Raw genomic sequence first — 61,108 nt, forward strand, 5'->3', positions numbered from 1 at the left:
CGATTTACTTCGAGTGCCGTTTCACATCATTATGTTTCACTGAGAGAAGTAGTAGTTGGTAAACGATTAAGATGTTTTGTCATATGCAGTGGATATAGGGGAAATGTCATATCTAAAAGGGAACGTAAATTGTGTAGTTGGGATAAAGTAGGGTAGAATAAGCTTAAGGGTACTTGAATATATGTGGTGGGAAGTAAATCCTTTCCTTAGCACTGTACTTAGTGTTGGATAGAAGAAAGGGGCTCTGCCCCTGGGAATAATCATAGCAGTAGTCCCCAATGGTGTAGCTGGGGATTTGGCATGTTATAGAAGCAATGGATGCTGGAGAACTAGAGATGGAGTAGCGCTAGTTGCCAATTCAAGGCGATGAAGTAGGGTATTAGCAAGTGGTCGCAGTTCTCTTGGTCGTGTTATATGGCTGCCCCTGGGCTTCTGGCTGTGGCAGATGGTAGAACTTGACATTTTTACAGGCTGTAGTATATGCTAGAACTATAACGTGCTATAGAAATTGTTCACTTCTTTTTATTGTCTTGTGAGTCTCTCTTATTTTTTATTTTCTTTTTCAAGGAATTTCATTGTGGGCCCTATTTTGTTATAACTTACATATAACTTCATTGTGTTCTACTTCTGAATTCTTGTCTGCTCGAATTTGTATATTAGTTGTGAGAGGAGAAAACTGAATATTATTTTTTAAAAAAATATTTTTTACTCCTAGTGCTCAGATTACGGTGGTTATTTTTTATGATGTTATCACTGCTGCTGTTTGTTTATTTACATATTTTGGAATGACTTGATGCTAACTTACCCCCAAAAGAAGACAGCGGCTTTTTACATCTGCTGATTGATGGCGGACATTTTTGTGATAATTTTCCAGATGTAAATGATGGGTTATTCGATCGCGAGTATGTGGATTTGGATGATGTGGATGAGCTTGAAGAGCTTGCACAAGTGGATGATGAAGACACTTAATATTCTTTGCAGTTCCACGTGACTAACCTCCCGACATGCGCTAGCAGTAGAACGTGCGATTATCTCCTGTTCGTGTCAAACTGCATACAAGAGAAATTGGTAAACAGCTGAAATTTGATAGAGGTAGCTGATAGGTTGCTACAATTGTTCTTCTATTTGTCATGTTCATCGGCGCCTTGGGCTGCTGCTTCATGTAATATGGACTTTCTCGGATCTGACCAGTATGCTTAAACTGCAGCGGGACAGATGCTTGTTTTACTCTTTACAGTCCAAAACACATCATTTAAATCTAATTTCTGTATAACTTGCACGGCTGCTTCGTATGTGAGCAATCAGCTGATGGACAGTGATATAGAACATGAGTCACCGTTCAGGGTAATCATGTCCAGTGAGCAGTTCATGCAGAATTGTTTCAGAATTTTTGTATCTGATACCGCAGTTGCCAACTGCAGGACTATATTTGCCAGAGGATTTAGCAGGATTCACCCCTGGCCAGATTGCATGCAATAATATTTAATAAAATGCTCCAAATTGTGTTCTCAAGGGCAGATAAAAGCGTAATAGAAGAATGAACTATGAAGCTCTCGGTATCACTTCTGTTGCTCCTTGTCCCATGGCTATAGACGCCTATCCAGGAACTATGGTTTGACTGTTTCGTTGAGGTAATATGAGACAACAGATGGGCTGGAGATTAGCTTTGGTTTGAATCTTCTGGTGAAAGCATAGCGCAATTGTGCCAGTGGCATATTTTAACACAATGAAATGATATGGTAAGAGAGGATCCAGACCAGTAGAAGAGGTGAAGTGGCATGGAAGATCTAGTTCTATTGGCCATTGCAGAGTAACTAGGTTGGTGAACGGATCATAATCCACATCCCTTCATTTGGTTAGAGTAATCTCACTTCTAATAGGCTTACTTCTTGCAAATCCCCTATCCTTGCATTTTATAGTTGCACAAAGGATGAAGACAATATGGATGAGGATGGCATAGTGGTTGCGTCCAAGAACTTTGAGGGGATAGATTCAGAATTGTGAGAGATTAGAAAAAGCAAAGATATTTGACAGATAGAAACTGCACCTTTTGAGAACAAATTGAGATGGTCTGTTATTTACGTAGTCTGTGTTGAAAGCCATATAGAAGAGGAAGGAAGGGAAAGGGTCAGATCAAGGCTTTGTTTGGTATCATTTTTTTTTCTTCCATTTTTTATTTTTAAAAATAAAAACACAAAGTCTGATGCAAGAAAGGCATTTGGTTTTCTATTTCTATTTTTATTTTTTAAAATAGCTTTCATAATTAATGAAAAAAAATGGAAGCTAAAATTTTTTATTTCTACTATTTCTAAGAATAACTTTTGAGCTACAAAATCAAATCTGGTCTTGACTCCCATAACTCATTTCTCTCTTTGGCCTCCAGCAACTACTAACTTGTCACTTCTAGCCCACTTGCATTTTTCATCATCCTCTCTTTTGGCTACCCGGCTCTCATCTACCCTAACACCATACCTCCTTGTGATCTCACATATCCTCCACCTGATGATTGTTAGTGGTTGCATGCCTAACTTCTACTGTAGAAAACGCATCGCAAAAGAATCTCCTACCTAGCTTACCAAACATATCCTATTTTTTTAAAAAAATAAAAGTGACTATCAAATATATTTCTATTGTCAAAGTATTAAAAGAGTAGAAGCAAATTTTTATTTTTATTTTTTATTTTTTAAAAAAAAGATGACAATCATGCAAATGCGATCTAAGTTTCCGAATACCTCAATAATGTGGTGGGAAGGAAGGCCTTAGATTAACGCTGGACTTAATCTTAAATTTTGCAGCACAAAAAACCTACAAATATATATATATATATATATATATAAAATATCTTTCTGGTCACATATTAGGCTTAGAAATCTGCTAGTCCTCTGCTATTTGATCGCTGACTTTCTAATGCCACTCGATTGCCAACTCACAGCATCAATCCACCGTGGCAGTTGAGAGTGGTACAATACACAGAGGTCACATAGGTGACAGATAGGCCTCGTGCGCTAGCTAACCAATTATCGTGCGTGGGGGCTGGGAGCACAGAACAGAGCAAATGGGTTCCTTTTTTTTTAATTTATTTATTTATTTATTTATTTTAGTACAACAACCGCTCGTAACGGTGGTGAATGCGGCTAACAAATTAAAAAAAAAAAAATCACATAAGTGCTCAGACATGGACACGTGGTTCACCTAAATAAAATTTCTGAAGTGGCAAGATTTAACTTGGCCCTTTTTTTTTTTCTCGGGTAGCACAAGAAGTAATCCTTTTGTGAGGATGAGTCCTCATGCAACGGTAAATATACTTCATTAACGTGATTCAGATAGATTTAAAACACAAATGTAGCCTATCCGTATACGAGAATAAGGATGCATACAATGTATACAACTGACTCTTCTTAGATCATGCAACAACGGAAGCTGTGTTAGGTTGCACTCTCTCTCACACATATGAGAGAGAGAGAGAGAGAGAGAGAGAGAGAGAGAGAGAGGGGGGGAGAGAAAATTGAAGCATTCTTACTGATCATTTATATTTGTATACTTGGATTTTGATTTTAATTGAAGAGATTTAGGAAGGAGAAAATTGAAGCACACTTTCGAATTTTCATCACCGATCCTCCACCAATTCCTGCTGGTCTGCATTCATCTAAAAGATGACGAATGTTGTGGATCAGCCACATCCCCCGACAGATCGTCTGGAATTCTGAATTTCCTCGATCACCGTAGCAGCATCCCCCTCAAAGAAAATGTGGGCCGCACCCAGCACTTGTCTTGCATAGGAGACGCCCTCCTAAGTGGCTCTGACCTCCTATGCTTGTAGTAGTAGTAGTAGAATATGCAATAATTCCCTGCTCCCGTGGATAACTGAAAATTGAGAACTTAAAAGGTTACGTAATGTTCATTTGTCAAGTTTATTGGTCTGCTTCGGTGTACTATATATAGGCTGCTCTTGGATTCAATCCATAATGCTTAATCCGTACTCTGACCATTCAAACAAACGCATGCGTTCCTTCTGGGATAAAAAGATCTTTGAAGTCTGATTGCTAATTATTTCATGAGAATGTCTTTTTTGCGGACAAGCAGCTGAAGGAGAATGATGTGGAACAGCGAGTCATGGTCTTATTTGATGTCCAAAGAATCTGATCAATCTCGTCTTTGCCTTTCAGACAATTGAATTCTTCCAAACCGTCCTTCAATTCAAAGACATGGGCTCCTGGGAGTCCAATTGGCTGCCGAGCCTCGTCTAAATTCCCGTTAATGATTAATCGCGATTGCAACCCTTTGACGATCGACATCCTGAGCTCATCATTGCATGCTTGCCCGGACCTGATACCGACTTATCCCTCCGAGTCGGCCATTAGCGACCACGCGTGGTGGATCGGAGCATTGTTCAAGATTTCTCGACACAGATGCCGTCCATGGATTGGTCTGAGCTTCCCCGCCGTGAGCTGCAACGTAATAAATTGCTGTTCGAACATTATATTAAGAAAGAACTCCTTTCCATTTTTATGGCTTGTGGGACTCTCTTTTACTCTTGTGGTCCTTGCGGTCCACCATTCCTCCCAATCTCTACTACTTTCCGAGTCCCTTATCTCCAACCTCCAACTTTTAATGCATCAGGTTCCGATTGTCAAACTATATTTTTCACAAGTAAAACATTCTGGTTCTGGTCAAACACCAGCAACCCAAATTAGTCAACAACCTCTCATCTCTTCAAAGCCAAAAGATGCTCGAGCCTTAAAAGTTTCAGCCTCGACCGATGTCTCTCGCTGCTTCCAGTAGATATCTTATTTTGTCGATCGAGAGAGGAAAAATGATTGACTGATAAACACCTTTTTTTTAAAAGGAATGATTGAATGATAAAGTATGAATATGAGAAGAGTGGGACGGGAATTGAAGTTTTTTTTAATTCAAAGCGATCAGGCTACCACTGCTTCTTCGAGGAGTCGGTTCTAATTTGTAGAGACCGAAAGCAACTGTGATGAAGGGGAAGTGTCAGACCCTCAACTTCTAGTGTTCAACACCAAGTTGCCTGATAAAAGAAAAGTGGACGACCAGTTGTTCCTCAAGGCTGGTACCCGCCCATCGCTTCCAGTCAAATCACTGTCGGTCCCGGACCCAGGGTGGTCGGCGGCTAGTCTTTTCACCACCTCTTTCTTTAAGACATTAGCCATGAGAGCTGAGAATGTGGTGGTGCCATGAGATAAAGAGAAGAATCACGTAACTGATAACTTTCATGCTTGCCGTGTTAATTCCAACCTTGGTCAAAAGTCCACAATTCTGAAATGGGTTGGTGGACGGGTTGTGTCGATCCATTTTGAGCGTAAAGTTCTGTTGCTTGTATTGAAAATTCTACTGTCCCGGGTGGAAGGCCGTGGTTCACATGCTCATGTGTGAAGTGCCCCTTCCTCCAAGTATTTCTGGGCCATTTCAGCTAGAGAGGTCTCAACCTCCTCAAAATTTTCCAGCCTTGGACTCCATAGACGTCAAACAGCGCCATTGGCCTCTCCTGGATAACCCAAGTGTCAAGTATGCATGAGTTACGCAAGCATGTGGGATGCTCATAAGATTCTTAATTTGAAGTTTCGACACATGGTCGACTGACCCAAGGTAATACAATTATACGTGGAACTCTACAAAGGGCTGCCGCATTATGAAGCGAAGAAGCAAGGGTCTGTGCTTGAATGCCAGTGGAGCCCACTGGCTACTAGCTCTGGACCTTTTCTTCTTCTTCTTCTTTTTCGTTTTCAGTTTGGGGACGTGCGACCTATTGTAGCTTCCCTAGCCTTATGGGAACGAAGGCGATTAAGTGTGACGAGTCGAGGATGCACAAGTGTCACTGCCTGTAAGGGGAAGGAGCTCGGGCTCCTCCATCCTAGCTCTTTTTGAGAAGTTGGTGGTAGGCAACTTCAACTTGTTTTGGTCTTCTCTGCTTTGGGATGAGAGAGGATAAGGAGCACTCACTGGTCTCGCAAGGGGGGCTTGACATGACATATAGAGATGGGTGGACTAACTTATGCGAGTTTTAGGTATGGAGAAGGGATATATACACATATATAACCCTAAAGAAACAATAAAAGGTGGCCATTTTTCCCTATTCACTGCCTCTCTCCTCTACCTTGCTTTCTTATTGCCTTTGTCGCAGATGGAGCTCCCATGCCCCACCAAAGTGGCCACTTGAACCAGTTGGCCCCCTTTGATTGCAATATATGCATTATTTAATTAGAAAAAAGGCAAGCATTTCAATACTGGTTCTCACTGATAGAAAGTGTTTGTTCCATGTACAGCAATGTTGCACTTATGGAAGCCAATTACTTTATCCTCGTTATTTAAAATAAAGTTATGTTCAGGTGCCACATGGCACGATAACATCACAGTAACAATGTTACTTGGTGATGATGATCCTTATGTATTATCTGTCTTAATTTGATTACTTTTGCAAACAAAGCTAGCTCTTATTTCTTGCAACTATTTAAAATTATTTAAATTAGATTTCGAAAAACATGGTATATATTCTTCCATAGAGTCCAAGGTAACGTTCTAATCAAGTAGGGGTGGTCTTACAACAAGTTTGTCTGGTTACAAAACTGCATGATTATAATTCTTTAGCTTCTTAATTTAGACTTTGTTCCCTTCAAACATGTTCCATTGTCTACATATGCGTCGAAGAATGTGTTATATTTATCTAATGTATTTCGATTCTATTTCGCACCATCAAGAATTTAAATGATTTGAAAAAAAAAGTAAGATGGGAGCTAAATTGGACAAAATTAGTGCAAGTACACAAACATCATGCGATCAGTCAACATTGTGTCTGACCCTGGCCCTAGCAGTTATTTGATCTTTACCAGACTGCATTAGTTAATTGTGATGGCAATTATCCATGTGGCAAGCATGCTTCAACCTTTCCATCTTGATTTCAAGATGTGACACATTTTGAATCATATGTTATCATTCCAAGAAGTCAATGTCAAGGAGTTGTGCCTGTTTGGATGGTACATTTCCTAATCCTGGTTGCTTTGTGCATGGTACGCTTAAAGTTCTACTAAATAGTATATATCCAAGTCCTAAAACCTTGGAGTCCTAGTTGTCAATTTAAGTGATATCTTTTGAGGGTTCCAACTGGTCTTGCACTGATGCAAGAGGCTGAATTTGATGCCGTCCTCACTCAGATATTTGACAAATATTTTATCCTTCTTATATATGTTGTTTTCGAAGAAAAAGAATGTTAAATATATATATATATATATATATATATATATATATATATATATATATTTATTTATTTATTTATTTATGAGATCATTTTAAGAGAGAGAGGAATTCCTCATGATAACAATATTGGATGGGTACTGCAAGATGTGTTATTTTGAGTTACGTTCGCATTACTTTTCTTGACTATTTTTTGTTTTCCAAAATTTCAAACTTTCATATTTGCAGTGATAATTATAATTAAGGGACCATTTGATGGGATACTCCATTTAATTTCCATGCCTCTGTTTTTGTTTAATAATAATATGATTTTAAGTGATCATGGCAAACCAGAAGATGATGATTTCGCTTTAGCTCGGCATACTTGCAACTAAAAGATCATGAACATGGAATTATTAATGCATGCACCTGTTTTTCCTCCATAATTATAATGTGCGTAACACCAAAAATATTGCCAAAAGATATTGCAATGGCCATTTTAATCAGCAATGATATTGTCAAAAGATGCCAAGAGGCAGCCGTATAAAGATCCGTTTGTTCGCTTTTTTCTCCGAACGTCATGGCAAAATCTGATAACTAGCAAATGGTTATATGAGTACTAAGAATGGTACCAAAGATGGAGACAAGAGGAAAGAGAAGAAAAGTAGAGAAGCACGGATAAGAGGGGAGAAAGAACGAGATGAAGTGTAGCATTCAGTAAAAAAGCTAAGGGACACATCAGGGCTTGCCTGGTTTTTTTGTTTCATTGGAGCAAGTGAAGGGAGTGGGAGGAAAAGGTAGAGGGAGTGGGGACTATTGGGAAGTACTGTTTGTAAATTTCCTCTTCAGAGGCACTGCTGAGAATTTTGTCATCTGAGAAGTAGACAGAAGTAATAATAGCATGACATTGTTTCTTCGGTTAGTAGCAGGGGACCCCCCTCCCCTCTCCCTGAGGACCTTTTCCACTGTTGCCTCCCATTATTATTTATCACCATCTGAGTAGATAGAGCTCTCTCTCTCTCTCTCTCTCTCTCTCTGTGTGTGTGTATATATCTATCTATCTATCTCTCTATCTATCTAACTATCTCATATGCACCCATACACATGCATTAAAGAGGATAAGCACTCTCTTCTTATGAAATGAGATGAGCCCAAGAATGTGTCTAATTAGCTACATTTGGTGTTTTTATTTTTGAACAACCCTAAGTTGATCTTTTTCCTAGATTTATTCTTTTAAGTTTTTGACAACTCTTTTTTTTTTTAAAAAAAAAAGAGAGGTGGATCTGGTTGTTACAAAAAGAAGGTTTGAAGATGGAAAAAAGTGAGACGATAAGGAGAGAATAACATGAAATTGGAAAATTCCAGCTCAAGTGGATTTTTTTTTAAAAAAAAAATTCTCCTTGGGGTGGTGGAGCCAAGGTAGAAATCTTTCATTTCATGATTCTAGACTTTTAAACATTGCACCAACAAACATGCTATATCATCATAAATCACAAGTTCTAATACGAAAAATATGTAAAATGATGAAATGCCATGATTCTGTAGCACATGCAAATGGAGCCCTAAAGAGTTTTTAAGCTCAGAAATGCCTTGGAGTTTGGACTGTGGAGGAGGATAGTTCATGCAGTGGCGTTCTGAAACCAAGGCACTGGCCATCAGAGAATGGAATATTGCTAAAAGAACACTAGAAAACATGTTAGTATGCGGTGGCTAGATCTGTTCATTAGATTGGAGGGAAATGCAGATAACAGAGCTGAGCTAGTTTTTTTCATAAAGCGAACTCCTTGTTTACCAAAAAAAAAAAAGCGAACTCCTTTAAGAAAAAACCAGCACAGTGGGAAAGGAATGTTAAAAGTGATAAGGGCATCTACTTTCTAATGGAATAGGCACTCAAAAGAATATCAAACCAAAGGGTGCAATTTTAATGTGATGGTTGGCGTAAGCCACTGTCTCATTTTGAAGCAAGCTTAGAATAGTATGAAACACAATAAGGAATGGCATATTCTATCTCGAGCCTTAAAATAAGCATCTCCATCACCACCCCTATCCTTATCAATAATTTTTTTTCTTAAATAATAGAAGAACACTGCAGAGATGGAAAAATAGTTTCGTCTATAGTGTCAACTGAATACATCGGATTAGAGCAAGGAAAACAAGCTGAAAACAAATAAAGGGAAAGACACTCCAAAAGACCCCATCAAAAAGATCACCAACTCCCACTCATTCCACAGAAATGAGAGGATCTGTCTCCGAAGGAGCGATCTTGCCATCATCACCAGTGCACAGAATCTCTTCCAAATCAGCTGTGTCCCTTCCCTCTTGATTAGGAGCTCGAATAGCATTTCCATTGCCATTAGAATCATTAGTTATGGGAAGGGTAGCAGAAGAAGAAGAAGAAGAAGAAGAATTAGAAGCCTTTGTCAGCTCTTTAGCTCTCTCCACCTCCGCCGCCCAATCCGTCGCAATGAGCGCATACGCCATTAACGTCGCACATGATAACTGCGCCGCAAGCAAGCCCAACCACATGCCGGCGAAGCCCATGCCGGCGACAAACCCCATCAGAATGGCGACCGGCATCCCGACCAGGTAGAATGAGCCCAAATTGATATTAGCCCCAGTGCTGGGCCTTGCACTCCCTCTCAGCACACCGCACCCGGTGGTCTGCGGGCAGTTCCCGAGCTCACAGAGTCCGGCAATCGGCAGGGCCGCTGCCGTGAGCTCCAAAATATCCTCGTCCTTGGTGAACAGCCTCCCCCACCGGTGCCTCATCGAGGTGGTGAACGCCATTGCCATCAGCCCAAGCACAGCCGCACAGGCCAGCGACACAATTGTAGCTCTCCGGGCCTTGGCAGGCCGATTCGCTCCCAGCTCATTTCCCACTCGGGTGGACACCCCAAGGCTCAGTGCCGACGGGAAGACATAGACCAGGGACGTCGTCTGGATCAGTATTCCCATGGAGGCCACCGTGGCCCTTGGGTTCGCCAGCAGGCCGCACAGCATTATCATGAACTCGTACCACCACCATTCGAGGCACACCGAGACGCATGTCGGCACGGCGAGCCGGAGCAGCGCCGACCACCCTCTCAGACAGTCGGCGCTGGGGCTGACCCACGAGTCCCTGTACACTCCGGAGACGAGTATGAAGAGAAGCAAGCAAAGAAACAGGTTCAGATTGGTCCAGACCATCGCCAGGGCGACGCCAGCGATGCCCATTCGCAAGTGCACGACGAGGAGGTAGTTCAACGGGACGTGGAGGGCGACGGAGATGAAGGAGCAGTAGGTGACAGGCAAGGTGATATTCTGCGACCTGAGATAGATCCTAAGAGGGTGGAGGAAGGAGAGGAAGACGAGGTCCGGGACAGCAAAGATGATGAAGGTGTGAGCGGTGGAGGAGATGCTCTCATCCTGGCCGCACCATAGCAGAATTCTCTTCATGTTGAACCAAAGGAAGGAGATAGGAAGGGAAGCAGAGAGGAGGAGGAGAATGGTTCTCTGGAGGGTGAGGCCAAGGAGCTTGCGCTGCTTCGCACCGTAGGCCTGCCCGCATATGGGCTCCATGCCCATGGCGAGACCCGACAGGACGGAGTAGCCTGTGATGTTGGCGAAGCCGATGGAGAGGGAGCCACCTGCGAGCTCGAGATCACCGAGGTAGCCGAGGAAGAGCATCGAGATCATGGCACGCGAGTAGAGGACCAGACCGGTTACAGCCGTGGGGATGGATATCCTTCCTATAGCTCTCATTTCCTCTACCACCTGAACCCAATTCGCATCAGCAGCTATTAGTTTCTCTCTGCTTCTTCCGAGTGGAATTAAGCTTCATCAGGTCTAGAGCATGAGTTATATGCATGCATATAAGCTAGCGGGGTTGGTCGGTTACCTCGGAGAGAGTAGGCCATCTCTGGAGGTCCTCTTCCAAGTGTTCGTTGCAGGGGATTAAGAGGTTGGACTTTTTCATGGAGGAGAACGAGAGCGGAGCGGAGGGCGCGGTATTGCACATACTGTTTTTGCTTGCCTCCTTGTGTTTTCCTCAGGATTCTCACGAGGGGATTATTTGGAGGCTTGGAGTTGTTTTGCTTTGGGGGGGGGATTGTCTTTAGCTCCTCGCTTTGCATTGGGTGGACTAACAAGCTGGATGCTTATATATAAGGTCGGGAAGAACAGCCTAGGAGCTTCTTCCGCACGTGTCAATTCTATTGGAACAACAGGTAAATTTCTTTTTCATGATGAACAATATGTTAAACCTTAAGCTTATATGTCAAGCCTTAACCTCTCTCTCTCTCTCTCTCTCTGTGTGTGTGTGTGTCTGCGTATGTCAAGCCTTGACCTCTCTCTCTCTCTCTCTCTCTCTCTCACTCCCCAAACCAAGGAATAACCTTTTTCTCTTAATCCTCCTCCTCCGAGAGAGAGAGAGGGAATAAATATGATATGTAGGAATTGTGGGAGTGAGAGCGAAAAATGTATTTGCTCTTGATAAGCTGATTAATTAGTGGTTAACGCCCCAGCCGTATGCTTTCCAGTGATTGGTTGGGCTGATGCTAGTGCATTTTGGCCTTACTCTTATGATAGGATCCTTACGACTTTCACTTATTTCCTGCTATTTCTTCTTACTGTCGACTACCCTTTTCTTTTACTTTATGCCGTTTCCAAATTCTATTTTACATGGGCCCAAGCCAAGGAATAACCTTTTTCTCTTAATCCTTCTCCGAGAGTTTGCGTTCCGGACCCTAGACCTTTGTGTTTGAACCGATTCGGCGAAAGGAATCCACCATGCATGTGTCATGCAAATGCTCGGCAGCCCATGTTTTTCAGGTATCATCTGGCTGTCGCTGAAAGGAGGTAATTTCGGAGCATGTAGTAACGTTTCCTTCCTTTTTCCTTCTTTCTCTGTATCAGTTATTGTCATAGGAAAGGTCTTTCTAGCTTCTGGTAAGTAATGTTTCCTTCTCTCTCTGGTTCTATTATTATTACTACTACTACTACTACCAGAAAGGTTTTCTTCTAGCTTTTGGTAATGTTTCTTCTTTCTCTTTCTCCTATATGCTACTGTTATCAATATTTCCTTGATATTTTTCTTGGAGGGATTTTACTTTGTTTCCTGCTTAGAAAAAAGAAAATTGCTAAAGTCGGTGCTCCATTAACGGGGTTCTGTTGGAATCTTTAGGCAACTAAGCGCCTCCTGTTCCCCATCTTTAATTAGTGGGATTTTGCTAGGGCGGATGGAGTGGGCCTCCATTGCTACTTATGGTAGAACCTGCATTTGTTCCCTCTCCAACTTGCACTCAAAGTGTTAATGCTCTCCCCAAGTGCCTTCCACCCCAAAAGAAAGCTTCTTGCGTCGAAGACGTAGGCTTCAAGCCCTCCCAGGCTCCAAGGCTTCACATAATTCCCCAGCATCATTCCAGGGTTTTAAAAATATCAAAACAATTAGGACATGCTTGGTTGGGAGAATTTGGGCTCTTAAATTGAAATGGAAATGAAAATGAGTGACTCTCATTTGAACTGTCCCCCAAACCTAATTCTGACTCTTCTCTAGTATTGAAATTTTATTCCAATTTTGATTCCGATCGCAAACCAAATGTGTCCGAAAATATAGCCATTTCGATCCTAGTTTTGATTCCAATTCCAATCGCGAACCAAATGCATCCTTATATGTTCTAGAGCTCCCAATTGACTCCCGGCAGATGACAGTCGATATAACCCACAAACATACTGGTTACAGGGGGCAACACCTACAGGCACTTCCCTGGGGCATCAGTCCTAATTAATACCACTACTCAAGCATGCATGCTCTCTATAATAGGATCCGATGTTGTAATTACTGTCAGTGGAGGAGCATAATTAATGGTGTGATGCTACAACAATGCCCTGTTCCCATTCTCACTCACTATGCTCCCTTGCCGATGTGGCAAGAGATCGTCGCTACAATTAACAACGAGGTGGTCGAATCCTCTTCTGCCACGCTTGCACCGGGAAACAAGCGGAGCATTGTGGCATTTTTCCTAATTGGTATAGTGAGGAGGAAGCAGTTGGAAGATAGGGAACACACAGGACATACGTGCTCCAATAGGCACCACTTGTTTCTTGCACCCCTTTTCACAGCACGAAGAGCCTCTGCCTGCCCTTAGGAAGGGGAGGGAGGGAGAGAGAGAGTCTCAGCCCCTCCACAAGAACAAGTTGGCACACTGTTGAGAGATAGAGATAGAGATAGAGATAGAGATAGAGATAGAGTCTCAGCCCCTCCACAAGAACAAGTAGGCACACTGTTAAGAGATAGAGATAGGAGAGAGAGAGAGAGAGAAGCAGCCCCCCAGAAGTACAACATGAACAAGTTGGCACGCTCGCACAATCCAGAGGGGGTGTTTGCAGCAGAGTGGGGTGAGCTGCTGCCGCCCAGGGATCAGCTCGTGAAAGCCACGCACATGTCAGGAGGCACGTGTCTGTCCAGCTGTGGTTGGAAAGGTGGGGCTGGCACGGGGAGGCCTCTCCGGACAAAGGATAAAAGGGAGCCATACGTTTGGGTATCTGTGTATATATTTATAAAATGGGTATGTGCATGAGGCCAAGTCAGTGGGCACCTTTGGGTTGGCAGACCACGTCCCCTGCCACTCTTTCACAGGGCCCAATTCCCCCACCACGTTATCTCTCTTTCTTTAATATTTCTTCTTGTTGGGTTGCAGTGGATCCGTTTCTTGGGCTATTCTGGAATTAGCCCAGCTTTCTCCACACCAATTTAACATGTACGGTGGTCCAACGCTGAGGTTTGCCATCACTGACGCACCACAGCTATCAACCTAGCCTGACAGGCCTATTTTGTGATTGAGGTTCGAGCTAGATAATTATTTCCCAACCCAACCGATTTGGTTGCGCCTAGCCAAGCCAAATCTATAACCCGATTGGACTCAACCACATCCTTTGGGTTTTGTAGCCGCCCCCTTAATTTTACGTTTTTCTTTTTTTTTTACTAGCTGCTCCCACTAATCGAGTACAGCCAACCGTGTCAAAGAAAGAAAAGATAACTCAGAAGAGGAGGAACAAAACCTAGCTCTATTCGCCTCATTGTAAATATGAAAGATATCACATTCTCTCACCAGCTACGTATATCGCCCAAAAGTAGGTATTCGGATCCTCTCCTCCCTTGGTTCAGTATCCACCATACATACGTCATCTCCTTCTCATCGATTTTATTGGCTGCACTCGCTTTAAAGCAGTGTGAGTGGGTGTTGTACCATAAAAATAAAAATAAAAAAAAGCATGCTTGCGTGATAGGCCACGGTCATGCCACGAGCTCATGAGAGGAGAGAGCTAATGTACTCTTAGCTGGTTTTATAACACGAGCATTTTCTTTTTTTTTTTTTTTATGAGCGAGACGAGATGGGGGGAAGGGGTCCGGCGGAGGGAGTGGCTTCTGATCTCGGACTGGGTCTCCATATTGAAGACTGAAGACTATGATGAAGGCATTGACGACCTTTTCGGCCATCATCGTCCATGGTATCCATGTAATCCTTTCTCTCTCATTCCTCCCCTCTCCCATATCCTTGAGAACCATATCTTCTACCTGTTCCTTCTTCCCTTTTGGCACCGTCGTATATGTTTCATCCACAACGAATTTGATGGGAGATCATCTTCCTTTTAGAAGAAGAAAGGGGGAGGAGCACTTTTATTTGCAATTCCTTTTTCTTCTTACAGGGCTCTCCTACTCTACGAAACAAATTTCCAAATTATTTAGCACATAACATAACCGATTTTAAAATATCCTATCCTTGAGACCACAACCATCCATGTGGCTCCTTATCTGCATCAGTACCACATGCTCGGTGCGAGCACCAACAGTGATAATAATGGTGATTAGCTGTACCATGTAAGTAGTATATACACTAAATATCTTGTGCTCTTATCGCATTAGGAATGTGGTGTTCTGAATGCCAGTGCAATATGGGTAGAATATATTCTCAGGATAGCTGTGCTTCTCCTGTAGAGTTCGATGGCGATTCCAGTCTATCCAAACGAAAATGAAAAGGAGGGATTGCATTTCTCCCCAATTGTGGTCATCAGTGGACCTACCACCTGCTGGGGTGGTGCTCCCAATACCTGGCTATTAGTGACCACAGCATAGTACAAACATGATCATGTAGCTGTGGATCGGCACTGGTGGGCAGGGGAGGGCTCATTTCTTGAGGCAACTCTCATGCATGACATGCATGTATGCATGCATATCTATAAGAATGTCCAGGAGCCCAAAATGAATTAGAAAGCACTTGTTGGCACAGTATACGCTCCGGTCTCTCCAGGAAAATGTTCTTGAAGACGACCATGAGATCAAAGATCTGATCACTGCATAGATTATAGAGTAGGTGAAATAACTAAATGTTTTTAGTACGTGTTCCTTTAGACATATAGATATTGTGTCATGAGTCATGACAGCGGAATGTGTTTCATCATCTATGAAGGTTGTCACCTATCGCAGATACTGATGTCAGTAGGTAAGGGAAGTTGCAGACCTGAGAGTGGTGGTAGTTGCAGAAGGAACGCTTTAATACCACAGGTTCCTGCACCACAGCATGGGCATTCAAGGCAATCAGATTTCTTTTTTTTTTTTCAGAAACCTGTGATGGCCCCAAATCCAGGAATTTGTTCCAAGATGCTGCTGATGCAGGAACAAACAAATGACAGCCCATGAAAAATTAAAAGTTCACAGCACCAGAAGCACAAAGCATGTCTCCATCAAAGCATTCCTCATCTTGTTGGCCACAAAGATCTCAATCCAAACATCCACAGCAAGACACCCTGTCGAGGATGCTATTCTGGCTCATTAACACTGAACCGAATAAATGAAGATAGAAACAACTGACGGACCATTCCATTAAGTCATCTAAAGTAGAATCTGTCGGTGCTAATCTTCAGGCATAGAATGCGACCCATCATTTGGAGGTTCGGACGCTAACTTCTGTAAGGGCGAACGGTTTTCGAGATTCCATCATGGAAAAAAAAAAGGTGCGCTGAATTGTTCTTTTGTGCATAGCTATAAGCCAGTATTTCTAGAATACGTTAATATTCCACCTTCTAGAAATTCCCTATGTTGATGTGTAAGATGACTTGCTTCTGATGTCATCTATTGCAACTCTTGGATACATCCATAAGGCGTAATGCATATGTCTTCAAGTCTACGTAAAAACTCGTGCTGTGTCACATAAATGAGCATCTACTGAAGCAAAAAAAAAAAAAAAACTTCCAAGTAAAGATTCATGCTTATCTCATGTCCTTTATCGTGCAATTCTTGCAACCGGCTTTTAACTCACGATGATGGCCATGCATGAATCAGTGCAGTGTGTCAATAAAGTAATAAGCCAAAACTATGCTGCACTTTTTTTTTCCTGCTCTACCAGGGAGTGTTTTTGGCACTTGTTAATAATAGCTTTCCCTTTCCCTTTGAGATTTGGAAGATAAAAAATTCTGTTTCAGACTTCGGTAATGCTTGTGATAAACAATCAGAAAGCTGAGAGTTTGAGCGTACAAGAAAGCTTAAAGAAGCAGAAATCATTGCAGGGTGACAGCCAGGAAAGAAATAAGTAGCATTATTTAACAAATGACATAAATTATTTACATCTTTTCCCATGCGAAATGGTTAATAAAAAACAGTATAGATTTCAAGAAACATAAATGACAAAAAGAATACAACAATATACTTATCTGCGACCCCTTGTCCTTGCAATATGAGATCGAGGAAGACCAACAATCGCCAAAAGTCCACTGCCAAAAGCTGCAACTGCTGCTACAGCAAAGGCTGGTGAATTGCCACCTCCAAATAATTGATCCCATGGTCCACTTCCCAAAGACACAAGTACCTGATGTTTCACAATTCCCATTAGTAACCGTTAAAGGCAGGTAACACTCAATTAGGAAGCATGGTAACTGAACACCAGCTTCATTTTCCATCTCTATGCCAAAAAGCTCTTGTATTCACATGCATGCAGATGATGTGAAAGTTCTTTGGTAGGTCGGACAGATGTTGACAGTTACCAAATAAATTGTTTGCAGAGTTCAGCTCAGCAAGGCACCAACTCTAATATCCTACCAATTTTGAACTTTGTTCCAGGGGTGAAAATATATCATTTATCAAAGGCCTGATACTTCAGATATAAATTATGCGGTTCATGCGATATGGCTAGGTGTTCTTCAATATTGGAACTATAGTAGCATTCCTTGTCTATGGGAACCACTCAATCCATATTTGGATTTCTAGAACCAATAACTTGGTGCATTATTCATAAGTTCATTAAGATAAAAAAAAAAAAACAGAAGTACATCATCCTAAATCAGAAAGACAGGTTGACAAAGATAAAAAATAAAAAAACACTACTACATTTTAGTTCCCGCTCATAAAAAATGCAAATACAACACAAAAGGCAATATTTTTCCTAATGATCTCAACAAGTGAAATGAACTGTTTAAAAAGATTAGTGAATTATAAACTTCTGCTGGAAAACCCATAAAAATCTATAACTGATAGTAAAGCAAAGAAAGTATATTGGAAGAAAGAGGAAGAAATTTGTTAATGAAAGAAAAATCAAAAGATGTGTTATAATTTTCATCAAATGTGATTCTCCGTCATATATACTTCCATTATTAAGCCTAACTTGCATATAAGTATGAATGAATTTCCTAATATATTCAACATTCCAGGTTAATTTATTATAATCAACTGATAGCAAAATTTTACCCATCCAATAACTTGAATTCTCAGGTTATCAAAAAAAAAAAAAAAAACTTGAATTTTCATCATCAATGAAGCCAAAGTTTAAGATTTCATTATGAGTTAAAGTTAAGATTTATGATGACACAACAATGTAGACAAAGAGATTAAATATTTTAAGCACATTAAAGCAATTCCTTCCATAGACTGGCGTTGGATTGACATAATGATATATAGGCGACATAAAAAAGAAACAACCTCAATTCTTATCCAAGCTTCTAGACCCTACACCGATCTATTGAAAAATATGCTCAAGGAACTGAACAACATGTCACCTCACCACTCTGTTGTTCTCAAGAGAGCTTAACTTAAAGACCCTATCTTGCCAGGCCATCTTCCTTAATAAGATATAAGCATAAACTGAACCATAAGACTAATTCAAAACGGTAGTTAAGGACAAAGGGCTATGAAATTGAAGAAATGGTAACTCTTTGTCTCATTATTTGAAACCAAAGAAAATCTTAGACTCCCATTGATCATGAATTACCTGAGGCAGGTTTACATAAGGATGATTTTCTGAAGATTGGACCTGATGAGGGACTAATTATGGAATATTTGCCAAAATCTTCGCAAGTGAGAGATAGAAGACAGGTAAGAATGCATTTAGTTTGGAGGGCCGGACAGGATAGTATAGCCAGGGAGACCGGGCATTGGTTAGTAGTGGAAAACAGGATTTGGGCATGGACACATTAAAAGCAAATACAGAAGATAGATTATCTGGGTCTTGCAAAGTTTCAGAAGAAGTAAAACACGAGCTTCAAAAACGGTTTATACTTGCTTACCACTTAAATATGCCACTTGCTAAACAATGATATTACTACAGCTTGCTTAATAAAAAAATTAACTCTGATAGCAAGGTCCGCCGTACCGGTGGCCGGCCGGACCGGTACGTACCGGCTGGTAACGGTCCGTACCGGCCGGTACGCGTGGTTTCAAAAACCACAGCGCGCGGCGCCTGTGGTTCTAAAAAAAAAAAAATCGTACCCAGTGGCGAACCGGCCGGTTCGCACCGGTACGTAGGCCCGGTACCGGTTCGGATAAAAAACCGGAAAATACCGGTTTTTATCCGTTCCGGTACCGGTCCACGGCCGGACCGGTACGTACCGGCCGGTACGGGCGGTACGGCATTCCATGTCTGATAGGATATCAAAGCTCCCTGTTTTTCATATGTGATGTGGGTTTTATCATCTATATATCTAAATTCATTAAGTTAGGTCAGTTTGGTTCCGGTGTGGTTGGTCCAGGATTAACTTGGCAAAAGTTCTGTACCTGCCAAACCTACACTTGCTCAAATGGAAGAAAAAACATTTAGTCAACCAGTTTACTTTTAAGTGAGCCCACTGCCCAATAGGCTAACATGACATATTTGCATCCCTAATTGCAAACTAATAGAACAATCAATTCTAAGACACCAAAACAAACATTCTTCCAAATCTCCAGTAAGAGAAACTGATTTCACCAAAAGCTATTCTTCAACTTCACCTTCCCCATCTGAATTCGTTTCGGCAGTGGTAAGTCTTGGAAGATTTGATCATAGGTGGAAAGCAACTGATGTGGAATAAAAAATAATTGACTCCAGATACCTTTTGTATGCTCAGAACGTTAGTTAGATAATTTTTGAGCAGTTTTAATCTTGTTTAAAGTATGAGTGCATGAGAAACCTACTTTATGTATATGAACGGACTGAAAGGTCAAGAAAATCATTTGAATCTAAATTTTTTGGTCATTTAGGTTGTCTTCTATATAGGGTTTAGTCGAAAACCTGAATTCCTTCTTCCCTGTTTCTTGCAGCAGAACAGCAATGTCATTTCTTGATCCAAATTCTAGTTTTGGTCCAGCATCAAAATTGGTATCAGAGATAAAGGACTTCATACTCCTTCCTTTACTTAGTTTTTTTCCTATTGTCTTTTGTTTACCCCCTTTTTTATGTGTACAAACAAGAAGATCTTTTAACCATTACACACTAAATTATCATCTAGCAATAATGATGTGATGTCAAAGAATGCTACATTACAAGCAATTGTCACAACCTCAGGTGTTAAAAAAGTTCATGGAGACTGAAAGATAGATCAAGAGTCATGAAGACAAAGAAATTAAAGGACCACTACATGAAGAGCCTGCATTGAAGCTCTCCGAGGTGATGTCATAGAAGTTCCACCATTCAAAAATCTGCAGTTGAGGATATATTAGTTGAGAAAGGCATTTAGGTTCGATTTATTTGCCTGCAATCGAGCAGTTGCAACTCCAGTTGCTGCAATTAGAATTGCAAGCAATTAATACATTTGTTTGGTTGCCGAATACAATTGCTACTTGCAATTACAAGTGCACAAAAAAAGTCCCAGAAATTGCATCTCATATTGCAGTTAAAAACAATCATACTACCAATTGCAACTTAAATTGCAAATCCTATCCCAGCTACTTGTATCCTCTCACCTCATTAGCTTAAGTTGCAATTTAAAATTGTATAATATTAGTAAGTTAAAAATCAATTGATTATTTTAGTAATACATATTTAAAAATTAAATATTGTCATTTAATTAAACCAGAATATAAACTTTGCTGTTATAAAGTATATATAATTATTGTAATATCAAATAATACTCTCTATCTATTACAATAATTATTATTGTTGTAACACTATGATAATCTAATAGTATTGCTATTTTATATAATCATAACAACGAGAGCATTATTATTATGTTACAATTATTCTTATCATAATATATTATTTAATAGAGAAATAATTATTAGTGGTTATCAATTGGAAAAATTTTGCATCCCAAATTTCCAATAACAACTAAATTCTAATGCAGCAATTGAGTTGCAGGCAACTAAACAACCTTTTTAATGGTCCATCTAACCTTTGAAGGTAGAAATTCAAAGTAATGAAGATCCATGCAAGGACACACAGGCAATATCAAGTCACACTCTAAGCAATGACCGAGATAAGCAATCGGAAATCTATTCCCATTGATTTACTAGATTCTGTCATATGCAGATGATCTTCAATTAACAGACATCAAAACATCCAATCAAAGTGTAATCGTGAGAAATAATATGAGCCTCCTTCATCGATCTTAAGACAAAAGAGATCATGCCTTGGGAATCTCAGGTGATCCTGTGATGACATTTATTCAGAAAACAATGTGAGGGAATACAATTAACACTTAGATTTTTTTAGTATTCAGTGTTTGGAGATGATGACTTGCCCAAGTCCAACTCATCTAACTGCCACCCTTAATCTTTTGCTAGCATTGCCTGACTTAAGACACAGTCCAAGTGTTCAATACTTGAAGAATCCGACAGCAAAACTTAAAAACTTGAATAAAGAACATAGCAGTATAATTTATTATAAAATATAATAAACTAAAATATGCTCTTGGAATTCATTTAAAATAATCTTGATTATTAAATTATTCATGTGGGTTTAAAATACCATATATAAGTGACAATTGGGACTGCACTTTCTCAAAGTATTACTTTGGGCTAAAATTTCCTTTAGGCCCAATTTACTTTTGGCATGACTCTGTAGTGGGCCCAATATAAGCAGAAGGTTTAGACATATTGCTTTCTTTGCCAATCATTGGATCATAAATGCCAACTACTCACTGTCTCTTTCTCCGTATGGATCCCCATTCACCATAAAACTGTAGGACACTAGAGAGGAGGATAGGTTGCCAATTTGCAAGATTATGTTTCCTTCCACCTCAAGAAGGGATTGGGAGTTTAGAACATTAGATTTACTCTGCCATTTTCAGAAGGATAGATTCGGAGGTAAAGAAGAAACAGATATACCCAAGTTCTCTCCTTTCCCCTTCATCGGCCTCTTCTTTTGCTCCATCATCAGCGTATAGGAGAAACCCTTAAGTCCCTAATCAAGCAAACAAGTTGCGTCTACAACATATATAATCTCTATCGTATCCAGATAAAATGCCTTTTGTGGGTCAGGTTGAATCAAATCCTGAAAAATTGAAAATTCACTCAACAACGAATGGTTCAAACTTTGATCAGGCAGTGTGAGCTGTCCAATTTAAAAGAATTCTTCCTCCACATCACAAAGGAATTATCCCTGATAACAGAGGTAGTCATGTTCAGGTGGCCCATGGCATGGGTCAGTGACGATGGGATGATCTGACTATTAAAGGTGACTCATGAAAGGGGCATGGCCAGGTCTTGCTGTAATGAAGATGGCGATGCTGGTTCTTACCCAAACAAAGCCAAGGACTTCATGGAAGCGAGGCGGCCAAATCTCATGGCTTCAGAGGTAACGACACAAAAATTCACCACACTGGATGCAAAAGGGCAGATTTCCCAACCATGGTGAGGCAGCCGAATCTCACAGCTTCATGGCACCTTGAGTTAATCTAGTGGGACAAAGTGCGAAGTAATGGAGCAATCATGGCAAACATATAGGTGACTTGGTTGACCCGTAGTTGGCCCATGGTGAACCGAAAGCCCACGATCTAGCTATCCTGGCAATTTGGTTGAGGTCGTCAAGTTCGAAATAGTGGAACTATTACTGTGAAAAATCTTTAGGTATATGTTGCACTGTATAACAAGAAAATCATTATTTAACTATTTTAGTTGTCTTTCTACATAGGGTATTCGGATTCGAAATTTTGCATTTCTAGGAAAAATTTTGGAAGTCCATACAGAAATTGGTTACTTATGTCACGCCCCGTCTGCACAGGGCACGTGAGGCACCCAGTGCCCGCATGGGGGCCACATGAGGGGGAACACGGAGCTCTCCTACTAAATATTGTACGGTTTTGGGCCCTACGCGCTCAGACCCTCCTCGGTTTTGTTTTCCACCTAAAACGCATTAGCAGGATTTGGAGACACCCGTCTCATATGCCCAGGTTCTGAAACGAGTCTAGCCGATGTGGGATCTTTCATTCACCCACCCTCGGACTAGAGCTGCCCTCGGCTCTGACACCAAATGTCACGCTCCCACCTGCGCGGAGCACGTGAGGCACCCAGTGCCCACATGGGGGCCACATGAGGAGGAACACGGGGCTCCCCTGCCAGATATTGTTCAGTTCTGGAGCCCGCACGCGCGCACGTGCCGCTCGGACTCCTCCCCGGTTTTGTTTTCTACCCAAAACGCATCTGCAGGATTTGGAGACGGTGCCTTATAGCCCAGGTTCTGAAACGAGTCTAGCCGATGTGGGATCTTTCAACTTACGCTTCAAAAGTCCTGGTTTACTTGTAGAAGAATCAAGAAAAGTCTATAAGAGTGCCTACTAGGGCGGGTTGAAAATTAATTTTGTTTGATTTGTTTTTATAGAAAAGATTTTTTAGGCTAAGTTTGGGTCCTTTCTTCCTCTCTCTCCCTCCCCTCTCTTATTAATCTCTCTTCTATTATTTGTTCATTTCTACTAATATGAATTTCTGGTTTTTGCTCTCCATAACGTTAATTTACTCTTTTTTTCTACATGAATATAAAATCTTTGATTCTCAATGTCCATTATAGGATTACAAAAAGCTTGAATTGAATCAAAGGTGGCCCTATACATGGATTCTTAATGACTAAGGATCCATAAAGCTGATCCAAATAGTTTGGGACAAGGTTTTTGATGGTTATAAAGACTACTAAACAACTACCAACCAATTGTCAAGCTTCTTTTGAAAATTTGTTCTTTAAACCTACCACATCTGAAAACCTAAAACTGAAATTTTTAGCCCATTTTAAATTCTATATTCCTAAAACACCTATGCTCTGTTTCTGTAGCTGGCACACGGTCAATTTTTAAACCAAACCTTAAATTTCTAACCCCTTAGGTTCTTCCATGCATGTAGATCATCCACAATTGGTCCTACAGTACAATATCATAGTTTGCCGTCTCGTACCGAATCCCGTACCAGTGCCATACTAGCACAATGTCAGTCCGGTACGGTATAAAATTTTTTGGCGTACCGAGTGTCGGTACGCCACCCATACCAAAGTAGATACGCTCCGACCATCCAGTTTGGGCCGATATGGTATACTGAGTTAGATTCTTTATGCCTATAAGTCCTCTCAAGCAACTCCTCGTAATTTTGTTAATAAATTAAAGAAAAAAACAGACAGATAATGTTCTCTAGACGAATGCATCAGACCCCAGGGACCTAGAAATTTCATCAATCAAAGTTGCCCTCGGGAAGCAATAGCACTCAACAGAATGCATACTGATTAAGAAGTTCTAATTGGCATAACTTAAAACTTGCTTGGTCCATCATATAAGGAACTTAGGTTGCTAAACTGAACCTTATCATCAAGACTATAAGTGTTATATTGCAAGCAAATAAACATATAGAATCAAAGCAAACATATGGAGACATTATTTAGGGTAGTGATAATTTCATTACAAAGCAAACATATAGAAAATTACAATAATCTCATAAAACCAATTTTCTATATGACGGATCAACAATGAAGGCTATCTTCTGCTTAAGCAATTGATGGAAAGATATACAATCAACACATGCTCCTGGATGAGTTAAGGAAGTATATGATATGGTACCATGAGAGGTTAATTTGTTCGCATTAAGATTTAAAAGAATCATTTTTGTCCTCTATCTTACTTCCTCCAACAATGAGATGAAATGACTAGAAGCCAGAAAACACATAGCACATCATAACCCAATAGCACATCATAACCCATGTCGAAAAAGAACAAATAACCTGGTACTTATCCTCCTAGTTCCTCCCCTCTGATGTACTCTTCAAGCTCCTTCAAATTCTTCCTTCATCTTGCTCTCCAAATCAACACCCTTTCTTTTCAAATTTCGTGACAAGCCTACAATTTGCAACTTCTAAGAAAGGCAACTATTCTAAGTAGAACAAGAATATATATCTGCATATTGGCAAGCATACTAACCTAGGAAAAAAACAATTTCACTCAAAATAGACATTTTGTAAATGGTACGAAGAAATTATTTTTATTTCGAATAGAATTAATAGAGAAGCATATTGAACATTATAACCTAGATGGTGCTTTTAGCAAAAAGAAAAAGTAAACAATACATTAGAATTCATCAAGGACATAGACCAGTGACAGGGGAACAATATGTGATTTTTCAGCTTCATTGGGCTTGCATCAGTGACAGGGGCTCACATTAAAAATCTCTTTAAACTAGTTATTGATGAAGTTGTTCTAAATAACCAGGAAGATATTGTTGTTATATGTAACTTGAGATGAGTTATAACATTGGTTGATCTAGAGAACAGTAGGTAAAATGCTAAATCTGAACTATGGAAAAGAGTCAGAGATATGGACCTCAAGCCAAAAAAACAGAATTTGAAACACAACCAAAGTGTATGCAATGCAATTTCCTTTTTCCAAGGAAATAAAAATGAGGCAGTCAAAGCTAGTTAATAAGAGATACCATAATGCAACTGGTTCAGGTTCATTACCTTATCATAGGAAAAGAATTGTCAAAATAGATACTGTCACAACTAATCATCAGATCTACACAGATGAAGTGGCTAGTGCAAGAGTTTATCTAATAATATATTCATTAGCCACTAAAGCAAATATGTACTAAAATGACAATAAGGCCCATAATGTGCATGGTTCAAAGAACGAGTTACATACAAGGTCCAAGGAAAGATGGCCATGACCAAACTAGGATGAAAAGGAAAATGTATACCAAAGCTACAACCAATAAAGTAAGGGATGACTATACTTCAGCACAGTAGGGGTTATAGCAACTGCAGACAAAGTCAAAAACCTATTTAGATGGTACCGTTAAGCATTAAGAGTTTAAGACTATGTTTTAGTTCACATGAATGAAATAGAATCAGAATTGAAATGAAATGAAAATAGCAATAAAAGATAGGGAATCAGAATTTTCATTCCTATACCATTGTTTGGTCAAGAAACGAAAGATTGCATGTGAAAAAAATGAAAATCCATTCTAGTATTTATTTTAACTAATTATATTTTAAAAATATTTCAGATTGATATTTTAAATATATCCTTCAACAAGGAACAGAATCAAATTTATAATGCAACACTTATAATAGTTTTGGAGGCCTCCATTTAAATTTACTTTATATGTATAGTTGTATACATGTGCAAACAACAACCACTATCATGTTAGAGTGATCGATTTTTCACGTTTTCAAAATAGGACTTTTAAATTCAATTGAATTTAAATTATGAATTCCCATTTTATACTGTAAATGCCACTAAATGATTTGTACAAAATTTGTCACTTATTCCTATTTGTTACATAAAATGCGAGTAACTAATTCATACTTGAAATATCTTTAATTTTCATTTCTATAAGAATGATCATTTCTCCCATTTAAGATTGGAATGAGAATTCCTCCATTTAAGGGAATAAGAAACCTTAAGAAATCATAATTCCGTTCCTTGTTACACAACCAAACATTGACAAGGGGCCAAAGTTGAATTTCTATTCCATGCCTACTCCCATTCCAAGAACAAATGTAGCATAAGGATCTCAGCAAAATCCAAAACTGTGAGGTGCTAAGATTTGTGCTGAAGGGTCTAGAATGAAGGAAAAAATACCCCAGCAGCATCCATGAAGTTATAAAGGAGGATTAGCAAAGTTAGCAGACTCACTAAGAGTAAAATTTGACGGGCAAGCTACAGATAAGGATCCATGAAAGTCATCAAAAATATGGTGACAAGTCTGCATGATTTTAATTACATAATGATGTTGCCTTTTCCTTGTTACTTCCTTTTCCTTATTCTAGTTAAAGAAAATTTAAAAAGTGTGAAGCCTTCTAGCCAAATAATGAAGTAGCTATCGGTGGGGGGAATATGTTGTGTGTTATTCCATCACATTAAGTTACACAATAATGAACAGGAATTTTGCCCCCCAATTGACTTTATTTTCATTTACAAAAATGACACTTTCATTCTTTTTTGCAGAAAGTGTTCATTTTGGACTTTGTGCGCATCACACCCATACTCTCAAATGACCACACATTTAGCTCATAAAAGAACATTGTGATAGTCAAAGCACCACAGATAAGTAACAGATAACATACATAATACAATCAATACACAGACAGAAAAGCTCTCATACTTATTCATTGAAGATAGGTGTATGATGGTCCAAAAAATTCAAAATGGACAGGATCCTGTGAAACAATAAAAAAATAAAATAATATGACCCAATATAAAAGTTAAAAAAAGAGTAAATTTATCCTTATAAAATTCTGCAACACTATAGGATGTCATAGAATATCTTCATTCTAATCTTTCCCCTTGCTTCTATGGGTTTCATTTTGATGTGAGCCTTGGTTTTACTTGGCAGATTATACATATGTAATTGCTTTCTTTGGTTTAGTCTCTTGAATGGTCAGTGGAATGATGTGATTTCTTTAGGATACCAAGTCATTTGGTTTCTTTTCATTACATTTAAAATTTTGTAGTCTTTCTTTAAATCTAGAAGCACTTGAGTTGCCCAATACAGGATAGTAACGTGCCTTATTTCCCCAAAACGAGAATTCAAGAAACATAAGTAATTTTTGCGTAGAATTCTCAAACACTAGTCCTATAAACAAGGAAAAAAAGATACTAGTTAAACACAATTTAGGGAATATTATAGTAAGAGAATGTCTACCTGAGGGATCACAATTGCAAGATTTAAGAAATGCCCATTGCTAATCCTGCAATTTAATTGTCAGTAAGCACATAAAAAACAAAGGTAACAAAATACAAAAAGATTCAGGGCGAAGAAACTGAGCACCTACCTTGACCAAGCCTTAAGGACTTCAAATTCGACTAGAAATCATTGCATAAGGAATACTATAAGTCACCTACAAAAATGACAACTTCTTTGTAAACGTAACATGCCAATGACTATTAATTTTAATGAAAGTTTGTATTGAAGCTATTCACTCACTGCCAGTGGTGCTCCAAGTATTGCAAAGGCAATTAGTGCAGAAACAAACAATGCCAACTGAAGGAAGTCCACTGCTTTGGTAATCTGTATTTTTTGCAATATAAGATATTATGACATTGCTACCAAAGCAGAAAAAACATGAGAATGTTTGAGATTCCCCAAACAAGGCCAGCTCCCAACTTCCGACACATTTTTTCGATCACCACTGAAGTAAAACCCAGAAACAAACAGAATTCAACATCAGAACCGAAAGCCCCCATTCGCACTCCAGTTTGATATCTTTGCCCTTCATCTGGGTTGCCTCGATAGATCTCCCGGCCCCATCCAATCAGTGTCAAAGAGAATAAATGGAAACCATCCTATCCAAGTAAGTGCAGTAACAATCAGAACCATCCAAACAGGCAATGTTAAGGTATCTTAAAGGATCCTATCAATTCCCAGAGGAAAGCCTCTTGGCCATGGGTTTAGCTGCTCTTCTGTTCCTTCAGCAGAGTATGGAGCCACACTGCTAGAATTTAGAGGAACTTCTTGGACTGATGATATACTGATATAAGTAGTGATGATGAGAAGAATGATGTCAAGAAGAAAAGCAGACTTGAGGTTGGCACAATTTATGCTGCAAGCAGAGGGTGACAGTGAAGGAAGGATGGTAAACCAGCCACTATAAGATCCAGTAGCAAAGCCTAGTATATTCCCAAGGCCCATGAAGAGTGAAAATAAGCATTAGCTATCCGAGTCTCCTGTGATCCTTCCCTGAAATAACAGAAAGAATGGAGGCATCTATTAGGCAATCATCTTGTAGAGCAGCAAATCTGAAGTGACTCAAGAACTGAATATACTAGCTTGGGTCATGTGACTGCCCCAACCAGATATTGAACAAGTCATTCACTTGACTCAAGTTAGTTAAAGTCTTTTTTTCAGGTCTCTTAAAGTTTTCCACAGACATGAACAAAAGGAGGAGAAATTTTTCTCAAAAGAAAAAAAAGGAAAAAAAAGTGAAAAAGGTATCTTTCCTCCCATAAAACCTCCAAAAATCTCTATCCTGACCAAAATTCCTAAAATCTGAAAATGACTGGGAGGCATTGAAAAACAAAAGGGCATGCTTGGTCAATAGGATTACATTTCAATTCAGAGAAGAAGTTGTCTTACTAGGGCTGTCAAACAAGTGACCCATTTGAGCAGTTGTGTTCAACTAGAAATTCAACTCAAACTCAGCCGCTCTGTTAAAGTCAAAGTAGGCTGCTAGAGCTAGGTTTGACCTGCTTGAACTTGGAACCATCAAGCTAGAAATAGGAATATATAAATAATTAATATATATTACAGTAGTTACTGCATATAAATAAAAATTATTTTTATACTAAATTCACATGCAGAAGAATGTATTTCAAATTAAGTTTTAATGCCGAAATTAGCTCAAAATTTTTTTACAAAGGCCTCGAGGGACCTCTTGTTCCCACTAGATTTCTTAAAACAATTGTTCATGACAAGCTTAAGTCTAGTTTAAATTAAATATGCTGGTTCAAGCTCGACCTACTTACAGAATGAGCTGAGCTTGAGCTTGGCTTGACATGCTCAATTTCGACTAGTTTATAACCCTATTCTTACTTATAACCTATAAGACCTACCAATGGAAGACAATCAAAGACCAGATTGACAAACTAAGGCACAAAAATTAGTGTATCCAATATTGACAAAAGCATAAAATTTTAGAAGTTAAAACCCAATTATGAAAACCTGAAAGTCTAAATTTAACTATAAAGGATAACATTCTAGAGAAAAAGTTGACAGAACTTGGAATGGGGAAAGCTTTCACAAAGAAACAAACTTGCAAAGTTATAACTAGGAAAAAAAGTGCTCTGCCATAAGTAATGTGACACAGCACCTGAACAGATGCTAGCAAATTCAACAGTCGAAGGCATGTAATTACATAAGTGCCAAGACCCTCAAGAATAATAACTTAGAAGCCACTCAAACAACAATATATTTGAGTTATGAACCTTTATTTTTAATTAACACTAGGATTTAATTATTTGGGCCTTAATAATGAATCAAAAATGCTTGGTGAGCTCATTAATGGGACACCAAATGATAAGACCCAGTATAACATAGTATTCCTATGATCCTATCACTTTCATGTATTTAAAATGTTATTTTCTAGTGGTCAGGCCGATGCCATGTCAATGAAAAATAGTGCTGCATCAGTTACCCCATCTTTTCTATTCTATACACGGATCCAAGTAACAGTAATGTATCATTTCCGGCGGTTTCTTGAAGTCCAGTCCCATCAAAGAGAGAACGTCTTATACTACCCTAAATCCTATGTTGCAGGTTTCTGTTCAAGAAAGGTCAAAATGTCAGTCATGATTTCTATTTCAGTTTCCCTACTCCTATAGGCCTAAGAGTAATCGATCTATAAATTACAATGTTAACAAGCCATTTATCCACAGAAACAAGGTAACAAGCCTAAGACGCAATACGTGCCCATTCAGTTTCTCTATTCTTATAGGTCTAAGAATTCTGAAGTCATATGAATTTTAGTGTGTGCAAACTATTTATCCACAGGATCAAGTAAAAAGCCTCAGGCATTCCATATCGCATTTCAGTTTCACTATTGTTATATGACTATGAGTTTTTAAGTCTACAGATGGCAATGCCTGCATGTCATCCAAGCAAGTAATCAGGGTAATAACCTTAGAACATACATTTCCCATTTCAAAGTTTCAAGTTTTTGGGTAGGTCTAGGAGCTTTGCAGTTCATAATTACAATGCTTATTGGCCATCTACACAAGCTAGTATAGTAGTACGCTAAAGCCTAAAGAGTCCGATCCCCTATCCTCTCAAAGTGGTCCAAAGTCTCTTGTCTTGTTCCTCTGCTCTCATTTTCCACTCTTCACCATATATTCTACTAATTGCTCTTCATCATGTATTCTACTAATTGCACAACGTAAATGCGCCAAGTCCTACCAAATTAAGTCAGCTAACTTAAAAATAGTTCGACTCTCCTTTTAGCGTTATGGGCACCATGGTGGCTCAGAGTAGATCCAATGAACCCCGCAAACTATGCTGCTTCCCAGATATAGGACATAGACAACAACTTGATGCAACATCCTACCTGGTCCAATCCCATCACGAGTGATGAGCTATAAAATGGACAGAATCATCTATACAATACTAAGAACCATAAATACATAAATAATAAATTGAATTGACTAAAGACTAGAGCAAACAAAATTTTCCGGTCAGCAGCATTAGACCTGATGCGGGATTTGCACCCCGTCACCAGCAGAGCCCACACACCAGCCGAGCAGGGGAAGAGAGAGTGTTCCTCAGAAGGTATTGTCCGCTTTGGGTCCGATTTGGGGGTCGAGCGTACCCGGAGCCCTCCTCACGGCGCCTCACGATTTTGCCCCACAAAAGGCGCCTCCTAAGGGAAGGGTGATTGAGCCCCCCATTATATGGCACAGACCTTCCCGCTGATTAGCCGATGTGGGACTAAATTCGAGGAACCCCCGTAACACAGCCCCCCCAGCGGGGAGGTCCTGTGCCCGGGTCGGCTCCTTGCTGGATAGGCGGAGGGCCGAGGCCCTCCTTCTAGCGCCATCTGATGCGGGATTTGCACCCCGTCACCAGCAGAGCCCACACACCAGCCGAGCAGGAGAAGAGAGAGTGTCCCTCAGAAGGTATTGTTCGCTTTGGGTCCGATTTGGGGGTCGAGCATACCCGGAGCCCTCCTCACGGCGCCTCACGGTTTTGCCCCACAAAAGGCGCCTCCTAAGGGAAGGGTGATTGAGCCTCCCATTATATGGCACAGACCTTCCCGCTGATTAGCCGATGTGGGACTAAATTCGGGGAACCCCCCGTAACACAAATCTGATGCGGGATTTGCACCCCGTCACCAGCAGAGCCCACACATCAGCCGAGCAGGGGAAGAAAGAGTGTCCCTCAGAAGGTATTGTCCGCTTTGGGTCCGATTTGGGGGTCGAGCGTACCCGGAGCCCTCCTCACGGCGCCTTACGGTTTTGCCCCACAAAAGGCGCCTCCTAAGGGAAGGGTGATTGAGCCCCCCATTATATGGCACAGACCTTCCCGCTGATTAGCCGATGTGGGACTAAATTCGGGGAACCCCCCGTAACACAGCCCCCCCAGCGGGGAGGTCCTGTGCCCGGGTCGGCTCCTTGCTGGATAGGCGGAGGGTCGAGGCCCTCCTTCTAGCGCCATCTGATGCGGGATTTGCACCCCGTCACCAGCAGAGCCCACACACCAGCCGAGCAGGGAAAGAGAGAGTGTCCCTCAGAAGGTATTGTCCGCTTTGGGTCCGATTTGGGGGTCGAGCGTACCCGGAGCCCTCCTCACGGTTTTGCCCCACAAAAGGCGCCTCCTAAGGGAAGGGTGATTGAGCCCCCCATTATATGGCACAGACCTTTCCGCTGATTAGCCGATGTGGGACTAAATTCGGGGAACCCCCCTAACAAGACCTATACCAAATGTATTTATAAGCCATTAAGAAAACGATTTGTGATGCTACCGACCCTCGTCTCCTCCTCCAAAAATTAGCAAATTTTGCGTTCACCTGAAAGCGAACGATAGGAGCAGGGATCCCACGGCATGGCATTTAGTAAATTTATCGAAGATTCAAGGTCGTTAAAATGCTTTGCCTATCCCGACCCGGTTTTTTTTTTTTGCGAACCGCTAGGGCTGAAAAGGGCAATAAAGCGCATCGCTTTCCCGATTCCTCCGCCCACGTCGCTTTCGGCTCCGTCGAACTTTACTAAATCGCAACGCAGGGAGCCGGCGACGTTGCAAAGCCCAGCTCCGCTGCGTGGCGATGGAATCAAGAAGGAAGAGGAAAGAGAGAGCGGACCTGCGAGATCGGCGAGGAGGGCGCGGCAGGGGCCCTGGGTGGTGTTGTTGCCGACGTCGAGGAGCCAGAATCCTAGGAGGTAGACGGCGATGGCGCGGGGATGGCGGGATCCGGCGGGGGGGTCACCGAGGAGGCGGCCAAGGTCGGCGGAGTGGCCGACGAGGAGGACGGAAAGGCCGATGGTGGCGGCGCCGCCGACGATGTAGGGGCGGCGGCGGCCGAAGGAGCTGGTGGAGCGGTCGCTCAGGTGGCCGATGAGGGGCTGGACGATGAGCCCCGAGAGGGGTCCGCAAAGCCACACCAGGCTCGCGAACGCGTGGGGGATCCCCAGCTCCTGGACATAGGGCGTCAGGAGCGAGAGCTGGAGGGCCCACCCGAACTGGACGCCGCAAGCCACGGACGCCACCCGGAAGAGCTGCCGCAGCGGAACCCTAGGAGGCGGCGGCGCTAGCGCCGCGACCGGAGGTGCCGCCCCGCCCCGATGCCTCCCGGGCACCCGCGGTGGTGGTGGCGCCCCGCTCCGATGCCTCCCGGGCACTGTCTCTTTCAACGGTCTCTTCTCTCTCTCCATCAGTCTCGCGTCGCCGCGGTATTCGGAGTCGGTAAGGCCGGGGGGAGCGATCTTTGTCGAATTAATGAACGAATCTTTTTTGGAATCGCAATTCGCAGGAGATGAGAAAGCCGGGGTGGCGTACGAGGTGAGGGCTATATTGGGGTCTCATGGGTTGAGCGGAGGAAGCGAGTGTGGGGTGGTTCTATATACACCCCCCCTATTGCTCAGGACACCCCCCAAAAATTAAAAAAAAATTAAATACTCTCTACACCCCCCATTTGCTAAGGACACCCCTAAAAAATTTAAAATTCCTAAATTACCCCCCACCCTCCCCACCCCCTCACCTAAATTGCTCTCTACACCCCCCAAACCCCCCCCACCCCGCTCTTTCCCTCCAAAACACCTCGCCAACGCCCAAACCCCCCGTTCCCCCTTCTCCCTCTCGTCACCTGCATTCTCCCGATCTCCGACCACCTCGCCGGCTTCTCCCGGAACCACCTCGCCGGCTTCTCCCGAAATTTTTTTTTCACGGTTCGTGCTCCGTTCGGCACTGGATCGCCGAACAAAAGGCTTCTGTTCGGCTGAACAGTGCCGGACAGAAGCCTTCTGTTCGGCACTGTGCAGCCGAACAGATCTGTTCGGTTGAGGGTTGCCGAACAGAAGGCTTCTGTTCGGCACTGTTCAGCCGAACAGAAGCCTTTTGTTCGGCGATCCAGTGCCGAACGGAGTACGAACCGTGAAAAAAAAAATTTCGGGAGAAGCCGGCGAGGTGGTTCCGGGAGAAGCCGGCGAGGTGGTCGGAGATCGGGAGAATGCCGGCGACGAGAGGGAGAAGGGGGAACGGGGGAGGAGGGGTTTAAGGGGGGTTTGAGGGGTGTTTTTTTTTTTTTTCTTTTCAAAACGAAACGGAGGAGGAGGAAGGGGGGGTGTATGAGAAAATTTCAAGGGCAATATGGTAATTACACTAAAGGTTAGTTTGGGTATTTTTTTTTTGGTTTTTGGGGGGTGTCCTTAGCAATAGGGGGGGTGTATATAGAACCACCCGCGAGTGTGGGTGGAGAGTTGGACGGCGTTTTATTTTAAGGGGTCTGGCTTTTGGATATTTTTACGGGACATGCCACCGAATTCGGCTTTCCTGGCTTCCTGTTGGTCACAGCGCCGGGCGGATTGGACTCGGAACTGGCAGGAGAAGGCTGATCGGACGGTCGTGATTAAATGGGAATCATTTGATTGGACTACGGACAGGGTTTGGGCGGTGGCCGTCGGCGCGGATTTGCTTCCGTGGTGGCGATCGGATAGCGGCTCGAGGCACCAGCTGTTGTCAGGTGTGAGAAGGTTTATGCGGGCAAGGGACAATGGATGCCTCAAATGATTGGGGCTATGGATGTCACCGTATGGGACCAAAGAGCAGCTCATGTCCAGAGCCATGTGGGATATGCGCATAAGCTTATACATGTACATGTAGCAAATATCTTTGACCTTTTAAAAAAAAAACAAAGCTTGTCAAGTATACACACACATCTATATACATATATATGGAGCAAATATCTCATTTATGTGCACCATGAATCGGTCCTCCTAAATGCATGTCTCCTTTTGACACCCACATTTGCATCCCATGCTGTGAGTCGATATTGTTATCCACTTATGCTTTCTTTTAGTTTGCAGGAAAAAAAAAAGTCAATAGAAAAATAAAAAAATAAGATTTTTATATTTTATAAAAAAATTCATGGAAGACATGAAAAAGCTACTTTTCCACCGGTTGAAAATTGGAGTTTTTTTATTCAAAAGTATCATTAAGCTATCAAAACCTATAGGTAAGATCTTTTCTTTTGTTAAAGGTATAATAGGTATTTTATACAATATTTAGAAAAGTAGATGCTCAATCAAACATAAATTACTTTGGAATATGACATTTTTTTATTATCAACCAAATATGCCAAAATTAATTTTCTATGTGTCATATTTTCAGAAATTATCTTTCTAAAAAAAATATTTTACTGAGAACAAATTCTTTCTACGAACCAAACGAGCCCTTAAAAATTTATCATACATAATAGATGATCTACTCATATGATATCTATTATATTTACTCTATTGTATATATATATACATATACATATATATATATATATATATATATATATAATAAAATGGAGGTTCTACTTGGTTAGAGTTCCCTTCTTGCTATGTGGACAATAGATTAAAATTACACTATCCCATTTAAAGCAAATCATTAATGTCGTGAAGCATATCTCCGATTCCAAGATAAGATGATGATAATGTAATTCTCAATCCAAGTAAAGTGCATATTATTTTCTAGCATACTTTAACTAAATTTTTATATTATATTATGCATTTCTGCATTATAATGGATATTTTAATATACAAAATTACAGCATGTTTAATGTAATCTATAGTAGAATAATAGAATAGTTCTTATTTAGTACAATATTCAGATATTATAGCATGTATATGATAATTAATAATATAATATATCATTTCTTATATACTATATTTTTATCATATGTCAATTATATTTAGATAATTAGGTAGGATTTGGTCTGATATAATATAAATATAACAGATATTAAAATTATTGTAGTAATAGTTAATTGGATATAGTTAATGATGGTAATAATGTTGAAACCATATTAGTACGACCCTATCCCATTCAAAGCAAATCATCAATAGCAAGATCTATATTCTGTGCTCAATTTCTAAAAAATAGTTAATACCACATTCTAACATTCAAAGTATATCATTACTATCAATAAGCATATCCTTCCATTTCAAGGTCAGATGATAACGATGTCATTTTCAGTTCATGTAAAATGCATCTAAAGCAATTTCATTATTTAGCATTCTTTAATTAAATTTCTGCATTAAACGCTACACTTCTATATTGCAATGGATATTTTAAAATATTAAAGTGTAATATCTTTAATATAATCCATTAGTAAAATATTATGATAATTCTTATCCAGTGCAATATTCTGATATTATAACATGTATATGATAATTAATAATATAATATATATCTTTTATTATATATTATATTATTCATCATATATCAGTTATATTTAGATAATTAGGTAAATTTTGGTATTATATAATATAAATATAACAACTATAAAATTATTGTACTAATAATAAAAGAATACATAATTACATTAATTGGATATTATCTTCAATGATAATGATGAAGAAACCAGATTAATACTATATTATTCTATTCAAAGGAAATCATTAACAGTAAAATGCATATACTTCTCACAATTTCTCACAAATAGCTAATATCATATTCTCACATTCAAAGAAAATCATTAATGTCAAGAAGCATATCATAACAAGTATAAGTGATGGATAATAGAGTATCTAATTACTATCAATATTAAGTATCAATTATACAGGTACCAATCATACTTATACTACGTAATAGAAGTATTATCGATACTTATGAATATTATTTAACTAAAACAGATTAGTATTATATTTATCTAACCCAATATTATTGCTATATCAGTTTAGATATATGATGAAAGTTTCTGCTTACCTATCATTATAATTCATTTGCTTAATGTTCCATAAAAAATTAGCAATCGAATCTTTCTACTTATTTTAAATTTATATTGTATTCCAAGAAGCAAATCAATGGTGTCTACTTTTATTGGCTAATGTGTGTGTGTGTGAAGAAAATACATATTCAACTGGCATATGAATATATATTAAAAAAATATGTGCACAAGCAAGAGCTTTTAACCCTATGCAAAAACGACCTGCACAAAAATGAGGTATGTGTCATGTAATCTTGGTAATTGCTGAAGATTACTGTAGATGTTCTCTGCATGAAGTTGATGTTGTTGATGTTGGCACCGTCCAATTCAATCTAACTTGATTTGAATATGCATCAATGGGTAGGAATGATGACATGATTGTAGGTATAAAATATTGTTGATATTGTCCCTTTCCAAGCCAATAAAACTTGATTTTAGGCATGATGACATGCTTATAGGTATGTATAATCATCATCATGGCACAGTTTGCTCCATACATTTTCTGTAACGGGCCATTTTCATTGCTTCTACTTGAATGGTGATATTTAAAGAAGAATCACGCAACTTGTTCATGTGTCTGAAAGGTGACAACGCGTTCTGTGGCTCTTACTGTCGTTTTGCAAGTTGGTATATTATTAGTTTTTGTGATGTGGCTGCTTTCTGATGATAGAAAATTATATTTTACATCACGGCATCTGCATAGAGAAATTTGGCACGATGAAAGAAGCTTATTGGCCGTGGCCGCTTTTAGTTGTTTAAACGATGACAACTTAGATGGTAGCCGTTGCCTGCTTCTTCTACCAACCACTGGAATAAAGAAGACAGCCACTCGGCCCCCACACACACAAAAAAAATGTGTGGTACTACGAGACCTACCCATCTGTAAAGTTTTTGGAATTTGTTAGTAGTAGTTGTTACCCTTGTCAAATAGGTAAGTGATGGGCATGTGATAGATCTCGAAGGCGACTAAAATCGACATAGTGAATCGAACCAATAAAGAACTCACAATAAAACTTCGAATCAACTTGGCCAATGCCTACGCATGACCAGCTCAGAGGTGGAAGGAGAATTCACCCAATTTCAAGATTTTTCTCCACTGGCCACACCATAGTGATCGCTACCGCAACCGCGAGCGTTTTTTCTAACCACACGAACTCGATCGATGAGCGAGATGTGCGATGATTGCCCAAAAAGGCCAATTCGTACATCCAAATTCGTCGACGACGAGCACCGACCTTGACTTATACAAACCAATCTTGTGGAACCACCTTTTAAGTAAATGCTTTCGAGCCTTTATACACCTTTGTGTTGTCGCTCTGCCACTCTCGCAATATATTTACTGTACGTCGAGATCGATCTGACTTAGGCGTTGAAGGATACTCTTTGCTCTGCTCTATCTTTGTTGCTTCAAGTCGGATCTGGCGTCGGAGCAAAGGTCCGATTACGGTCTTCTGTTTTTAGCATGATTTTGAGAACAACCGATATTAGAGCCATCACCATCCGCGCATATCAACCACTATCTGCCCATCTTGAAAGTACGTTGTGATCTTTCACCGGCTTCTACAATTTGAACAGCCGATTACCGAGCCCTTTAGTAAGTTAGTTCGCACTCAAATCAATTTTCAATAGGAAACAGCATGATTTCAGCCGAAGTCCTCATGCATCCTTTCCCAACGTCAGCTCAAATGTGTGAATACTTATGCCAGATGAATCTTCGGTGAGGTTTGGCTTCAAGGTCAGTAAGAATAAATCCCACATAAAGGAGGTATGAAGTATAAGGTGGCAAGACAAGCACAATCACAAACGGCAGCAGACGGAGGCTAACACCAGAACCACAAATGTGAATAGATAGCGAAATTTATTCCTTACAGAGAAATCACATGTGTTTTCAAAAAGTTTCGTCCGTGAACTTGGCACCAGAACCAGAAATGTAAAGCGAGGGCGAAATTTGGATGGGTTGCATTAAGTTCCACCCTGAACTTGACTAACGAACCAATCAAGAGTCATAAAACATCCAAGTGCCGGAGTGAGCTGACCTTTTTATTTTGAATTAATTAGGGGTCGGTGATTTGAGCAAACAACAAACCCAAACATCTAAGCCTGAATATTTGGTTCAAGTGCATGGATGGTATTTAATGATGAAATGAACGTTTCTTGCTTTGTACGAGTGCAAAATCAATAAAAAAAAAATAAACTAAAAATCGATATCATTGCTCGTGATCTATGCCATTAAAATACTTATATATCAAAGTTCAGATATTTCTACTAATTTTTAATCTATCTATCAAGTTAATGCAAAACAATTGGAATGATGCGATACTATATTTTGCTATAATTCGAGTATTAAAATATATTAATTTTTCATCTATATATATTTTAGCATGCATAGATTATGATTTAGAAGATGGAATTTAAATGCTTTATCGTATCTTTGCATTATGGTACAATAAAAATTGTTTATTTTATGTCTATATGCGTAGTTTAGAAGCTGCTCGAATATGCCTCTTTTGCTTTTTAAGTACGTCAAATAGTATAGATCACAATCAACTGTATAAATTTTTAAGTTTGAATACATCGGTTTTGATTTTGGACTTGAGAAAAAAATATATTCTCTTCTCTTGCAAGGAGCACGAATCACCCCTTTAATAATAAATTAGTTTTTATAATTTTTAAAAATTAATTAAGGATTTTTAAACGTTGAAATTGGAATTTTTCTGCCAAACAAATTGAAAGTAGAAATCAAGCCACTAAAACATCTCCATTTCTGTCTTCAAAAATAAAAGAATTTTTTATGTACATATCCTTCTAAATATTAAAATTTGCATGAACACTTTCTTCAAATTTATATTTGCATATATACCCTTTATAAAATATTTGCTTCGCGTGCATACCCTTTATTTTTTTTTTCTTGCATATGTGCCCACACAATCTAACAACATCAAGAAATTAGTGGTTTAAAATTAAAAATAATTGAAATACTCTTAATGGGTAGATATGCAAAAAGAAATATTTATAAAGGTATATATGCAAATAATACTTTGCGAGAGTATTCGTGCAATTTCACATATTTAGGAGGATTTACATGCAAAAAATTTAAAATTTATTTTTTTCTATTTCAACCTGTTTTAACACTCAGATTTGTCTAGTGTCTGCTCCTCAATATTTTTCATAAAAATATTGCTTAAGAAAAAAATTGATGCGACAATTAGATAGCAAAAAGAGTCTTAGTGGCCTGGGAGGTTGTTTGCTTGCCGACTAGGTACAGGGGTCTGGGGGTGCAGTCCCTGTTGTCGAGACAGGAGGCCTTAGCAGCGCGACATGCTGCCAGATTTGTTCTTGAGCCTGATAGTATGTGGTCTTTCCTGATGAGGGCTAAGTACGGCAATCTACTATCTGGTACTCATGTGGGGCGTCATCATTCATCGGTATGGAGAGAGATGTGTGCTAGAGCCGGATTGGTGCTTCTGGAGATTAGATGGGCCGTTAGTGATGGCCGGTCAATCGATATATTGGAGGACAACTGGGTTACTGAGTTGCCGATTAGTCGATTGCCGACCATGGTGGACACGGCGAAGCTAGTTGGATACCAGGTCAGCGACCTGTTGGATCATGGTGGGGGTCGTTGGAGGGAGGGGCGATTCGGAAAGCTTTTGGGGAGCAATTGGCGGAGGTGGTCCTGGCGATACCAGCCCCCGGTCGGGAGGTGCCAGACAGGTTGGTATGGGTGCCTACGAGGCGGTCACAGGTTCAAGCCAGGGATCTTCAGGCTCTAATCAGTCGGAAGTCGGTTCGGCAGATTGAGGGAGGTTGAATTTGGAGGATGTGTATACACCCATGTGTTGCCCTCTTCGTCTGGAAGATGGCATAGGGCTGTCTTCCGACCAGAAGTTTGTTAGCCCGACGTGGTGTGCGGATCACGCAGTGCTGCGAGATGTGTATAGATACTAAGGAGACTATTGATCATGTTCTACTGCGGTGTCCCAGGACCAAGACGATATGGAGGAGGTCCCCTGGGTTGTTACCTTAGGCAGTGGAGTTAACACAGGATTTGATTCACTTGTTGAGGGTCTCCATGCGACGCTCGAGCACTTTTGGGGTCAGAATTCTGAGGGCATACTTGTCCTACCATATATGATTGGACAGGAATGCCGGTTTGTTTGAGGATAGGAGATCGCCTTCGTGGATGGTGGTGGACAGAGCTATGCGTCAGGCAGGGGAGGTCACTTCTGCTACCACGTCGTTCCCTTCCGAGTTAACCAGGGACATTTGGGGTACCCTATTCGCTATTTCAGCGTCCAGATTTGCCTTTGTTTCTTTAGTGCCTCCACCCCTTGGTCATCTCAAAGTGAACTTTTATGGTAATATGTCGGTGGATGGAGTGTCTAAAAGTATGGGATTTGTTATCCGTGACCATCTTGGTAGATTGATTGTAGTTGGAGGCTGTCGCACGCCTGGCCTTACTGCACTTGGGGCAGAGCTCCAAGCAGTATGGGAGGGGATCTCCTATGTGAGGCGGCTACTGGGCGCAGAGCGTGTGCACCTCGAGGGGGATTCTACTATGGTGATCGACTGGATTCAGGGAGTGGACAGGTATGGAGACGGTCACCCCCTCATCCGCGAGTCCCATAGACTGGTATGGGAGTTGAGAGGCGTTCAGATATCACATGTGTTCAGGAAAGTAAACAGTGCAGTAAACTGGGTCGCTTCCTTTGTCGTCTGGCATTCCGGAGAGTTTTTATAGATATCGACGGGGGACATACCTCAACCCTTGTATTTTTTACTTTCTCTTGATTTGGCAGGATGTACTCACGTTAGAGCTATGTGAATTGCCATTTTCACCAAAACAAAAGAGAGTTATGGAAGTTTTTTCACTTATAATGAGATTATTCTACTTTAGTTTTCTTCATTTATAACAACCACTATATCTTATTTTATTAAATCATAGCTTATAATATTTATTGTTACAGATGCATATATGATGATATGTATTAGAATATAGAAAAGAATTAGAAACTCCTAAAGGCACATAATAGATTGCAATGATCGAGGTTCCTTGTTGCTACTATGATCATGGGTAGAAGAATAATATCAATCATCCTCAAGCAAAATTATTGAAGGACTTTGAATCCTTCAAACTTATTAACAACCTCCGCAACCATATGGTATAAGGCCGCTCCATACGTTGTATACCTTAAGTCAGTTTTCTTTGGAGCTTCAACTTTTAAAAAAAAAAATGTTGCATGGAACCCATCTTGTCATAGTAATTTTAATTCAGCCACTAGTCTGAGAAATTTTCCAACTATAAAAAATAAACATTGCAAATCTCATTCATTAAAAGATAAATATTGCAAATCTCTCACAATATTTTTTTAAAAATAATTTAGAAAACTAAAGGCATGACCTGACCATCTTCATATAAAAAAGATATAATGAAGGGTTGTTTATGATGGAGAAGGGAGAAGTGAAAGAGAGGGTCAAGAGAGATCGAAAAATTTTTCAAAAAGGGTAGAAATATTAGTTTTCATGAGACCTGTTAACTTGTTATCCACTTTAAAAATAAAAAGATACTTTCATAATTTTAATTAATTTTTAATTTAAATAAATATGATTTTAGCTAATCATGATAGTCGAATTGCTATGTCAAAGGTATTCATATAAAAATAGTGTTTTGTAAGAGCATGCACGTAAACATCAATTTGGAGAATATTCATGCAAATTCCAATATTTAGAAGGATATTTATGCAAAAATTTAATTTTTTTTGTAGAATACTTTTTTGAATATTTGAAATTGCATATTTGTATATATACCCTTATAAACATTTCTTTTTCTATGTTTACCTTCTATGAGTATTTTCGTCATTTCAATTTTAAACTGCTAACATTTGAATAGCGTTAGATGGTATGGGTAGATACACAAAAAAAGAAAAAAAAAGACAGGTGTACATATAAAACAAGTTCTTGATGAGGATACATATACAAATATTGGTTTAAAAGGGTATTTACATAAATTTTAATATTTAAAAAGTATGTACGCTAAAAAAAAAACTTAAAATAAAAACTGGAAATTGGAAACCAAAAGCGATGCTCGGCAGGGCCTTGGTCTAGTGCAAACCACAATTGGGCTTTCCTCCTTTGTGGTTTGTAGAAAACTTGGATCCGGGTTAACTCGGCCCAATTCGCACCCTAAAACCCCATCCGAAAGCCTTAAACCCTCCTCGCCGAACCCCCGGGATCCCAAACCCTCGCCCTCCCCCGTCCATGGCCGCCGCTTCCACGGATGGCGGCGCCGCTGCCGCCACCCACCAGCCCTACGTCCTCCGGGAGACCCTGGTCGGCCACAAGCGCGCCGTCTCATCGGTGAAGTTCTCCCCCGACGGCTCCCTCCTCGCCTCCGCCTCTGCCGACAAGACTCTCCGCGTCTGGTCCACCGCCGATCTCTCCCTCTGTGCTGAGCTCTCTGGCCACGACGAGGGCGTCTCCGACGTCTCCTTCTCCGCCGACGGCCGCTACCTCTGCTCCGCCTCCGACGACCGCACCATCCGCATCTGGGACCTCGCCACCGCTGCCCCTCTCAAGACTTTCACCGGGCACACCAACTACGCCTTCTGCTGCTCCTTCAACCCCCAGTCCAACATGATCGCCTCCGGCTCTTTCGACGAGACCGTCCGCGTCTGGGAGGTCAAGTCCGGCAAGTGCCTCCGCGTCCTCCCCGCCCACTCCGAGCCCGTCACCGCCGTCGACTTCAACCACGACGGCAGCCTCATCGTCTCCAGCAGCTATGACGGGCTCTGCCGGATTTGGGACTCGGCAACCGGGCACTGCATGAAGACCCTCATCGACGACGAGAGCCCTCCAGTGTCCTTCGTCAAGTTCTCGCCCAATGGGAAGTTCGTCCTCGCGGCCACTCTCGATAGCACCTTGGTATGGTTGATCATTAGCTTCTATTCATTTTTCAGTATATTTTTACATTCACTGAGTAATGAAAATTGCATTGCTGTAGAAAAGATTCGCTTTTTATGTGCTGATTCCAAATAAAATTGATTGTGGAGTGGTGAATTTTAGGTTGGGGATCATATTTTTGAAAACAAAAATAGGTAAAAGGCAATCCGCACGTCGATTTTTGAAGTCTTCCTTTGAGCATCAACTCTCTCTGGAAACAACATGAGATATTTAAGTAACTAAATGCAGAGAGAAAGAAACTTCTTTTTGTGGTAGGTCCATGTTCACTTGTGGATCATGCATTTAGGTTTGTTAGGTGCTATGAATGTTAAGATCTGGGATCCCCTTCACGGGAGAAATATTTATTGGATGCTGAATGAATCATAAGAATCAGTATTTATCATGAAATATCGAGTCTTATCTCGAGCATCTACTCTTCCCAAAGATAAAATGAGATAATATAACTACCTAAATGCAGAGAAGTAAGTGAATCGTTTTTCTGTAGGAGTTCCTTTCAGAGTCAAGCTTATGTTTAGCTTATATGGTACTTTTTCCGCTTTAGTTCTTTTTATTGTATTACAGTTGTCTAGCTTATATATATGGCGTGAGATATGATGGCTGTCAAGATATTTTGCATCTCACCTGGAGACCCTGTTTTGAGTGTCTAAGGCTCTGAATTGTTTCATCTGAAAATTAGCTAGTGGAATTTGCAAATTTGAGTCATTCTCAGATTTGGCCTGTTTTCCCCATTCCTGACCAGCTCATCTTTATTTTATATTTTCAGTTATATTAAGTTTCTGCTGCAATTCATTTCATCAAATCAGCAATACTCATCATTATCTGATTGGTTACATCTGAAACAAGCATGAACCCATGGTCAAATGAGTTATGACTTATTTTGGCATGTATTTAGGAATGGATTTCCAATAGAACCGGTGTATTTGGTCTGAAATAATGTGGCATTCACCATGGCTGCTAGTTCTCAGAATTTCAAAAACTGAAACTAGTTTTGGTTTCTCTTTCTGAAAACTAAAAATCTCAAACCTGTTTGGTACACATTGCTGTACTTATATCTAAAACTGAAAACCTGTTTGGTAATCAATGCTGTTCTCAAAATGCATCCATTAAGGTATGAATAGAATATTTAATATTGGCAAAGGTTTTTAAATAATCAGATACAATTATGAATATAATCTTCAATACATATCAATGACGACTATACATTCAGAGCATTATATGTTTGAACTTTGCATATGGTGGAGAAGGGAGTCTCAATCATGTGAGATTTATAGGAACACAGAACTACTTGATCTGAGAAAAAGAAAGAGGACTATGATGGAGTGAGATAAGGCCTACATGATATAGATGTCTTAAAAACTAGCAGATTTGAATTAAATTGAAATTGTTATAATCGAAAGATTTTTTTTAAAAAAATATTTCATCCTATCTTCTAATCAGAGGAAAAATTGCTATCAAGAATCATAGCAATGTCAAAATGGTGGGGAGGGGTCATTAGTGGCGGTGGAGGTTCAGGTGGTGGTTGTGGTTATGGTGGCGGCAGGTGGTGGTGGTGCTGCTGGTGGGCTGCAGGGGAGGAAGAGAAAGAGGAGAAGAAGAGGTGCTGTGGCTATATTATTTGTGGACAATACTGTTAGTTCTTTGACAAAAGTAGGATTGTATGTTAGTTGAAGTAATGACTGGTTGGATTAACCATGAATTTTAACTATATTTGAAATAGATGTGTGAGTGAAATCACAATTAAATTGATCGTCTAGAGATACACTAGTGCAATCATGGCTATCTTGGATTGCATTGGAGATGGAGATATAAAGATGCATTTTTAATAGAATTGAAGTGAGCTTTATGATTTGGAGAGTTTCTCCTTGGGTTTTATATAGTCACTAAGTTGCCTTGAGATTTGTAGGTAAAATGCTACATTTGACTGCAGGGTCAACTATGTTCTACAGGACCAACATTGGGTAATTTAGAGTTTTAAGCATGTAAGATAAGCGTAGGAGATATGAGAGCAGTTAGATTAATGTGGGGCAAGAGTAGGAACTTTTGAATTAAGTATGAGTAGTTTAGGATAATCTTGGAGTAAATTTGTTGAAGTAATTAAGAATTGATTTAGATAGTATTAGCATATATAAATTGCAACAAAGATGTGAAAATGGCTGCAGCAATGTGAGGGTTTCAATATGCTTAGGAGGGTCTAAAGAAAGAGAAAATTCAAGGAATGATTGGACGTTGTGAAGGAAATCTTGAAAAGGTTTGCATTGACAACTTGTAGACTCTGATAGGAATGAATGGTGAAGTATTTCATTTTTCAATGCTGTAAATACTGAAGAGATAATGGAACAGTCATCCTTCTTTTGTACTCTGTCAAACTCAGCTGGAAGCCATATAGAGAGTTTCCTACTATATTGGACCTTCTTGATGTCAATTTGACATCTTCTATTAGACTCTATCTTCCAGCAGTGCCTACTTAAACATATTATCTTTAAACTCCTTCTGTTCCTCCAGATTAGGAGAGGTTGGGATGTCTTGGTGGTCGTAAAGCTGTGGTGTATTTGGTTAGATTAAAATGCAAAACTCTTCAGAACAAACAGTACAATGAGCAGGAGACCCAGGACAGCATTCTTTTTCTTCTTGCAGACTGGATTAGGGTGGCTTGTGGAAAAGAAGTTGCATTAGCCTGTTCAAAATAGTTGGGACACAAAGATTGGTTTATTTCTGTGATTTAGTAAGTGCTGGACAACACATGCTGGAGGGTCTCAAAGACACTCGTTTTAAGGTTTTAAGCATTATAGCCACTTCTTGGCAGTTCATTGACAGAAAATTGCCAATTTTATCTGCAGCGAAGGCAATGAAATTGTTGTCTGGTTGTAGCAGGCAGACCTCACGGAAGCCTTAGCTGGAAAGGGAGGATATCTTAGAAGTTCAGTTAGCTCAGTGGGACACTGTAAGCTATATGCATTGTAGATTATCTTACACTTTATTTCTATTGGTTGATTTATCAATGAAAAGAAAGTTTGATGATACAAAATGCTTTAACAAATTGTCCTGCCTTCAAGTTCACCATTCAGTATTATGCAGTTGTCTGGTTGTTAGGTAATACGAAAATAGGTTTGTACAAAAATTAAAATAAATATCTTTTACAAGAGTACTTGTTTGTTTGCTTTCAGAAAACCTGTTTTGTAAAAAATGACTGAAAAATGAGTTTCGTGAGAAACAATCTCCCCTTGCTTTTCAATCAGGTTTTACCATGAACAGTTGTAAGAAATCTCATATATCACCATAGGGCCCCTACAAAATTTGATAATGAAGGTTAGAATACTACCCTGATCCATTGGATGGAAACTAGACATAGGATTGCCATAAAAAAATAATTAAGTTGTTCAAGTGCTTTGCTTAATTTCTTAAATGAGCAGCTGATGCTTCAATAACTGCTTAGGGCCTGTTGGATGGCTGGGTACATTATTCTTTGGATAAGGTGTGGTTCGATTAGAATAAAATTTAGGGGAAAAGAGAGAGAGGAGAGAGAACTAAAAGTTATAGGGATCGAGAGTTCGAGACCATCTGGAGCTCACAATCCCTGAAAAATTGGGATTATTCGTTCCATTTGAGAGATGTTTTACCTTATGCGGACTGTTATGAGTCCCATTATGGTTAAATTCTCTCTCCCCCGTGCTTAATTTCTTATCATATTCTTAATTTTTCAACCATATATAGATAAAATCATATCTTGTTGCCTTATAAGAAGTTCTAGCATCCTTGAAGCCATGCGTTGGCTAAAATTTCTAGTGCTTAAGCAGGCAACATTTTGGACTTTAGAGGCCTCTTAAGTAGGCAAATACTCAAGCTTCATGCTTTTATAACAAAGTTTATCCATGTTTATCATTTAATCAGTGTCTATGTGTTGCATCGATTAAATAATCTTTAACCATTAAAATAGTTCTGTGTTCTTCCCTCTCGACTCTGGCTTTCAATCCTTAAATGGAATTTTGTAGCGTGAAGTTCTGCTTTTTTTTTTTGATCTGGCAACATCAACCATCAATTTGATGATTTTGTTGGTATTCTCAATTGTATGATTATATCTTATTGCTACTTTCTGACAATGAGCCTTTTTCTTTTGTCATGAATCTATTGTATGTTATCATATTCAGACATCTTACTGCAAGTATGATGATCAAATTAATATAATCTCTCTTTGATTAGTTCCCATAACTTACAAGAGCATTCAGACCGAAAGGTTCATTTTGCACTGGAATCTTTATAGTTGCTGCATGGTTGACTTCAAAAATTTGCTTGGTGATTGCAATGGACTAAAAGTTCGACATTGCGAAGTCCAATATCATCTACTTGAAACTAGCTAATACACTTGAGCAACATATTTTTGGCCTTACAGTTTAAGTAGAAGGGCTACAAAATCACCATCTGTAAAAGGCATTCTGGACAAGTAGCCAGAACAATATCTTTTTTACATAATGAAGGTGTAAGAAACTCGTTCACAGAAGATATATAAGAGTGATTTGCTTATATTTCAACATAGCTAAAAATACCTATCCTTTTGGCTATGCGGAAAGAATTTTTCTGATGGAAGAGTGTATTTAAGGAGCATGTTCCATGTTGACATTCTGATAGAGTGCTTTTTTATTTATTATTAAATTCCTTGGTTCCGAGCCCCGAGGCAAGTTGATATGTAAGCTGTTAATGTTATGTGCTATTTGGCTAATATACTCTTACCTGATCGTTTGGGAGGTGCTTTGTCCGAACATGTATGATAAAGATATGTATAATACTTAGGACTTCAGCAGCATTTAATCAAACTGGAATTTGATGATCATATCAACTTTGTAATGTTCTGAAGTTTGCCAAATAGCAGTATTTCAGGTAGTTGTACTACACGAAACTATATTTCAAATTTCCTTTTGTTTAAGACCTTTTCAAATACTCTAGTTTACGCTTCATGTGGTCGTATTATACCTGGGGTGAAATTGTTTCCTTAGTTGGCTACTGATAAACTTTATGTGACTTGTGAGAATTATTAAAAAGCATAACCGACATCAAACCTTCATCCAAGTATTTGTACTCTGTTGAAAGAATTGTGGAATAGCCAGTCATTTAAGCATTCCTAGTTAAATGTGCAATTATCTATTTTATTCACCATTAGACGTCTATGCATGTCTTGTTGGTCATGCCTTAAGTTTATAAAATGGAGAGGACATGCTTATAAAGTAGAGCAGGGTCAATTTGATTTCATCAACACTGTGGAGTTATTAGAAGGGAAGGAAATCAGATTTTCTAGAGGTCAAGATATTCTCAAGCACATTATTGAAAATAATGAAACATCTTACTTTTATTGGAATAGACCTTAAGAAGAAGCTGTTATCCTTCATGTGGAAATAAGATTTTAAATTCATGTTATGCTTGCTTATCTCATTTTCAATACCATATTGACAGTCCACTTATTTGGCGATGACTGAAGCTCAATATTGATGGCAGCTTGTTTAGCAAACTGGTCCTTCCACTATTAGCGGAGCAGTAAAGGGCTCCTACTTAAATATGTCAATCCTTTGGTTAAAAAGATAAAAGAAATACACAGGTACTCTCTGTGAAGGGGAGACTACGTGATTTTGCAAAAATGAAATTAGTGTTGAAGGTCGCTCCAGCATTGTTATTCCTTTTTTCAAATGGTCAAATGCCTTCTAAAAACTTGCCTCAAGTGAATGCATTTCCTTCAGTTATACTCTTAGGGCGGCATTTATTCCGACATAGAGATAATATTGTATCATATGGGGTTGTATTTTCCTGTAACATCTCACTGTCTTTGGATACTTGAGATCCCAGTATGTAATCATATGCTATCTGTACTATCTACTGAGTGAGAGGAACAATAGGGTGAAACTCTATTTACAAAAGAAATAGAAGAAAAAGCTTTCGGTATGCTTTATATATTGTTGTATATATAATCAAGTTCGAAAGCATCTCCATTCCTTCATAATTCCAAAACCAAAGTGGGTTCAAAAACATTCACTGTATTTGAAACAGGTTGACGGTTCATAGGTTTAAAGATCTTAAAAGCTTAGATTTTTCATCTTATACGGCTAACAGGTTCTAGATCGTGATGCATCTTGTCTCATAATCATATCTCAACATTCAGATTCTGTTGCTTGCAGAGGCTTTGGAACTTCTCAGCAGGTAAATTTCTAAAGACATACACTGGACACATCAATTCGAAGTTCTGCATTCCAGCCGCATTCTCTGTCACAAATGGGAAGTACATTGTTAGCGGTTCAGAGGACAACTGTGTGTACCTGTGGGAACTCCAAACAAGAAAAATTGTCCAGAAACTGAAAGGTCATACAGACACTGTAATTGCCGTTTCATGCCATCCATCAGAGAACGTGGTTGCCTCGGGGGCACTTGGTAAGGACAAGACAGTAAAGATATGGATTCAGGAGGATGAAGATCAAAAAGAAGCTGAGTGAGTTTTGTTGCAACACCATTATGGAATCTTCATTGGGGGGCTTGTTTTTTCAGGGGCCAAATCGTGATTTTGCAAAAAATGAAATTCCTACTACATAGTTTTACCTACCCTATCTTGTCAATCCACCACTGTGTTATCTTCACTAGGGGAACTGTTACCCTAGGGCAAAATCGTGTTAATGTCAAATATATTTATCTTATCCACATATTTGTGCAATTCAGAGTTCTGTACCTGATCATGCATGGGATACAGCAAATGCTGCAAGTGGTGGTTCCAGAATGGACAATCTTGTATCCAAGGCATGGATCCTCTTCTGTGGTGGGTTGGTGCTTGTTTATTAAAATAATTTTTCAGCAACTAGCTCGTGGCAATACAGAGAGATGAAAGATCCATCTCATCATGGTTGCTCCCATGGCAGCAGGCATAAGATACAATATTTTGTCTTATGTTTTTCGCGTGAAGTCTACTAAGGCTTAGCTGACCTCTTAGTGACTGACATATTTCTCCCTTGCTACTTATTGTCAGAGACCAATCTCTTTGTTCCTTACTATATTCCATCAATTTGTTTTTTTGACATTCCTCATCTAGCAGCTTTTTGTGACCTGGAACTGAAAATTGTTGGACAAGTCATTTAGATGCCAGTCCTCCCTGTCTCCAATTATCATGTTAAGCTTTCCTTATTTTTTAGGTTTTTTCTTTTTCATGGTTCACTTACCAGTTCAAATTGAGCGGTATGGTATGGGATATAATACTATACCGGTTTGGCATTGGTATTCGGTATCGGTAGCATACTGATATTTGATATGCCAAATATATTTTATATCATACCATATTAATACAGTGCTAGTGTGGCACTAGTATATGGTCCACGGTGAACTTTGCCTCTTTTTTTTTACCACAAATTTTGCTTTCATCAATAGATAGTCCTTGTATATAGATAGACTTGTTATTTGTAACAGTTATGCTAATTACGTGTACGGATGAAGGGTTAAATATAAAATAGTAGTTGAGATTAAGGACCTAGAATAAAAATTTTAGAAAATTGAAATTAAGTATTGTTGGGGGAAGAACCCCAAGTCATACATTCACGGAGGCGCTCGGCCGAAGAGCGCCAGCCGGAAAGTTGCTCGGCCAAGGAGTGCCGAACAGAGAGCTGCTCGGCCGAAGAGCGCCGACCAGAAAGCTGCTCGGCCAAAGGATGCCGACCAGGAAGGCGCTCGACTAGAAGGCGCCGACCAGAGTGCGCGCCAAGAGGTGCCCAACCAAAATAAGCTGCTCGGTTAGACAGCGCCGACCAAAGACAGCGCCGAGGCGCTCTGCTAGAAGGTGCTCGCCTAAAGGGCGCCGACCAGGAGTATTCGAAGCAGCCCCGCCACAGGGCGCCCCATTGGGCGACCAGCTCGGCTCGGCACCCTTGCCGAGCCGATGCCTTAACCAAATGTTCAACCTCCGCCTAAAGTCCAAGGGACTTGACAACTCCTACGGCTTGCGACCTGCCACTATCTCCAAGCCATCAAGGCCTAAGATCTCAGCAGGCACTCGGCACGATCTGCCATTAATGCATGAGACTCCCTCAAGTCTCCGATGCACTCAGGCATTTAATGAACACGGCCCAAGACGATCTCCGGATCACTGAACCATCAGAGCGCATGGCTCTACCTGACCGCCGGTTCATTCGGTAATAAATGCACTCACCATCCACAGACCCCAGGCCCGCTACGGCCGGCGGTTCAACCACTCCAACAGGTCCGATCGACCGTGACAACTCTCTGGTTCCGGTCTGATTCGGCCCTGTTTTCCACTACGCCATAAATGGGCCAAATCGTGCCCAATTACTACAGACAGGGACAAATCCCCCGGTTACCTCCCAGGTAACGTAATCCCCTCCTATAAAAGGGAACCTGGGAGAACCAAGGAAAAGGGAGAAAAAAAACGGAAACAGATCTCCGAGACTGAACCATCCGGGAAGCACAGACACAATAGATGACATCATTCTCTTTGTCTTCTTGATCTGATAAAATACTGTGTCTTCTCCATACACTCCCCCCCCGCTCTCTCCACATACTTGCCCCCTCTGACTTAGGCATCGGAGGGCCGGCGCCGGGGAGCCCGGCCACCGGTTTTCCTTGCAGGACTCGCACACCCCCCGCGGCGGAGGACGCAGCCAGCCGGCGCACCGCCGTCCGCCTCCTGCAGCAGCGGAGCTCCTCCTTCCCTGGCTTCGCGGCGGCCCCCGGGTCCAATTTCCAGCAACAGTTGGCGCTAGAGGAAGGGCCCGAGTTCGCCGCCATGAAGCTAAGAAGTAAAGGGGCTTCCAACGCCTCTCGACGTCCTCCACCAAGCCCAGAATGTTCCGTTCGGAACTCACCACCCCCGGTTGAGCCAGCACCTCAAGTTCAACCGGAACAATTTGATGCCCTGGTGCAGCAAGTGCAGGCGTTGGCTACCGCCGTCCAAAGCTTGCAACCTAGGGGCATTCCAGCAGCACCGCCTCCCCCGGCTCCAGTTCAACCGGAGCCCCCTACAAGTGGGCTTCCTCTTCGAGGTCAGGACTCTCAAATCCAGGCCTCCCTCTGGAGAGAGCACCCAGTCAGAGGCCACGGAGGCTGGCCACAACCTTCAGAAGCTGAGTCGGTTCCAGGGCAACCTGCACCCGGAGGAACCGCTGTAGCGATCCTCCAGAATGATGAACTCGACAGGAAGGTCGAGAAGCTGGAGCGCCAAATCCAGGCACTCCACGGGAGAAAATCGGGACGTGACGGCGACTTCGAGTTCAATACGAAGTCGCCCCTCTCCCAGGAGATTGAAGATGAACCGGTTCCCCTCCGGTTCAAGATGCCCCAGGTGGAGCCTTACAACGGCAAGGCTGATCCCCTTGACCACCTGGAGAGTTACCGGGTCTTAATGGCCCTACAAGGAGCCTCGGAAGCCATGATGTGCAAGGCTTTCCCGGCGACACTCCGAGGACCAGCCCGGCTTTGGTTCACCGGGCTGAAGCCGAGTACTGTCTCCTCCTTTGAGCAGCTCGGCAGACAGTTTGCTGGCAACTTCGCCGCTAGCCAGCCCCAGCGGCGGACATCCGACTCCCTCCTCGACATCAAACAAAAGGAGGGAGAGTCCTTCAAGGAATATCTGGACCGGTTCACCGCCGCAACATGGGAAGTCCGGGAGCTTGACCAGTCAATCGCCATGTCGGCGCTGAAGACTGGAGCCCGGTCCTACAGATTCCTCTTCTCGATCGAGAAGAATTTCCCAGTGGACCTTACCGAAATGTTCGCTCGGGCCCGGAAATATGCCAAGGCTGAGGAAGCCGTGGCCGTCAGGCGGGGCGGGACCGAGCAGAACCCCAAGAAGAGGCGCCGCGAGGAGCGCGGCCAGCCCAGAAGCCCGTCTCCGCGACAAGCCAAGAATCCGTCCCGCCCGAGGAGTCCACCCCGACTGAGGGGGCCGCCACAGCAGAGGTCACCACTCCGCCCGAGGTTCCCACTGCAGGCCCGTGCACCCGAAGGGAGGTATGAAAAATACACTCCCCTCAACACCCCTCGGGCCGAAATCCTCATGGAGATCGAGAGTCGAGATCGCATCCGGCTCCCACCTCCGAAGCCTGATACCCGAACCCGGCGCGATAATCGGAAGTATTGTCGTTTCCACCGGGACAAAGGTCATGATACCGAGGAGTGTTACCAGCTCCGAAATGAGATCGAAGCACTCATCCGCCGAGGGGTGCTCGATCGGTTTGTGCAAGGCCGGCGTGAAGAAAAGCAGCCCGCCGAAGGAGCAGCACAGCCTGAAGGTTCGAATGCCAACAGGCCCATTGCCGGCGTCATCAACACTATCCGAGGGGCCTCGGCTGGAGAAGCTTCGGAGGGAGAAACCTCATCAAAGCGCCCGCGCGCTTCTGAAGTCATCTCCTTTTCAGACGATGACTTAGAGGGAGTTGAAACTCCCCATGATGATGCCGTGGTCATCTCCATGATCATAAATAGATTTGATGTGAAGCGCATCTTAGTTGATAATGGAAGCTCGGCGAATGTTTTGTACTTTGGTGCATATTGTAAAATGGGGATGACCAAAGAACAGCTACGGAGGATGAATGCTCCGTTGGTTGGATTTACTGGGGATTCAGTCCCAGTAGAGGGCGAGATCGACCTTCTGGTCACGGCCGGGCTCGCCCCTCGTGAAAGTACCGTGGGGATGAGCTTCCTCGTAATACGCCTTCCCTCGGTCTACAATGCCATCCTCGGGAGGCCAGGCCTCAACGCCCTCCGAGCAGTAGTCTCCACTCACCATCTGCTCATGCGATTCCCCACCAGCCGGGGGGTCGGCGAAGTCCGAGGAGATCAAATGGTGGCAAGGCGATGCTACCTGGCGACCCACGAGGCCAAAGCGACCCGCCGAAGTGCCTGCCCCAGCGACTGACCAGCCCTCAACCGAGGTTCTGGAGGCGCGGGTCGACCCTCAGAAAGAGCGGGTAGAGCCCGGTGAGTTATTAATTCAGGTTCCTCTACGTGAGAACTCTCCTGAGCTAACCGTGCAGGTCGGCTCCGGCCTTGACGAGCACGAGAGGGGTCGCCTCGTCAACTTCCTGCGAGACAACATGGATGTTTTCGCATGGTCGCCTGCAGACATGCCGGGGATAGATCCGGAGATCATGGTCCACCGGCTCCAAGTAAAGCCAACCAGCAAGCCCGTGCGGCAAAAGAAGCGGGGCGCCGCCCCCGAACGACAGCAAGCAGCAGCCGAGGAAGTCAGCAAACTCCTCGAAGCTGGATTCATCCGGGAGATAGCTTACCCGGAGTGGCTTGCCAATGTGGTCCTCGTCAAGAAGGCCAACGAGAAGTGGCGTATGTGCGTGGACTACACTGATCTGAATAAAGCCTGTCCAAAGGACAGTTTCCCACTTCCCAGCATCGACCAGCTCGTGGACTCCACTTCGGGTCACGAGCTACTGGCATTCATGGACGCCTTCTCCGGATACAACCAGATCCGCATGGCGCCAGAAGATGAGGAGAAGACAGCCTTCATCACCGATGGGGGAACCTATTGCTACAAGGTGATGCCATTCGGCTTAAAAAATGCCGGGGCAACTTATCAGAGGCTGGTCAGCCGGATCTTCAAAGATCAAATAGGCCGGAACATGGAGGTCTACGTGGATGACATGTTAGTGAAAAGCAAGGTGGCACAAAACCATATAGCCGACCTCAATGAAGCATTCTCCACGCTCCGAAAGTACCAGATGAAGCTCAATCCAGCTAAATATGCTTTCGGAGTCACCTCCGGCAAATTCCTCGGCTTCATCATTACACAACGAGGAATCGAGGCCAATCCAGAGAAGATCCGAGCCCTTCAAAAGATGACGCCTCCTAGGACGGTCAAGGAGGTACAACGGCTCACAGGCCGAGTTGCAGCTCTCGGGAGGTTCATCTCCCGCTCGGCTGAGCGCTGCCTTCCATTTTTCGCGGCCCTCAAGAAGCCGAAGAACTTTGTGTGGTCGGACGAGTGCCAGCAATCTTTTGAAGAGCTCAAACATCTCCTGGCTTCCCCTCCCCTGCTCACAAAGCCGCAACAGGGTGAGATCCTCTACTTGTATCTAGCTGTCTCCCCTGTTGCGGTAAGCTCGGTCTTGGTCCGAGAGGAGGGCAAACTTCAAAAGCCAGTGTATTACACCAGCCGGGTCTTGAGGGACGCCGAGACCCGATACGCCAAGCTCGAGAAGACCGCCTATGCTCTGGTCATCTCGGCTCGGAGGCTCCGACCCTACTTCCAAGCCCACACAGTGGCTGTGTTGACCGACCAGCCGGTCAAGCAGATCCTGCAGAGATCAGACCGTGCGGGCCGGATCACAAAATGGGCCATTGAGCTCGGGGAATTTGACATCGAGTACCGACCCAGACCGGCAATCAAAGCACAAGCACTCGCAGACTTTATAGCCGAGTGCACCATACCGGACGAGGACGAACCCGAGCCAGGGCCACTCACGGAGCAGACCCCGAGTTTGACATGGACTTTGCATGTCGATGGCTCTTCAAACTCGGGGGGTAGCGGAGCAGGGCTCATTCTCACCAGCCCAGAAGGGGTGGTCGCCGAGCAAGCCTTGCGCCTGGAGTTTCCTGCCTCTAATAATATGGCGGAGTACGAAGCGCTCGTCGCCGGGCTCAAGCTAGCCAAGGAGCTAGGAGTGAAGGACTTGAGGGCCTTCAGTGATTCTCAGCTCGTCGTCAACCAAATTATGGGCGAATTCGAAGCCAGAGACCCGACCATGCAGAAGTATCTTCAGAAGGTACGGGATCTCGCCTCGACTCTGGACTCTTTCCACATCCAACATATTGCCAGGTCGGAGAATCTCAGGGCCGACCAGCTGTCAAAGCTGGCGTCCTCTCGTATGAGCGAGCTTCCCAAGGGGCAGTACTGGAGTATCTTCAAAAGCCCAGCACAGACGAGCCCGAGCAGACCTTCTGCACTGAGTTCGAGCCAAGCTGGATGGACGAACTCATCAGCTATCTACAAGACGAAGTCCTCCCCACTGATGAACGAGAGGCTCGCCGAGTCAAGCGCCTCGCCACCCGGTACATACTATACGAGGGAAAGCTCTATCGAAGATCTTTCACTTCTCCACTCCTCAGATGCCTCCGCCCAACAGAGGCGGATTATGCCCTGCGTGAAGTCCACGAAGGGATCTGTGGAAACCATCTAGGAGGGCGAGCGCTGGCCCACAAAATTTTGCGCCAAGGATATTATTGGCCGACACTCCAGAAGAATGCCATGGACTTTGTCCAAAGATGCGACCGGTGCCAAAGGAATGCCAATGTTCAGCGCCGGCCCTCGGCTCCTTTGACTTCTATCAGTTCCCCTTGGCCTTTTGCCCAGTGGGGAATTGACATCCTAGGGCCATTTCCACTGGCCGCCGGGCAAAAAAAATTTCTGGTCGTCTCCATCGACTACTTCACCAAGTGGGTAGAAGCCGAGCCCCTTGCCCGGATCACCGAGCAGAAGATGCGGGATTTTGTCTGGAAGTCCATTATATGCAGATTCGGACTTCCCCGCATCCTTATTTCTGACAACGGCCGCCAGTTCGACAACATCCATTTCAGAGAGTTCTGCTCCGAGCTTGGCATTGACCACCGCTTCACCTCGGTCGTGCACCCTCAGACGAACGGAGAAACCGAGGTAACAAATCGTACCATTTTGCAGGGTCTTAAAGCCAGGCTCGACAAATCTAAAGGACAATGGGTCGAAGACCTATATAATGTCCTGTGGGCTTACCGGACTACGTTCCGTGTCCCCACCGGCGAGACTCCCTTCAACTTAACATATGGAACGGAGGCCGTCATCCCACTGGAGATTGGGCTTCCCTCTCCAAGAGTCGAGCGTCATGATGCCAGCTCCAACTCTTCGCAGCTCAGAAGTAACCTTGACTTGATCGAGGAAACAAGGGAGGCCGCCCGAGTTCGTATGGCGAGGTACCAGCAAAAGACAGCTCAGTACTACAACGCCAGGGTCAAAATCAAATCTTTCAGACCAGGAGACCTTGTCCTCAGAAGAGCTGAAGCCTCCCGACCTGCTGAGCAAGGAAAGCTGGCTCCCAATTGGGAAGGACCGTACCGAGTCACGCGCGTTCGCCGGCCCGGAACTTACCAGCTGGAGTCCCCAGACGGGACGCCCATTCCGCGGAGCTGGAGCTCTGAAAACCTCCGCGTGTACCATCAGTAGAACCCTAAGGGGTTCCCCATTGTTCAATTATTGAACCTCGTTTTATGAATTCCATTTTATAATAAACTTACGGTCCGCATACTCATTTTGAGCTCACCAATTTTTCCTGATTATCTCATGATGTCAGGTTTATTTCTCTTACCCTGACCACGGTCAGGATGCCCTGCCACAACGGGATGCCCCGGCTATAGGGACGCCCGAGACGTCGGGATATGAATTAGCGGTCCTCTCTGACCGGACGAGCTCGGCTCGTGCTCCATCGGCAATGAGTTAGCGGTCCTCTCTGACCGGACGAGCTCGGCTCGTGCTCCATCGGCTATGAGTTAGCGGTCCTCTCTGACCGGACGAGCTCGGCTCGTGCTCCTACCCTGAGACGTCAGGATGCCCCAATATATTAGGATGCCCTGCCGCAACGGGATGCCCCGATTTGTCGGGATGGCCCGAGACGTCGGGCAATGAGTTAGCGGTCCTCTCTGACCGGACGAGCTCGGCTCGTGCTCCATCGGCAATGAGTTAGCGGTCCTCTCTGACCGGACGAGCTCGGCTCGTGCTCCATCGGCTATGAGTTAGCGGTCCTCTCTGACCGGACGAGCTCGGCTCGTGCTCCTACCCTGACCACGGTCAGGATGCCCCGAGACGTCGGGATGCCTCGATCCGTCGGGATGCCCCGAGACGTCGGGATGCCCCGGCTATAGGGACGCCCGAGACGTCGGGATATGAGTTAGCGGTCCTCTCTGACCGGACGAGCCCGGCTTGTGCTCCATCGGCTTCCACCGTCGAGCTCGGCTCGTGCTCTCCGAATATGAGTTAGCGGTCCTCTCTGACCGGACGAGCTCGGCTCGTGCTCCATCGGCAATGAGTTAGCGGTCCTCTCTGACCGGACGAGCTCGGCTCGTGCTCCATCGGCTATGAGTTAGCGGTCCTCTCTGACCGGACGAGCTCGGCTCGTGCTCCTACCCTGACCACGGTCAGGATGCCCCGAGACGTCGGGATGCCTCAATCCGTCGGGATGCCCCGAGACGTCGGGATGCCCCGGCTATAGGGACGCCCGAGACGTCGGGATATGAGTTAGCGGTCCTCTCTGACCGGACGAGCTCGGCTCGTGCTCCATCGGCTATGAGTTAGCGGTCCTCTCTGACCGGACGAGCTCGGCTCGTGCTCCATCGGCTATGAGTTAGCGGTCCTCTTTGACCGGACGAGCTCGGCTCGTGCTCCTACCCTGACCACGGTCAGGATGCCCCGAGACGTCGGGATGCCCCAACTATAGGGATGCTCGAGACATCGAGATGAGTTAGCGGTTCTCTCTGACCGGACGAGCTCGGCTCGTGCTCCATCGGCTTCAGCCAACGAGTCCGGCCTGACCTATTATTGGATTTCTCTGTCGACGCCCTCCAAGAACGGAGTCCGAGCAGAGAAGCGTCTTCAGTCGCCTCGGCGCCAGGACGCACACGGTACAAGGTACCTATCTATTTAATATCTTTACATTATATTACCTATTATTGGATTTCTCTGTCGACGCCCTCCAAGAACGGAGTCCGAGCAGAGAAGCGTCTTCAGTCGCCTCGGCGCCAGGACGCACACGGTACAAGGTACCTATCTATTTAATATCTTTACATTACATTACCTATTATTGGATTTCTCTGTCGACGCCCTCCAAGAACGGAGTCCGAGCAGAGAAGCGTCTTCAGTCGCCTCGGCGCCAGGACGCACACGGTACAAGGTACCTATCTATTTAATATCTTTACATTATATTACCTATTATTGGATTTCTCTGTCGACGCCCTCCAAGAACGGAGTCCGAGCAGAGAAGCGTCTTCAGTCGCCTCGGCGCCAGGACGCACACGGTACAAGGTACCTATCTATTTAATATCTTTACATTATATTACCTATTATTGGATTTCTCTGTCGACGCCCTCCAAGAACGGAGTCCGAGCAGAGAAGCGTCTTCAGTCGCCTCGGCGCCAGGACGCACACGGTACAAGGTACCTATCTATTTAATGCCTTTACATTACCTATTATTGGATTTCTCTGTCGACGCCCTCCAAGAACGGAGTCCGAGCAGAGAAGCGTCTTCAGTCGCCTCGGCGCCAGGACGCACACGGTACAAGGTACCTATCTATTTAATGCCTTTACATTACATTACCTATTATTGGATTTCTCTGTCGATGCCCTCCAAGAACGGAGTCCGAGCAGAGAAGCGTCTTCAGTCGCCTCGGCGCCAAGACGCACACGGTACAAGGTACCCATGTATTTAATGTTTCTACATCATTTTATCTATTTCTCTGCCGATGTCCTCAAAGAACGGACACCGAACAGAGGAGCGTCTTCAATCGCCTCGGCGAAGAAGTGCTCAGGACACCGACACATTGTACTAAATCCGGTGAATCCCCGTCACGAGCTGACGAGTATGCAATCCATCTGCAAGAGAAGAATCCGGTTCGCCCCGGCAACCCGAGGCTCGGATTCGAAATTCGCCGCATTAAGAATTAAGTTCTAGCGACCGCCCTAGGGCTTGGACGAATTCTGGACTAGGCTCGGAAAAACTTTCCGAGCCCAAACCCTTGGTATAAGCACAAGCGTTGCTATACCACTAGTCGAAGAACCGAGCAATGGAGCTCGGCAAGGCAAACTTAAACTCAAACCCTGTGGCGGGAAAAACTGAGGCCCTAGAGCCCATATCCTCGGAACCTAAAACGGATCCGAGCAGAAAAACTTAGGCTACGACAGACGAGTTTCCAAAAAAGAAATGTATATTCATTTCAAAAGGGCCCGTAGGCTAAGTACAAAATCCGGGTTTGGCCCTTACAAGTATGGGAGGCCATCCCGACTTTACAAGAAATAACAAAAATTACATCAAAGGCTCGAGCTCGACCACCTCGGCCTCGGCAGTACCAGGAGTGGTTGGCTCGGCAGTACCAGGAGTGGTTGGCTCGGCTGTCGGGACCTCTTCGATAGCCTCGGCAGCAATAGGAGTAGCCTCGGGGACGACCTCGGGGGCGACCTCGGTCACTTCGGGGACAGCTACGGCCGCCTCGGCTCCCGGAGTTTCTGCCTCCGCCTCCGGAGTTTCTGCCTCTGCCTCCGCCCTCCCTGCTCCCGGCTGGAGCAGGTTAACGTCAAAATCCGGGAGAAGCCGCCGCAATTGGTTGCGGAAATCCCGGAAGCCTTGGATCAGCCCGTTCACGCCCTCCTC

At 42.5% G+C, this 61,108-nt stretch overlaps 2 protein-coding genes, 2 long non-coding RNA genes and 1 pseudogene across 4 annotated transcripts in view; 3 read left to right on the plus strand and 2 right to left on the minus strand.

The window, feature by feature from the left end:
* LOC120111127 overlaps positions 1 to 1,345 on the plus strand; it is a 4,517-nt gene extending 3,172 nt beyond the window's left edge. The window contains exon 2 of the long non-coding RNA XR_005512274.1: positions 875 to 1,345. This is a non-coding gene — a long non-coding RNA (uncharacterized LOC120111127). The remainder of the gene's footprint in view (positions 1 to 874) is intronic.
* Positions 1,346 to 9,284: 7,939 nt separating this feature from the next.
* On the minus strand, positions 9,285 to 11,403 carry LOC103699286 (protein DETOXIFICATION 48-like). Its single transcript, XM_008781323.4, has 2 exons — positions 11,069 to 11,403; positions 9,285 to 10,944 (listed from the first exon to the last, which is right to left on the minus strand). Exons 1-2 carry the CDS (start codon positions 11,186 to 11,188, stop codon positions 9,412 to 9,414), a joined length of 1,653 nt encoding a protein of 550 aa, XP_008779545.2. The 5' UTR covers positions 11,189 to 11,403; the 3' UTR covers positions 9,285 to 9,411.
* Positions 11,404 to 14,416: 3,013 nt separating this feature from the next.
* On the plus strand, positions 14,417 to 16,353 carry LOC113462757. Its single transcript, XR_005512275.1, has 2 exons — positions 14,417 to 15,671; positions 15,791 to 16,353. It is a non-coding gene; the product is annotated as an uncharacterized LOC113462757 (long non-coding RNA).
* A 396-nt stretch (positions 16,354 to 16,749) lies between these two features.
* Positions 16,750 to 33,419, minus strand: LOC120111128 (annotated as a pseudogene).
* A 9,560-nt stretch (positions 33,420 to 42,979) lies between these two features.
* On the plus strand, positions 42,980 to 50,425 carry LOC120111129 (COMPASS-like H3K4 histone methylase component WDR5A). Its single transcript, XM_039127640.1, has 2 exons — positions 42,980 to 43,697; positions 49,895 to 50,425. The coding sequence occupies exons 1-2, from the start codon at positions 43,035 to 43,037 to the stop codon at positions 50,204 to 50,206; spliced, it is 975 nt and encodes a 324-aa protein (XP_038983568.1). The 5' UTR covers positions 42,980 to 43,034; the 3' UTR covers positions 50,207 to 50,425.
* The last annotated feature ends 10,683 nt before the right edge of the window (positions 50,426 to 61,108 follow it).

The sequence above is a fragment of the Phoenix dactylifera genome, chromosome 6, assembly GCF_009389715.1.
Source record: "Phoenix dactylifera cultivar Barhee BC4 chromosome 6, palm_55x_up_171113_PBpolish2nd_filt_p, whole genome shotgun sequence".
Classification (NCBI taxonomy): Eukaryota; Viridiplantae; Streptophyta; class Magnoliopsida; order Arecales; family Arecaceae; genus Phoenix; species Phoenix dactylifera.

Bases quoted from the DNA above. Each gene is read 5' to 3' on its own strand.
- LOC120111129 (XM_039127640.1), top strand. From the start codon at position 43,035: ATGGCCGCCGCTTCCACGGATGGCGGCGCCGCTGCCGCCACCCACCAG. The intron at 43,698-49,894 runs GTATGGTTGATC...TGTTGCTTGCAG, and splicing joins CCACTCTCGATAGCACCTTG to AGGCTTTGGAACTTCTCAGC.
- LOC103699286 (XM_008781323.4), bottom strand. From the start codon at position 11,188: ATGTGCAATACCGCGCCCTCCGCTCCGCTCTCGTTCTCCTCCATGAAA. The intron at 10,945-11,068 runs GTAACCGACCAA...AATTGGGTTCAG, and splicing joins GATGGCCTACTCTCTCCGAG to GTGGTAGAGGAAATGAGAGC.